The 72,089-nt window shown below is 45.1% G+C and overlaps 1 protein-coding gene across 1 annotated transcript; it reads right to left on the reverse strand.

The window, feature by feature from the left end:
* Positions 1-4,194: 4,194 nt before the first annotated feature.
* On the reverse strand, positions 4,195-29,118 carry LOC140346180 (DNA excision repair protein ERCC-1-like). The gene is made up of 9 exons (XM_072432343.1): positions 28,987-29,118; positions 22,225-22,566; positions 14,801-14,904; positions 13,509-13,608; positions 10,408-10,484; positions 8,802-8,901; positions 5,479-5,550; positions 4,367-4,435; positions 4,195-4,293 (listed from the first exon to the last, which is right to left on the reverse strand). Exons 1-9 carry the CDS (start codon positions 29,044-29,046, stop codon positions 4,231-4,233), a joined length of 987 nt encoding a protein of 328 aa, XP_072288444.1. The 5' UTR covers positions 29,047-29,118; the 3' UTR covers positions 4,195-4,230.
* Between the last annotated feature and the right edge of the window lie 42,971 nt (positions 29,119-72,089).

The raw sequence follows: 72,089 nt of genomic DNA on the forward strand, positions 1-72,089 counted from the left end.
AACACATTAGTGAGTGAAATATGAGCTCCACAGATCTTTGAGGGCGTGTTACGACCGTAAAGAATATTCTTTTGAATATTTATTACATTTCAATGTCTTTAGATGCAAAAGATGTTGTTTTGAGCTCGATCGGACAAAAAACCTAAAGGGCAAGTACGATTTTGAAAAAAAAAAGTCAAGCGTGGCGGTGGCACTTTGATTCGACATGGCTGACTTCCTGTTTATCATAGAGCGATGCTCCAGGTGTGTTTTACTCCTCAAAGGTCAGAGGTCAAAGGTAGCTCTATCACTGTCCCAAGTCTCATGTGCCTAGGCCAAACAACAAGTCGACACTGTTGAGACGGGCGTTCTACAACCTCCATTTTATTGGACCTATGACCCCATGTGTGACCTATGACCCCATGTGTGACCTATGTCCCCATGTGTGACCTATGTCCCCATGTGTGACCTATGACCCCATGTGTGACCTATGACCCCATGTGTGACCTATGTCCCCATGTGTGACCTATGTCCCCATGTGTGACCTATGTCCCCATGTGTGACCTATGTCCCCATGTGTGACCTATGACCCCATGTGTGACCTATGTCCCCATGTGTGACCTGTCCCCATGTGTGACCTATGTCCCCATGTGTGACCTATGTCCCCATGTGTGACCTATGTCCCCATGTGTGACCCCATGTGTGACCTGTCCCCATGTTTGACCTGTCCCCATGTGTGACCTATGACCCCATGTGTGACCTATGTCCCCATGTTTGACCTGTCCCCATGTGTGACCTATGTCCCCATGTGTGACCTATGACCCCATGTGTGACCTATGTCCCCATGTGTGACCTATGACCCCATGTGTGACCTATGTCCCCATGTGTGACCTGTCCCCATGTGTGACCTATGTCCCCATGTGTGACCTATGACCCCATGTGTGACCTATGTCCCCATGTGTGACCTATGACCCCATGTGTGACCTATGTCCCCATGTGTGACCTGTCCCCATGTGTGACCTATGTCCCCATGTGTGACCTATGTCCCCATGTGTGACCTATGTCCCCATGTGTGACCCCATGTGTGACCTGTCCCCATGTTTGACCTGTCCCCATGTGTGACCCATGACCCCATGTGTGACCTATGTCCCCATGTTTGACCTGTCCCCATGTGTGACCTATGTCCCCATGTGTGACCTATGACCCCATGTGTGACCTATGTCCCCATGTGTGACCTATGACCCCATGTGTGACCTATGTCCCCATGTGTGACCTGTCCCCATGTGTGACCTATGTCCCCATGTGTGACCTATGTCCCCATGTGTGACCTATGACCCCATGTGTGACCTATGTCCCCATGTGTGACCTGTCCCCATGTGTGACCTATGTCCCCATGTGTGACCTATGTCCCCATGTGTGACCTATGTCCCCATGTGTGACCCCATGTGTGACCTGTCCCCATGTGTGACCTATGTCCCCACGTATGACCTATGTCCCCACGTGTGACCTATGTCCCCATGTGTGACCTGTCCCCATGTGTGACTTATGTCCCCATGTGTGACCTATGACCCCATGTGTGACCTATGTCCCCATGTTTGACCTGTCCCCATGTGTGACCTATGTCCCCATGTGTGACCTGTCCCCATGTGTGACCTATGTCCCCATGTGTGACCTATGTCCCCATGTGTGACCTATGACCCCATGTGTGACCTATGACCCCATGTGTGACATATGACCGCACGTGTGACCTATGTCCCCATGTGTGACCTATGTCCCCATGTGTGACCTGTCCCCATGTGTGACCTATGACCCCATGTGTGACCTATGTCCCCATGTGTGACCTGTCCCCATGTGTGACCTATGTCCCCATGTGTGACCTATGTCCCCATGTGTGACCTATGTCCCCATGTGTGACCTGTCCCCATGTGTGACCTATGTCCCCATGTGTGACCTATGACCCCATGTGTGACCTATGTCCCCACATGTGACCTATGTCCCCATGTGTGACCTGTCCCCATGTGTGACCTATGACCCCATGTGTGACCTATGTCCCCATGTGTGACCTATGTCCCCATGTGTGACCTATGTCCCCATGTGTGACCTATGACCCTATGTGTGACCTATGTCCCCATGTGTGACCTATGACCCCATGTGTGACCTATGACCCCATGTGTGACCTATGTCCCCATGTGTGACCTATGTCCCCATGTGTGATCTATGTCCCCATGTGTGACCTATGACCCCATGTGTGACCTATGTCCCCATGTGTGACCTGTCCCCATGTGTGACCTATGTCCCCATGTGTGACCTATGTCCCCATGTGTGACCCCATGTGTGACCTGTCCCCATGTTTGACCTATGTCCCCATGTGTGACCTATGTCCCCACGTATGACCTATGTCCCCACGTGTGACCTATGTCCCCATGTGTGACCTGTCCCCATGTGTGACCTATGTCCCCACGTGTGACCTATGTCCCCATGTGTGACCTGTCCCCATGTGTGACCTATGTCCCCATGTGTGACCTATGTCCCCATGTGTGACCTATGTCCCCATGTGTGACCTATGACCCCATGTGTGACCTATGTCCCTACGTGTGACCTATGTCCCCACGTGTGACCTATGTCCCCACGTGTGACCTATGTCCCCATGTGTGACCTATGACCCCATGTGTGACCTATGTCCCCACATGTGACCTATGACCCCATGTGTGACCTATGTCCCCATGTGTGACCTATGACCCCATGTCTGACCTATGTCCCCATGTGTGACCTATGACCCCATGTGTGACCTGACCCCATGCGTGACCTATGTCCCCATGTGTGACCTATGTCCCCATGTGTGACCTATGTCCCCATGTGTGACCTGTCCCCATGTGTGACCTGTCCCCACGTGTGACCTATGTCCCCACGTTTGACCTATGTCCCCACGTGTGACCTATGTCCCCACGTGTGACCTATGACCCCATGTGTGACCTATGACCCCACGTGTGACCTATGTCCCCACGTATGACCTATGTCCCCACTTGTGACCTATGTCCCCATGTGTGACCTATGTCCCCATGTGTGACCTATGTCCCCATGTGTGACCTATGACCCCATGTCTGACCTATGACCCCATGTCTGACCTATGACCCCATGTGTGACATTCATCGATGTTCAGGGGGTCACAAATGTCCGAGTTGTGGCAAAATGTTGCCGTGCAAAACAACAATAATAATAAACCTGGCAAGAACAATGTCTCGGTCCATTCTGGACGGCTCGAGCCAATTATAGCCGCAAGCAGCAATGATGGGCCCGCGCTCGCAACACCAGGTTTTATTTTATTACACCTGCTGCCGAACACGTGGCACAATAGTGCCACGTGTTTAGACCTGGTCAGGACTTTGACTTCATCTGGACCTGTGGTGGACTTGGTCTGAATCTCGTCTTGACCATTTGGACATTTTGGACCGTCTGTCTCTCATGTCTGTGGACACTCTGGACACTCACACGCCTCGGGCAGAGAAGGACGTGTGACGACAAAGAACATGCTTCTGAAATCTACCAACAAGTACTACAGCATAGTACAAAACATACTGAGCACTCTGCAAGTACTGGGATTGCTAGAGTTCTAAAAGTACTACAACGTAGTAGTAGTAGTACAACAACGTTGTGTGTTATGAGGTTAAACTCTTCTCACATCAAAGATTCTGCAGTTTGTCTTTTTACAGGTTTTGATGATAAAAAACAATAAGTCCACATTTAATCACAATGTGGACTAAATGCAGTGGCGTCCATTTAGGGCGATGGGCGCCGCCCTCCTGGCAATCAGCCAATTATCTATTAACTAACGGTATTCAACAATTGTTGTCTAAAAACAATACAATTTGTTCAGAATGATATATTATTAAATATGTAAAAGAATAATGTATAGATAGATCCATGAATGCTGCAGGGACATCACACATGGAGAAACATGTGAGCAGCGCATGGCTGCTCAGTTTACTGCAGATCCTCCGTGTCACACTTTCCTCTGCCTAATAAAGCACAACAACAACATCAGCCGTGGTGGACGACACGGACTCATTTGTAATTCTATTGGTGTGGAATACATAAATGTGTGAATAATATACGTAGTTGGCCAAACATCGTTTTGACAAACTCAAAATTATACAAAAATATTTATTTGCATGATGTTCAAATCTCAGTATTTAAAACAAGTTCATTACACTGGAAAAACATTCAAAAAACAAATCAAGGAATATAGTTCTGTCAGCCGTCTTTAGTCTTGGCTCTGATGAAGGGCTTGTGTAGGATGTGGTGCAGTCGCCGCGCCTGTGAAGACAAATACAAATATTAAGTTATTTTAAACATGTTTGTGTCGTGTTTTTCACAGTGTTTTTCTCACTTTCTGAGGCCCGAGGCCTGGACACAGGAGCAGCTCTTCTGTCGAGGCCTTGATGATTCCTTCTACAGACTCAAAACATCAAGATAAAAAGACATTACTTTACAACATTAAAGGAGAATTTGTACTCGAGTAAAGTACTGTTACGTGGCTAAAAAGTACTGCTACAAAATGTGCACATATATTACACGCATATATTCAGCCTTTTATACAGTGGAATTATTAAACATTTTAAAACACATTTTTGAAACCACAATCTGCATATTGTTTGAGCTCTGGCCAATCAGAGCAGGCCATGTATTGTGTGTTATGAAGGTTATTTTGAGTTTTCATTACCAAAGCTTTTATTTCATTTTTTATTTGAATTATGTGAACATGAAGTCAAAATGTGCATTAAATATGTATGTAAAAGATACAATGTTAAAAATAATATAACGCTTTAATGTTTAATGTTGGGTTTGTTAAAATACTGTTTTATATTTCAATGTATAAAAATACAATGTTTTAAAGTGTATTTGAACATTTGCTCGTTACTTCAGAGCTTCTGCCTCTTTCATTTCCTTTGAAATCAAAACATGACAGAAAATAAAAAGGGATTTTGGCTCTAATATTTAAAAAAGGTAAAGAAAAGCTCTCAGTCATTTGTTTTGTTTAATCTGAATGTATTTATCTTTTACATTTGATAAATGTCAATTAGAGTTCAGTTCTTCATTGTTATTGAAGTCTAAAATAAACAAAGCCAATTAAAATGATCCATCTTCTTCTTCCTCTTTATCCGGGGCTCGGTCGCGGGGGCAGCAGTCCGAGCAGGGACTCCCAGACTTCCCTTTCCCCAGACACTTCCTCCACCTCCTCCGGGGGGATCCTGAGGCGTTCCCAGGCCAGTCGAGAGACATAGTCCCTCCAGCGTGTCCTGGGTCTTCCCGGTGGGACACGCCCGGAACACGCACAGTGGTAAAGCATTTTCAGCTCTTGTCAAGGAGACAACCTCAGCCAAATGTGTGCGGATAAGACATGTTTTTGATGAGGAAATACAAATATAAACTGCTAAAAAGCTCTAAATAAATAAATAAAATACAAATAAATGGGAAGGAGGTGTATTTGTTGGCACTTACTGAGAAGGTGGACAGCAGCGTGATGACATCAGTCTTACTGATGGACTTCACCGTCGTCATACAGTCAGTTATCTTCAAACAAACAACAACAACACTGTGAGCAACATACTGTAATCTAGTACATGTACTGTAATCTAGTACATGTAATGTAATCTAGCGCACCATGCAGGTCAGAAAGTTAACAATAAGTTAAGAGACGCATGTCCCTCAGCCGGGCCACAACTGGACCACATCTGATCAACATGATTTTTGTATTTTTTCATTTGAAGTGGGTCAAATTGCTTATAATAAAAGTAATCAAATGAAAATTGCTGCTGTAAGTTCATTATTTGAATAAGTCATGTAACTTGCTATGATCCAAGGTTTTGAACAGGCGTGATACTGGTGTGTGGCCACAGGGGGCACATCTGATGTTGCTCACAGTCAGTGGTCCCTAAACTATGGCCCGCGGGCCACATCCGGCCCGTTGGGCCTTTCAATCCGGCCCACCAAGCCTATCCAAGTTATATTAAAAAATGTTTTATTTTTTTGCCGTAGGCTTTATTAGACAGTAGATGGAATGAGAAAGAAAGGAAGGGGAATGATGAGAGAGAAAGGAGGACATGCAGCAAATGTCGGAGTCGGGATTCAAACTCATGATACTGTGGCTGTTCATTTTACCTTTCACCTGTAATGTTCACATTTCCCCAAGAGATGGCCATTGTTCCCCCTAAGCTGCAGAAAATAAAATTCACCACAAACGGCCATCGGGGCCAATCAAGCAGGAAGCGCAAGTGTTTTACACAGTAGAAGACTCATGTGGACAGTAGAAGACTCTTGTGGACAGTAGAAGACTCTTGTGGACAGTAGAAGACTCTTGTGGACAGTAGAAGACTCTTGTGGACAGTAGAAGACTCTTGTGGACAGTAGAAGACTCTTGTGGACAGTAGAAGACTCTTGTGGACAGTAGAAGACTCTTGTGGACAGTAGAAGACTCTTGTGGACAGTAGAAGACTCTTGTGGACAGTAGAAGACTCATGTGGACAGTAGAAGACTCATGTGGACAGTAGAAGACTCTTGTGGACAGTAGAAGACTCTTGTGGACAGTAGAAGACTCTTGTGGACAGTAGAAGACTCTTGTGGACAGTAGAAGACTCTTGTGGACAGTAGAAGACTCTTGTGGACAGTAGAAGACTCTAGTGGACAGTAGAAGACTCTTGTGGACAGTAGAAGACTCTTGTGGACAGTAGAAGACTCTTGTGGACAGTAGAAGACTCTTGTGGACAGTAGAAGACTCTAGTGGACAGTAGAAGACTCTTGTGGACAGTAGAAGACTCTTGTGGACAGTAGAAGACTCTTGTGGACAGTAGAAGACTCTTGTGGACAGTAGAAGACTCATGTGGACAGTAGAAGACTCTTGTGGACAGTAGAAGACTCTTGTGGACAGTAGAAGACTCTTGTGGACAGTAGAAGACTCTTGTGGACAGTAGAAGACTCTTGTGGACAGTAGAAGACTCATGTGGACAGTAGAAGACTCATGTGGACAGTAGAAGACTCATGTGGACAGTAGAAGACTCTTGTGGACAGTAGAAGACTCTTGTGGACAGTAGAAGACTCTTGTGGACAGTAGAAGACTCTTGTGGACAGTAGAAGACTCTAGTGGACAGTAGAAGACTCTTGTGGACAGTAGAAGACTCTTGTGGACAGTAGAAGACTCTTGTGGACAGTAGACGACTCTTGTGGACAGTAGAAGACTCTTGTGGACAGTAGAAGACTCTAGTGGACAGTAGAAGACTCTTGTGGACAGTAGAAGACTCTTGTGGACAGTAGAAGACTCTTGTGGACAGTAGAAGACTCTTGTGGACAGTAGAAGACACTTGTGGACAGTAGAAGACTCTAGTGGACAGTAGAAGACTCTTGTGGACAGTAGAAGACTCTTGTGGACAGTAGAAGACTCTTGTGGACAGTAGAAGACTCTTGTGGACAGTAGAAGACTCTTGCGGACAGTAGAAGACTCTTGCGGACAGTAGAAGACTCTTGTGGACAGTAGAAGACTCTTGTGGACAGTAGAAGACTCATGTGGACAGTAGAAGACTCATGTGGACAGTAGAAGACTCTTGTGGACAGTAGAAGACTCTTGTGGACAGTAGAAGACTCTTGTGGACAGTAGAAGACTCTTGTGGACAGTAGAAGACTCTTGTGGACAGTAGAAGACTCTTGTGGACAGTAGAAGACTCTTGTGGACAGTAGAAGACTCTTGTGGACAGTAGAAGACTCATGTGGACAGTAGAAGACTCTTGTGGACAGTAGAAGACTCATGTGGACAGTAGAAGACTCTTGTGGACAGTAGAAGACTCTTGTGGACAGTAGAAGACTCTAGTGGACAGTAGAAGACTCTTGTGGACAGTAGAAGACTCTTGTGGACAGTAGAAGACTCTTGTGGACAGTAGAAGACTCATGTGGACAGTAGAAGACTCTTGTGGACAGTAGAAGACTCTTGTGGACAGTAGAAGACTCTTGTGGACAGTAGAAGACAGTAGATAATGAATCATTATTTAATGCATTTGTTGCTTTGTTACAAGTTACAGGTCAAATCTTGCGTGTAACACACCATATTTTCCTGGCCCCGCCCCTCTCCTGGCCCCGCCCCTCCCCTGGCCCCGCCCCTCCCCTGGCCCCGCCCCTCGGCCAAATTTTAGAACCCAATGTGGCCCTCGAGTCAGAACGTTTGGGGACCACTGCTCACAGTGGTCTTTCTTCAGTGGGTCCAGCTTGTGTGTTTGCCCCGACACTCCTGATGAATGAGGGACACAATACATACACAATACTGATAATACTGAATATTCTAAATAACCTACTTAGAATACTTTAAGTTGCATTGTATTATAGTGTAGAAACAGAGCAAAGGAATAAACAGCTTTATATCTGTTTCACCACTTATTTATCCCAAAAGAGAGAATGGAAAGGTTGCACACACACAAGAGCTGTATTACTTTTGTAATTTAAAAAAGGAGAGGCGGGGCTTGGTCCCCCATTAGACAATTGGAAACAAATGATGGAGTCTCAATTGATGGGACAGAATGAAAATGCAGATGATGTCCTATTATATTTGACCAAAGCACAAATGTCCATGTGCATCTGCGATTACATCATTACTTTTGGTAATATTGCAACGTCGGAAATGCAGCTATTTGTTCCGGCCCAATTACAGGAGTAATATTATCCAGCAGAACTTCTGTGTGTACAAATACACTGATGAGTAGTAGGATTTGTTCTTCCAGAAGAACATTTTTACCTTTGCTCTAGGTCTAGGACAAAGCCACTAGAAAAAGCTTCTAACAAACCTTGGACAGGTAGTTCTTCTCCACTTGTTCCTTCAGCAGGTCAGCAGGCTTCTTCTCGTAGGACTTGTATGTTTCCAAGTATCTTCCTGCTTCTTCTGAACTGAGCACAGAAAAGAGAGGTAAAAAGACGCCTGTTCAGATCAACACCCCAGCTCAGCTCCTGCAGGTGCCGCTCCAGCTCCTGCAGGTGCCGCTCCAGCTCCTGCAGGTGCCGCTCCAGCTCCTGCAGGTGCCGCTCCAGCTCCTGCAGGTGCCGCTCCAGCTCCTGCAGGTGCCGCTCCAGCTCCTGCAGGTGCCGCTCCAGCTCCTGCAGGTGCCGCTCCAGCTCCTGCAGGTGCCGCTCCAGCTCCTGCAGGTGCCGCTCCAGCTCCTGCAGGTGCCGCTCCAGCTCCAGCTCCTGCAGGTGCCGCTCCAGCTCCTGCAGGTGCCGCTCCAGCTCCTGCAGGTGCCGCTCCAGCACCTGCAGGTGCCGCTCCAGCACCTGCAGGTGCCGCTCCAGCACCTGCAGGAGCTGTATAATTGGTCAGGAGGAGATGTATAAACCTAATGCAGCTGCTTGGGATACTGTTGAGTTTTAGTTCAGCTTATTTTGGAGTTTAAGCCGAAGTTGACTCTTCTCATCTGGGCGTAACATGGAGGTACACGGATGGTGTGAAACGCTGAGAAGTGTGGTAAAGTTAGGCATCTCAGCAAGACATTTGGGCTGAAAACCAAAGTGTGACCTTGCTGTGGGTGAAGTGAGAGCGTTTGTGTGCCTGAGGAAAGAGTTTTATTTGAGGATTCCACTCGCAGTCAGCTGACTATGGGAGGCAAACATCTTCTGCCCTCTCAGAAGTTTATCATCTCGTCACACCCATAACAATCACAAGGAGTTTTAAAGAGGTGCTTTAAAGGGAAAAGCACCACTCACTTTGGCCCTTGCGTGTGTGTTAATTGAAGTGTTAGGTGATAGGAAAAGGTGCCTTGTGTAGGCTCTGCAGTGGTAATGTCTCATTTATCTGAAGCACTATTTTCACCAGTGCAGAGGGCAAACTATTGTAGACGGGAAGCTCACAGTGCATTACTACTTTACAGCATCGACCCCTCCGAACTGTCACAAATAGTCCCTGTTTTGTACCTGGTCTATTCCCGGCTGCACGGGAGGCTCTGAGGGTCTAGTCTTACCCTTGCTAACATTGCTAATGCCAACACTGCAACCTGTGGCACGGTCCAGTAAACCTGATGCTACAACCTGGCTAGAGCTGGACTCCAGCTCCTCCAAACAGCAGATCCGCACCTCTAACTGAAGCATGAGTAGTTATCACTATACTTCACGCACTTGTCGTCAGAGATGGAGCCTGGGTTCTGACTCAACATATGAAAACTTGAGCAGGTAGAGGCAGGGGAAAGTGTAGCTCTAAAGCTAGCGGCTAGGCAAGGCTCAGGCAAGGCTCGCTCAGACTGAGGCCAGAGAACAAGGGGGTTTAATCCACAATATACTGAACGAAAGTGAGCTGGATGAGACTCCAGGTCGTTTATGGAGCAATCAAACTTTAAGTTGGATAACATGAAATGCCAAAGATAAGTATCCAAATCTAGTTGTAAAACTAAACTAAAAAAAGCTCACCTCCAGGCCAGGACCAGAGTGCAGTTGGCCATGATGCAGATTCGAGCCAACTCCTTCAAGACGTAGTGAGGATCGTTCTGTGGACGACAACAAATATGAACTCAAATTCCCAATCAAAGACATAAAACATTGACATTTCGGCGAGTATCTGTCATCCTTCTTCACAGCAAATGTGTTCAAAAAGTATAGTCAAAAGTGTAGAAAATCAAAACCAAAAAGTTGATGCTTGTGCATCTTAAAGGCAAACACTGGCATCCACTGCATGTGCGGCTGAGGAGCTGTGTTTCCTGTTGTGTGTTGTGTTTCCTGTTGCGTTTCCTGTTGTGTGTTGTGTTTCCTGTTGCGTTTCCTGTTGTGTGTTGTGTTTCCTGTTGCGTTTCCTGTTGTGTGTTGCGTTTCCTGTTGCGTTTCCTGTTGTGTGTTGCGTTTCCTGTTGCGTTTCCTGTTGTGTGTTGCGTTTCCTGTCGTGTGTTGCGTTTCCTGTCGTGTGTTGCGTTTCCTGTCGTGTGTTGTGTTTCCTGTTGCGTTTCCTTTTGTGTGTTGTGTTTCCTGTTGTGTGTTGTGTTTCCTGTTGCGTTTCCTGTTGTGTGTTGTGTTTCCTGTTGCGTGTTGTGTTTCCTGTTGCGTTTCCTGTTGTGTGTTGTGTTTCCTGTTGCGTTTCCTGCCGTGTGTTGCGTTTCCTGTCGTGTGTTGCGTTTCCTGTCGTGTGTTGCGTTTCCTGTCGTGTGTTGCGTTTCCTGTCGTGTGTTGCGTTTCCTGTTGTGTGTTGTGTTTCCTGTTGTGTGTTGTGTTTCCTGTTGCGTTTCCTTTTGTGTGTTGTGTTTCCTGTTGTGTGTTGTGTTTCCTGTTGCGTTTCCTGTTGTGTGTTGTGTTTCCTGTTGCGTTTCCTGTTGTGTGTTGTGTTTCCTGTTGCGTTTCCTGTTGTGTGTTGTGTTTCCTGTTGCGTTTCCTGCCGTGTGTTGCGTTTCCTGTCGTGTGTTGCGTTTCCTGTCGTGTGTTGCGTTTCCTGTCGTGTGTTGCGTTTCCTGTCGTGTGTTGCGTTTCCTGTTGTGTGTTGTGTTTCCTGTTGTGTGTTGTGTTTCCTGTTGCGTTTCCTGTTGTGTTGTGTTTCCTGTTGCGTTTCCTGTTGTGTGTTGTGTTTCCTGTTGCGTTTCCTGTCGTGTGTTGCGTTTCCTGTCGTGTGTTGCGTTTCCTGTCGTGTGTTGTGTTTCCTGTTGCATTTCCTGTTGTGTGTTGTGTTTCCTGTTGCATTTCCTGTTGTGTGTTGTGTTTCCTGTTGTGTGTTGTGTTTCCTGTTGCGTTTCCTGTTGTGTGTTGTGTTTCCTGTTGCGTTTCCTGTTGTGTTTCCTGTTGCGTTTCCTGTTGTTTCCTGTTGCGTTTCCTGTTGTGTGTTGTGTTTCCTGTTGCGTTTCCTGTTGTGTGTTGCGTTTCCTGTTGTGTGTTGCGTTTCCTGTCGTGTGTTGCGTTTCCTGTCGCGTGTTGCGTTTCCTGTCGCGTGTTGCGTTTCCTGTCGCGTGTTGCGTTTCCTGTCGCGTGTTGCGTTTCCTGTCGCGTGTTGCGTTTCCTGTCGCGTGTTGCGTTTCCTGTCGTGTGTTGCGTTTCCTGTCGTGTGTTGTGTTTCCTGTTGCGTTTCCTGTTGTGTGTTGCGTTTCCTGTTGTGTGTTGCGTTTCCTGTCGTGTGTTGCGTTTCCTGTCGCGTGTTGCGTTTCCTGTCGCGTGTTGCGTTTCCTGTCGTGTGTTGCGTTTCCTGTCGCGTGTTGCGTTTCCTGTCGCGTGTTGCGTTTCCTGTCGTGTGTTGCGTTTCCTGTCGCGTGTTGCGTTTCCTGTCGTGTGTTGCGTTTCCTGTCGCGTGTTGCGTTTCCTGTCGTGTGTTGCGTTTCCTGTCGTGTGTTGCGTTTCCTGTCGTGTGTTCACACGTGGCTTCACTAAATACTTCAGAGTTGAGCAGAGTTTGGGGAATATCATCATTTGCTCCAAGAGTTGCGTCTGGATGATTTTTACCGGTGCAGGTTTGGTGTTTGTCCTCCTTCCGGATAAAGAAATATTTAGGTATCACTCTAGCATAATTTCTAATTGTTTCCTATTCTACATCAGCCGCCTAAAGTTCAGCTTTGTTTCACTTTTGCATCGTGCGTCCAACCCGTGATTCACACACTTCATGTGGTCATTTTCACTGTGGACCTGGTGCAAGTCTGGACATCCTGCTCCGGCTGTGCTTTTGTGAGCTTACGCACCTAAATGTTGTAGTGTGTGGTATGTTTAGGCCCCAGAACTAGTAGAAGACCATATGGGAACATGTATAATTGTGTGTTGAAGATGACTGTCTTGAATAAAGGCATTTTTATTATCATTGTGGTTTCGAAATTGGTATTTTATTATCGGTTTTCAAATTTAAACAACGGAACATGACAGAGAGAAACTTCACAGGTAAAATGGCACAAGACATCTAAAAAAGTAAAACTCACGGCATAAATTGTCCAACATTTAGGTAAATAACTACATTTTCAAATTGAGTCTTAATGTCATTTACAATGTAAGTACTTCCATTTGATTCACACATTTCTTCTGTACTGCCACCAAAAGGGTTCATCTCGCTCTAGATGTCAATCGGTCGTATATTTATTTTATTTATTGTGCCTCCAGTTCCTCTTGAATTCAATGAATCTAATGTAAAATATTGGCAACAGGGCATAGTAGTGTGACTAGTCATACCTGAAAGTCCAGGAATCTGAGATTGAACACTTTATACCACTCCTAAGTGAAGCCATCGCTCTTCAGATTCAATTGTTCAATCTCGATTGTGCTCTGTATTTTCAAAACTGTTATTTCAGCACCTATTTTTTCATTTTGATGAGTAAATTGAGGGTATCCAGAAAATAATCCTGGAATTTTAGAGAAAATATTTTTGTAGGAAGATTCAATTGCATTTGATTGCATTTGGTTAAGATTACATTATTCTGCTAGTCTCATATTTGAATTAAAGATTGCTATTTCAGCGTTTTGTTTTCTAAGTTTCCAAACTAGTAATTGAGAAAATGTTGATACCAACGTGGCATGTGCTCTAATTTGAGCCAGTCAAACACTTCCAGTGTTAAACTCACCACATCCACCTGCAGCAGCAGAACTCGCAGGGCAAAACTAGACCCCAGATGTTTAAGACGCTCGTGGATGTAGTTCGGGTTCAGGTTGTGATATCGCACACTGCAAATTCATCACAAAATACAGGTTAGTAATATTATTGTTTATTTGGTTCGGGACAGTGTTTGTTAATGAACATACATGATATGCATGCTGTAAACACGCCATGGGCTATAGGCCATAGGCTAGCTCTCAGAAAGGGCCTAGAATCCTGGGAAATACTTTTTATTATGGTTTCTATCAAGTAAAATAGTTAAACTTCTTCCACCAAAAGTTCCTCCAGCCGGAACTTTTCAGTTAGTGGGTAATGGTCTTTTGAAGTTTGGAAATGTATGAAAATATGCAAATATTAGCCTCTCATAGCATCTTTCACTCAAATTATCTCAGAAAGTTAAAGGGTCACACTCTTCATTTTTGGCACAAAGACAGACAATACTATGAACTATGAAAAGTTATAATTTCAAAATGATCTCATATTGAAAGAAGCTCACCATGGGGCCTCATTTTTCACATGCTGCATTTCAGATTCGACTTCATGGGCCCCTTAACTGATACTAATAACACAATATTAAAATAAGTTCCAAATTCTTTATAATAAGTTCCAAATTCTTTAATATAGACTTAAGGGGGGTGCATCAAATAAAAAATATATACACAAATTCAATAATCAAACAGTTACGGTAATATAACGAGCTCCACAATAGGCTCCTTTCATAACTATCAAATGAAAACTGTATCTGGACAAAAGATCTGGACAAATTGTGATGAAATAGGGCATTGTCTCTAAAGTGTCTCATCATCATCAGTCATCACCATCATCAAGAATGTCCTCTTGACCAGCTGTTCTGGAAGATTTTGGTGTTTGTTTATAGCCATCAGAAGCAAGAGAGACGATGTCTCTGCAGATGGACACAAGCTGGACTTCAATCTGGCCTGACACTTCTTCAAAGTAGGATCTTCTGATGCACCCATTATCCAGGCAAGGAGGTTCAAAAGTTCTTGAGGCACAACATTACGGATATTGGGGACATTTCACTCCTCAGAAGTAGGAGGCCACGCCCACTGAACACCTGGGAGCAGAGTACAGTGTGTGGAGTAGGTCTGACTGTGGACCATATGGAACAATTACACCAGACTACACATTTAAAACTACTTATACAGTTTACAGGTTATCTCTATGTGTCTTGTTCAATGTTCTCTGTGTTTTTTTTGTATATAAAAAAACAGGGGGAAAAAGAAAAAAGACAAAAGGCACCTGAGGAAGAGAGCGCAGGTGGTCTGGCCAAGGACATAGTCTGGGACCACTTCTCCAAACTCCCACGGGACGCGATGGACATACTTCAGAATGGGATTTCCTCTCTAAAAGAATACAAGATCATATTTAAAGTAATGTAGTCACTCTTTGATTCAGATAAACAAACTATCTCTCTCGCCCGTTCTGTTACATGTGAAGTGTTCAGATTCAAGACAGATAGAGACTGTGTGTGTCCCTCGTGTCCCTCGTACAAATAATGCCAAAAAGTCATATCTCAGAAAAAATATTTCAGGCGTCAGACCAAATAACTTAAGGAAAATAACAATCACAAATGACACAAATGACACAAATGACACAAATGAATAAACACGTAAAATGTGGACTGCTAAACATTAGAGCAATTTCCTCCAAATCGCTCTTAGTTAATGAATTAATTAGTGACTATAACATAGATCTTCTAGCTCTAACTGAAACGTGGCTTCAACAAGACGACTACGTCAGACTAAATGAGTCCACCCCACCCACCCATGTTAACTTTCAGACTGCCAGGAGCACAGGCCGAGGTGGTGGTGTGGCAGTGATCTCACACTCAAGCCTACTCATGAGCCCTAAAACTAACAATGCATTTCACTCATTTGAAAGCCTCATGCTGTCGATCACATGTCCAAATATGAAAAACCAAAAAGGAGTTTTGTTCATAGTTATCTACCGACCTCCTGGTCCCTATTCAGAGTTTTTAACAGAGTTTTCTGACTTTATATAAAACTTAGTGTTAGCCTGGGATAAAATAGTTATAGTTGGAGACTTTAATATCCACGTGAACATGAGTGATGACTCTCTCAGTAATGCCTTCAGCGCCTTGTTAGACAGCATTGGTTTCACTCAGAATGTAAATAAACCGACTCACACTCACAAGAACACTCTGGATCTTGTCCTAACGTATGGAACAGAGATTAGTGACCTCATTGTCCTCCCTCAAACCCCTATATTGTCAGATCATTTCCTAATTACCTTTCAGTTTATTCTTAAAGATCATCCAGTCCCACAAAATAAAGTTATAATGAAAAGGACAATATCTGAAAAATCTATCTCAAAATTCAAAGAAATAATAGAGCCAATATTCAGTGACATGTCATGTGATCATGTCATGTGATCATGTCATGTGATCATGTCATGTGATCCTGCTGAGAACAGCTTTAGTCCCAGTTTAAGTGATCAATGTGTCGACTTGACCATGAATTCTCTGAAGTCTGCTCTTGACGTTGTCGCGCTGTTAAAACAGAAGGTCATTAGGCCAAAGCGCGCCTCCCCATGGTACAACCAAGAACTGCGTTCACATAAACAAAGAGTTAGAAAGTTAGAGGGATTATTTCGTCGCTCTCACACCGAAGAATCCCTAAAAGCAGGAAAAGTTGCCTGCTGTCCTATAAGCAGGCTCTGCGTAAGGCTCAAACCAGATATTATTCAAATCTAATAGAAGTCAACAAAAGTAACACTAAATTCCTTTTCAGCACTGTAGCTAGGCTAACAAACTGTCACAGTGCAGTAGAGCCCTCAATCCCAGCTACACTTAGCTCTGATGATTTCCTCCTATTTTTTAACAATAAAATAAAAACAATCAGAGATAAATTAGATGAAATTACCCCCGCTATTAGCCCTGAACTAGCCCAAGCTGTAAATCTAACGTCCCAGATAAATCCACCTGTAAACCTAGAAAGGTTCACAGCTGTTGATCAAGCAGAGATAACTTCAGCCATTATGTCCTCTAAAAGCTCAACTTGTGTCCTAGACCCCATTCCAAGCTCCTCAAAGACATTCTTCCCCTAATTATAGACCCTATTCTTAATATAATAAATACTTCACTCCAAAGTGTTTATGTTCCACATCCTTCAAACATGCAGTCATTAAACCTCTTCTGAAAAAGCCTAATCTAGATCCCGACCTATTGGTAAACTACAGACCTATTTCAAATCTTCCCTTCGTCTCTAAAATCCTTGAAAAAGTTGTAGTAAAACAGCTTTGTCGCCACCTGCAGGACAATAACTTATTTGAAGTTTTCCAGTCAGGGTTCAGAGCCCACCACAGCACTGAAACTGCACTAGTTAAAGTCACAAATGATTTGTTATTAGCCGCTGACGATGGACTGGTCTCAATCCTGGTTCTGTTGGACCTCAGCGCAGCGTTTGACACCATCGACCACAACATTCTACTGCAGAGGTTAGAATGTGATGTAGGTGTTGGAGGAACAGCCCTCAGCTGGTTTAAATCCTATCTATCTGATAGGTTCCAATTTGTTAATGTAAACCAGAGCTCCTCACCAAGCTCTAAAGTAATTTACGGTGTGCCACAGGGTTCGGTACTCGGACCAATTCTGTTTACTCTTTATATGCTACCATTAGGCAACATTATCAGAAAGCATGACATTAACTTCCACTGCTATGCAGACGACACTCAGCTGTATTTATCAATGAAACCTGATCAGAGCGATCAAGTAGACAGACGTAGTACTTGTGTGAAGGAGATAAAAACCTGGATGACACTAAACTACCTGCTTCTTAACCCTGAAAAAACCGAGGTCATTGTGCTTGGCCCTAAGCATCGACGAGACTCTCTATCTGAGCAGATAGTCACACTGGACAATGTCAGTGTAGCCTCCAGTTCTACTGTAAGAAACCTTGGAGTCTTATTTGACCAGGAGCTCTCATTTAAAGCTCATATAAATCAAGCTTGTAAAACAGCCTATTTCCATTTGCGCAACAAGAGCCAAAATCAGAAGAATCCTGCCTAAAAGTGATGCCGAAAAACTTATCCATGCATTTGTAACGACTAGATTAGACTACTGTAACTCCCTGCTTGCAGCGTGTCCTAAAAGCTCCATAAAAAGCTTTCAACTGGTTCAAAATGCAGCAGCAAGATTACTAACAGGAACAAAAAGAAGAGAGCACATTACGCCAGTGCTGAAGTCTCTTCACTGGCTCCCCGTCGAGTCCAGAATCAAATTCAAAATTCTACTCTTGACCTACAAAGCCATAAATGACATGGCCCCATCCTACCTCAAAGATGCTATAGAACCATATCATCCAAACAGAGCTCTTCGCTCTCAGAATGCCGGCCTTCTGGTGGTGCCAAGAGTCTCTAAAAGTACTGTAGGAGGTAGAGCGTTTAGCTACCAAGCTCCTGTGTTATGGAATCAGCTCCCGACCCATGTTAAATATGCTGACACAGTCTCTTCATTTAAGTCCAGGCTTAAAACGTTCCTCTTCGAAATCGCTTATGGTCAGACCAGTTAGGAACAGAAACATAAACCCACAGCTTTAGCTACGCTGCCCTAGGAGTAACTATGCTGGGGGAAGTATGACAGCTTGAGCACTATCCTCTTCTTCTTCTGACTACTTATGCTATCAAACAATATTTTTTGATTCCACTTGCAAACTGTTCACCGCCTTCTTTTCTTTCTCTCACTCCTGAGGACCTGTGGACCCAGATGCCCCTCCCCTGGTGAAGTGGTCCCTGCCCTGTGTGGACGGTCCCTCATCTGCCTGAAGAATGGGCCCAGCTTGCCTCCGACGGTCCCTCATCTGCCTGAAGAGTGGGTCCAGCTCGCCTCCGACGGTCCCTCATCTGCCTGAAGAGTGGGTCCAGCTCGCCTCAGTCGGTCCCTCTTCTGCCTGAAGAGTGGGTCCAGCTCGCCTCAGTCGGTCCCTCATCTGCCTGAAGAGTGGGTCCAGCTCGCCTCAGTCGGTCCCTCATCTGCCTGAAGAGTGGGTCCAGCTCGCCTCCGACGGTCCCTCTTCTGCCTGAAGAGTGGGTCCAGCTCGACTCAGACGGTCCCTCTTCTGCCTGAAGAGTGGGTCCAGCTCGACTCAGACGGTCCCTCTTCTGCCTGAAGAGTGGGTCCAGCTCGACTCAGACGGTCCCTCTTCTGCCTGAAGAGTGGGTCCAGCTCGCCTCAGACGGTCCCTCATCTGCCTGAAGAGTGGGTCCAGCTCGCCTCCGACGGTCCCTCTTCTGCCTGAAGAGTGGGTCCAGCTCGACTCAGACGGTCCCTCTTCTGCCTGAAGAGTGGGTCCAGCTCGACTCAGACGGTCCCTCTTCTGCCTGAAGAGTGGGTCCAGCTCGACTCAGACGGTCCCTCTTCTGCCTGAAGAGTGGGTCCAGCTCGCCTCCGACGGTCCCTCTTCTGCCTGAAGAGTGGGTCCAGCTCGACTCAGACGGTCCCTCTTCTGCCTGAAGAGTGGGTCCAGCTCGACTCAGTCGGTCCCTCATCTGCCTGAAGAGTGGGTCCAGCTCCAGTCTCCTTGTGTCCGTCTGTCCGTCTGTGAGAGTCGGATCTCTCCTTCACTGGAACTCCTCCAGGTTTCTACGCTTTTTTCCCAAAGAGGTTTTTTTTGTAGTTTTTCCTGGCCGAGAAGGAGAGTCTAAGGACAGAGGACCCTGGGACATCGTCCCTCGCCACCACAGACATTGTTGATTCATTTCTCCCTGTGGCCCTCAGAGGCAACTGTTGTTGTGATTTTGGGCCTTACAAAAATAAATTGATTTGATTTGATTTGATACACAGGGGAACCCCTATACATTTAGTTCAATATATGTTTTGGTTGAAACACAATGATAAATGAACTTGTGTCTTATTAGTTGCAACATAACAGACTGACACATTTTTAGTGCTTCAATCATTAATAATCATGAATCACTTTGACAAACACTTGGCTCCACTCCACTCATCCACTGCTGCTTTCAACACATCTGCAATGTGTGCCCTGGTGTGGGTTTGGTGTATTGTTCAGGTTTGCAGGACATACGACTTCATTTCCCAGTCCTCGTTTATGAAATGTCCCGTGAACGTCATGAAGGACTCGGTGAGCCTTGATGCCCCACTCTTTCTGCAAATTCAAGTACAGACTCAACTTGGGTCTGACCAGGAATCATTTCACACTGGAGAGACTCAGACAAACACGGAAAGGCGGTGGTGGGTCGCAGGACGGTCTGAAGCAGCCGAGTCAGCTGCCTGAAGGTTTATGGGATCGCCTGTGCGCTGCAGAGGAGGGACTTGGGTGCGTTGATTGAGGATGGGGAGCAGGTGCGAGGGGCGATGTCCCGGTGGCCCCCTGTCCTTAGAACCTCCTTCTGTCCTTAGAACCTCCTTCTGTCCTTAGACCCTCCTTCTGTCCTTAGACCCTCCTTCTGTCCTTAGACCCTCCTTCTGTCCTTAGACCCTCCTTCTGTCCTTAGACCCTCCTTCTGTCCTTAGACCCTCCTTCTGTCCTTAGACCCTCCTTCTGTCCTTAGACCCTCCTTCTGTCCTTAGAACCTCCTTCTGTCCTTAGAACCTCCTTCTGTCCTTAGAACCTCCTTCTGTCCTTAGAACCTCCTTCTGTCCTTAGAACCTCCTTCTGTCCTTAGAACCTCCTTCTGTCCTTAGACTCTCCTTCTGTCCTTAGACCCTCCTTCTGTCCTTAGAACCTCCTTCTGTCCTTAGACCCTCCTTCTGTCCTTAGAACCTCCTTCTGTCCTTAGAACCTCCTTCTGTCCTTAGAACCTCCTTCTGTCATTAGACCCTCCTTCTGTCATTAGACCCTCCTTCTGTCCTTAGACCCTCCTTCTGTCCTTAGAACCTCCTTCTGTCCTTAGAACCTCCTTCTGTCCTTAGAACCTCCTTCTGTCCTTAGAACCTCCTTCTGTCCTTAGAACCTCCTTCTGTCCTTAGAACCTCCTTCTGTCCTTAGACTCTCCTTCTGTCCTTAGACTCTCCTTCTGTCCTTAGACCCTCCTTCTGTCCTTAGACCCTCCTTCTCGACCAGGAAAAACTACAAAAACCTCCTTGGGAAAAAGTAGAAACCTGGAGGAGTTCCATGTGAAGGAGAGATCTGACTCTCACAGACGGACAGAGTTCTGTATCTTTAACCCTTGGGGCACGCCAGTATATACATTTTCTAATCCACATTCACTCTATTCAAGAATAGACTGCTTTTTTTTTTATTCTCGATAAAGACAGATCTAAATTCACTGAAGCAGATATAGGCACAATAGACCTAAGTGATCATGCTCCTAGCTACATTTCTGTAGAGTTAGAGGAAAGATGAAAAAACACTCTGGAGGTTCAATGCAGCTGCTTAACAAACCTTTGTTTAAGGAAAGGACAAATCACAGCCATGGTCTCCGAAAATAAGTAACAAAAGGGGGAGCGAAATGATAAGCAAGAAAAAATGTAATTGTTGGAGGAACCAACCATTCCAAAAAGGGGTGTTCTAAAATTCTACAATAAATTAAAAGATAAGAGGAGAAATGAATGATCTGACTTCACAGGAAATAGTTGAGAAAATGCTCTTTACCAAACAAAGTGAGATATTATGAGAGTGGATCAAAACTGTCTAAAATACTAACTTGGAAACTTGGAAAAAACAACAAGCTGAAAGAACAATTTTTGAAATACGGGACAGGCAAAATGATGTCATCTTAAAGGCGCAATGGACGATTTTTCGGCGATTTGAGAACTCAGGTGAAGTGCTCATGCCACTCCCCCGTGCGCATGCCACTCCCCCGTGCTCATGCCACTCCCCCGTGCTCATGCCACTCCCCCGTGCGCATGCCACTCCCCCGTGCTCATGCCACTCCCCCGTGCGCATGCCACTCCCCCGTGCGCATGCCACTCCCCCGTGCGCATGCCACTCCCCCGTGCGCATGCCACTCCCCCGTGCGCATGCCACTCCCCCGTGCACATGCCACTCCCCCGTGTGGACAGATACAACACACACATGCGTTTGTTTATTAGCAAAACGGAGCGCATCGCATCTCTCGTCTCCCATAGATTTCTGTCCACTTCTGCGTCAGCTCCAACTGTCTTTCTCCATCTTCATTTTGTCCCGTACACTGAGGGAACTATATTATGATAGATCAATGCGCTTAGGCACGCGGAAACGTGGGGAGGAGCCGCACACGGCTGCAGGTGAGCGGTAGGTGCGTTTTATGATTGATACGTGGCAGGACTAATGATTTATCCACGCCACGAGGAAATAAGACTCAGATTTGTGCCAAAAAAAATCGTCCATTCAATCTTTCAGCCTCACCAAGTCTAGCACGCTCTTGAGTTTTTTAATTTATAATTATTATTTATTTTATTTCCTGTATCATTTGTTTTGCTTTTTGTTGTTGTTGTTGTTTACCCCCTCTTCTGGTGTAATAATTGTTGTTGAGTTTGTGTACGTTTTATGTTCTGATGAAAGATAAAAGAGTTTTTAAAAATAATTATTAAATAAATAAATAATAATAATAAGGCCCGAAGTCACTGGGATAGGCTCCAGTCACCCGCGACCCCGAAAGGGAACAAGCGGTAGAAAATGGATGGATGGATGGATGGATAATAATAGTAATAAAAGAACCTGGCAATCATTCAAACACTGCATGCATGTTGTGTGTGAAATTACCTGCCGTGGACTGACAATAATGCTGCTCCCAGATCCCACAGGTTTGGGTCCAGAAACATGGATGGAACTGGTCTTCTGGACGCCCTCGTCATTTGCCTCTTCTGTAGTTCTGGTGCAGTCCTGAAGCATCTCACCATCTTTTTCCTCTTCAGATGGCGCTGAGTTCAGACCTTTAGCACAGTCTCCAGGCCCGGGCAGCTTGGAGGAGGGTCCGTCTGTGGAGCTGATCTTACTGTGGATGACGTACTCTGCGTAGGACAGGGGCTGTTGTGCAGGTGCTGGAGTTGAAGACTCGCCGCTGGTTTCGTCTCGATTTGAAGACGACTTGAACTGTGGCTTTGGCTGCGATAAACATATATAAAAGGGACATGTCTCGATCAGCCGACTTGATTATTGGTGATAGTTGTGATTAACTATTACTTTAGTTCAGATTTAGGGTAAGGTGAAAATGAAGAAATGAACCAGGACTTAACTAACGGGCCTGTTACAAATAAAACAATTAAGTTGGATTTATTACTACAAAACTTATCACAATAAATGCTAATATTGTTAACCACTGACACAATAATGCTAAAACACACTACTCCACTTAAAATAGATAATATAGTAAAAAAAATGTTCTCCGCCAAATAAAACACTAAGTACTCAGTATCAATAACTAGTCCAAGAAATGTGTGGGGGGAACAAAAATATGTTATTAAAAGGATTCTGTTCAAAAGTTGTAAACTAAATGATAGAACGCCTGAACTAACAAATATTGTGTTTGTACAGCTCTTAACTACAGGATTAGGGATGTGCAATATGGTAATAAACATATTGTCGTGATCTCATTCTTCTCTTGAACGCAGCTCTCGCTCAAACAAAGAAACGTTGTGGTTGCAATTCTCCAATCGGTCTGAATTTTCTACTTCTTTGCAACTATAATGTCAAAATACCAGTAAAAATATCAAAGACAGACACTTCTAGCTTGGGCACTTATATACAAACATAACTTATATACGAGCATAACTTATATACGAGCATAACTTATATACGAGCATAACTTATATACGAGCATAACTTATATACGAGCATAACTTATATACGAGCATAACTTATATACGAGCATAACTTATATACGAGCATAACTTATATACGAGCATAACTTATATACGAGCATAACTTATATACGAGCATAACTTATATACGAGCATAACTTATATACGAGCATAACTTATATACAAGCATAACTTATATACAAGCATAACTTATATACAAGCATAACTTATATACAAGCATAACTTATATACAAGCATAACTTATATACAAGCATAACTTATATACAAGCATAACTTATATACAAACATAACTTATATACAAACATAACTTATATACAAACATAACTTATATACAAACATAACTTATATACGAGCATAACTTATATACAAACATAACTTATATACAAACATAACTTATATACAAACATAACTTATATACAAACATAACTTATTTACAAATATAACTTATATACAAATATAACTTAAATACAAACATAACTTATATACGAGCATAACTTATATACAAGCATAACTTATATACGAGCATAACTTATATACAAACATAACTTATATACGAGCATAACTTATATACAAACATAACTTATATACGAGCATAACTTATATACAAGCATAACTTATATACGAGCATAACTTATATACGAGCATAACTTATATACAAACATAACTTATATACAAACATAACTTATATACAAACATAACTTGTATACGAGCAGTATCTATCTCTGTATCTACCTGCGTTGCATCAATGGAATTTCCCCATGTGGGACAATAAAGGAATATCTTATCTTGTATACGAGCATAACTTGTATACGAGCATAACTTGTATACGAGCATAACTTGTATACAAGCATAACTTGTATACAAGCATAACTTGTATACAAGCATAACTTGTATACAAGCATAACTTATATACAAGCATAACTTATATACAAACATAACTTATATACAAACATAACTTATATACGAGCATAACTTATATACAAACATAACTTATATACAAACATAACTTATATACGAGCATAACTTATATACAAACAAAACTTATATACAAACATAACTTATATACAAGCATAACTTATATACAAGCATAACTTATATACAAGCATAACTTCTCTCATAATGTCTTTATCTGGAATAACAAATACATCTCATACGCAGAAAGTCCTTCTTTTATCCTCATTGGTGGATCAGCTTCTGGACAGTGACGGACATTTGCTGAGGTTCAATGAGACAACCTGTGACTCCTAAAGGATGTGACGTTGTATTTGATGCTGTCTGGGACTGACACACACTGTCTGTGACCAACACACACTGTCTGTGACCGACACACACCGTCTGTGACCGACACACACTGTCTGTGACCAACACACACTGTCTGTGACTGACACACACTGTCTGTGACTGACACACACCGACTGTGACTGACACACACTGTCTGTGACTGACACACACCGACTATGACTGACACACACCGTCTGTGACTGACACACACTGTCTGTGACCGACACACACCGTCTGTGACCGACACATACCGTCTGTGACCAACACACACTGTCTGTGACTGACACACACCGACTATGACTGACACACACTGTCTGTGACTGACACACACTGTTTGTGACTGACACACACTGTCTGTGACTGACACACACTGTCTGTGACTGACACACACTGTTTGTGACTGACACGCACTGTCTGTGACTGACACACACTGTCTGTGACTGACACACCGTCTGTGACTGACACACACCGTCTGTGACTGACACACACTGTCTGTGACTGACACACTGTCTGTGACTGACACACTGTCTGTGACTGACACACACTGTCTGTGACTGACACACACTGTCTGTGACTGACACACACTGTCTGTGACTGACACACACTGTCTGTGACTGACACACACTGTCTGTGACTGACACACACTGTCTGTGACTGACACACACTGTCTGTGACTGACACACACTGTCTGTGACTGACACACACTGTCTGTGACTGACACACACTGTCTGTGACTGACACACTGTCTGTGACTGACACACACTGTCTGTGACTGACACACACTGTCTGTGACTGACACACACTGTCTGTGACTGACACACACTGTCTGTGACTGACACACACTGTCTGTGACTGACACACACTGTCTGTGACTGACACACACCGTCGGGAGATAAAGAACAACAGAAGAATATGTGCTCTATATCAACAATATGTCGTCCTGTGCCCTGGACTTTGAATCAACGTTTTTTTAAATAAACAATAAGATGAAAGATGTCTCTTCTAAATTACTTTGTAGAATTTATCCCATTAATCAATTTATGCTACGATATATTAAAACAATTGACCCCAACTGCACTTTTTGTAAAAAATAGCCTGAAACAATTTGTCATCTTTTTTGAGAGTGCACTATTATAAAACCCTTTTGGAAAGACAATTTATAATACTTCACGTTAAATCCAACTTTAGATTCAAGTTTGAACATATAATTTTTGGTTTTCATGACACAAATGGAGACTATAAAAAGAAAATGGCAATTAATTTATTTCTTATATTTGGCTAATTCTACATTCATCAGAATTACTTTTTTCCCTGTTCTTATTGAACAGACTGATTTGCTCACCATATCCAAACCAAAAAGCCATATTTATTTGTAAATTGTATGTCTCTAAATATTTTTGATGTATGAAATGTAATTGGTTAAGCTTAATAAAGAACCAGAATAATAAAATAAGAGAAAATCCGATCATCAAAACACCCGGTGAAACGTCAGTGAGAATAAATGTTGTATTTCGAAGACATACGTTTCTCTCCGTCAGACATTTTTTTCAGAGCATAATTTCTCTTTTAAAAACCTGCACGGGTGAGAACAATAAGAACTAAATCGGATTCGTCACATCAGATTGAAATAATCTGAGAACTCCAGAAATGAGATCATCGGATTTTGATCGTGCACATGAACACTGCACCATTGTAGGAGGAATCACGCATCATCTTGTCTACATCAGGACCAATCTGCGCAGTCTGTGTCATTGAAATACAAACATAACTTATATACAAACATAACTTGTATACGAGCATAACTTATATACAAACATAACTTATATACGAGCATAACTTATATACGAGCATAACTTATATACAAACATAACTTATATACAAACATAACTTATATACAAACATAACTTGTATACGAGCAGTATCTATCTCTGTATCTACCTGCGTTGCATCAATGGAATTTCCCCATGTGGGACAATAAAGGAATATCTTATCTTGTATACGAGCATAACTTGTATACGAGCATAACTTGTATACGAGCATAACTTGTATACAAGCATAACTTGTATACAAGCATAACTTGTATACAAGCATAACTTATATACAAGCATAACTTATATACAAACATAACTTATATACAAACATAACTTATATACGAGCATAACTTATATACAAACATAACTTATATACAAACATAACTTATATACGAGCATAACTTATATACAAACAAAACTTATATACAAACATAACTTATATACAAGCATAACTTATATACAAGCATAACTTATATACAAGCATAACTTCTCTCATAATGTCTTTATCTGGAATAACAAATACATCTCATACGCAGAAAGTCCTTCTTTTATCCTCATTGGTGGATCAGCTTCTGGACAGTGACGGACATTTGCTGAGGTTCAATGAGACAACCTGTGACTCCTAAAGGATGTGACGTTGTATTTGATGCTGTCTGGGACTGACACACACTGTCTGTGACCGACACACACTGTCTGTGACCGACACACACTGTCTGTGACCGACACACACCGTCTGTGACCGACACACACTGTCTGTGACTGACACACACTGTCTGTGACTGACACACACTGTCTGTGACTGACACACACTGTCTGTGACCAACACACACTGTCTGTGACCGACACACACCGTCTGTGACCGACACACACTGTCTGTGACCAACACACACTGTCTGTGACCGACACACACTGTCTGTGACTGACACACACTGTCTGTGACTGACACACACCGACTGTGACTGACACACACTGTCTGTGACTGACACACACCGACTATGACTGACACACACCGTCTGTGACTGACACACACGGTCTGTGACCGACACACACCGTCTGTGACCGACACATACCGTCTGTGACCAACACACACTGTCTGTGACTGACACACACCGACTATGACTGACACACACTGTCTGTGACTGACACACACTGTTTGTGACTGACACACACTGTCTGTGACTGACACACACTGTCTGTGACTGACACACACTGTTTGTGACTGACACACACTGTCTGTGACTGACACACACTGTCTGTGACTGACACACCGTCTGTGACTGACACACACTGTCTGTGACTGACACACACTGTCTGTGACTGACACACTGTCTGTGACTGACACACACTGTCTGTGACTGACACACACTGTCTGTGACTGACACACACTGTCTGTGACTGACACACACTGTCTGTGACTGACACACACTGTCTGTGACTGACACACACTGTCTGTGACTGACACACACTGTCTGTGACTGACACACACTGTCTGTGACTGACACACACTGTCTGTGACTGACACACACTGTCTGTGACTGACACACTGTCTGTGACTGACACACACTGTCTGTGACTGACACACACTGTCTGTGACTGACACACACTGTCTGTGACTGACACACACCGTCGGGAGATAAAGAACAACAGAAGAATATGTGCTCTATATCAACAATATGTCGTCCTGTGCCCTGGACTTTGAATCAACGTTTTTTTAAATAAACAATAAGATGAAAGATGTCTCTTCTAAATTACTTTGTAGAATTTATCCCATTAATCAATTTATGCTACGATATATTAAAACAATTGACCCCAACTGCACTTTTTGTAAAAAATAGCCTGAAACAATTTGTCATCTTTTTTGAGAGTGCACTATTATAAAACCCTTTTGGAAAGACAATTTATAATACTTCACGTTAAATCCAACTTTAGATTCAAGTTTGAACATATAATTTTTGGTTTTCATGACACAAATGGAGACTATAAAAAGAAAATGGCAATTAATTTATTTCTTATATTTGGCTAATTCTACATTCATCAGAATTACTTTTTTCCCTGTTCTTATTGAACAGACTGATTTGCTCACCATATCCAAACCAAAAAGCCATATTTATTTGTAAATTGTATGTCTCTAAATATTTTTGATGTATGAAATGTAATTGGTTAAGCTTAATAAAGAACCAGAATAATAAAATAAGAGAAAATCCGATCATCAAAACACCCGGTGAAACGTCAGTGAGAATAAATGTTGTATTTCGAAGACATACGTTTCTCTCCGTCAGACATTTTTTTCAGAGCATAATTTCTCTTTTAAAAACCTGCACGGGTGAGAACAATAAGAACTAAATCGGATTCGTCACATCAGATTGAAATAATCTGAGAACTCCAGAAATGAGATCATCGGATTTTGATCGTGCACATGAACACTGCACCATTGTAGGAGGAATCACGCATCATCTTGTCTACATCAGGACCAATCTGCGCAGTCTGTGTCATTGAAATGCACATTCGAGCACAAATATGTAGTTTGAACGAGTTTGTGGAAGGTTGGTACAGTGTCATCACCAAAACAAAAGTATATTAACTGGACTAATCCTAACGCAAAGAGGACGCACCGGGGATCTTTCTGTCGTGAACGCGCTGTCGTCCAGGTTGATGTTGAATCTTTTCTTCATATTTGTGTAATTTAGCTAGAAAAGAAACAACCGCTGTTCCATCTGTCGCAGAGTTCCGCCCGGTCTTCTTCTTCTTCTTCTTCTTCTTCTTCTTCTTCTTCTTCTTCTTCTTAGTCTTCTTCTTCTTCGTGTAGATTTCCGGCAGTCTAGGCGCGGTTGGCGCATTGCTGCCCCCTCGCGTCTGGCGGTAAAACAGCGCCATCGTAGTCCTAGTGTAAGTTTCAATGTTTGACAGGCAAAATGTGCTCCCATCAAAACTTGACATATCCCCAGTGTCCGGTTATTCCTTTGTTTAGCCAAGATTTAAAAAAATACATTTTCTAAGAACAAAAAGCAAAAAAAGATACTCAAACATGAAAAATCAAACAAAACACAACCAGAGAAAGAAAAAGAGACATAAATAAAAAGACATCCCACAAATCAGTTAAAACTACAAACAACTAGAACCCAAACATATGTCCACAATTGTCAATTTTCAAACTGATTTGTTTTCCCCATTTGTCGAATGTTCATTATAACGTCCTTGATTGTTGGTGTGTTTTGTGTCATCCATTTTTTTGTGATTGGCTTTTTTGCTGGAGCCAGGAGGAGGCTCCAGAGAGCTGCTGGTTGTGTCCATGGCAGGAGTCCTGAGGCCCAAATACAGAATTCTGAAATCCAGTGGAATGGTGATGTCAACAATTGTCTGTAAGGCTGTGTTGATCTCAGTCTAATACTTGTGAACAACAGGAGAGTCCCAAAACACATCCTCCCCAACAGTATGACTCCTGCTGCCACATCCTCTCCAACAGTCTGTCTCCTGCTGCCACATCCTCTCCAACAGTCTGTCTCCTGCTGCCACATCCTCTCCAACAGTCTGTCTCCTGCTGCCACATCCTCTCCAACAGTCTGTCTCCTGCTGCCACATCCTCTCCAACAGTCTGTCTCCTGCTGCCACATCCTCTCCAACAGTCTGTCTCCTGCTGCCACATCCTCTCCAACAGTCTGCCTCCTGCTGCCACATCCTCTCCAACAGTCTGTCTCCTGCTGCCACATCCTCTCCAACAGTCTGCCTCCTGCTGCCACATCCTCTCCAACAGTCTGCCTCCTGCTGCCACATCCTCTCCAACAGTCTGTCTCCTGCTGCCACATCCTCTCCAACAGTCTGCCTCCTGCTGCCACGTCCTCTCCAACAGTCTGCCTCCTGCTGCCACATCCTCTCCAACAGTCTGCCTCCTGCTGCCACGTCCTCTCCAACAGTCTGTCTCCTGCTGCCACGTCCTCTCCAACAGTCTGCCTCCTGCTGCCACATCCTCTCCAACAGTCTGCCTCCTGCTGCCACATCCTCTCCAACAGTCTGCCTCCTGCTGCCACATCCTCTCCAACAGTCTGCCTCCTGCTGCCATATCCTCTCCAACAGTCTGTCTCCTGCTGCCACATCCTCTCCAACAGTCTGCCTCCTGCTGCCACATCCTCTCCAACAGTCTGTCTCCTGCTGCCACATCCTCCCCAACAGTCTGTCTCCTGCTGCCACATCCTCCCCAACAGTCTGTCTCCTGCTGCCACATCCTCCCCAACAGTCTGCCTCCTGCTGCCACATCCTCCCCAACAGTCTGTCTCCTGCTGCCACATCCTCCCCAACAGTCTGCCTCCTGCTGCCACATCCTCTCCAACAGTCTGCCTCCTGCTGCCACGTCCTCTCCAACAGTCTGCCTCCTGCTGCCACATCCTCTCCAACAGTCTGTCTCCTGCTGCCACATCCTCTCCAACAGTCTGCCTCCTGCTGCCACATCCTCTCCAACAGTCTGTCTCCTGCTGCCACATCCTCTCCAACAGTCTGTCTCCTGCTGCCACATCCTCCCCAACAGTCTGCCTCCTGCTGCCACATCCTCTCCAACAGTCTGTCTCCTGCTGCCACATCCTCTCCAACAGTCTGCCTCCTGCTGCCACATCCTCTCCAACAGTCTGCCTCCTGCTGCCACATCCTCTCCAACAGTCTGCCTCCTGCTGCCACGTCCTCTCCAACAGTCTGTCTCCTGCTGCCACGTCCTCTCCAACAGTCTGTCTCCTGCTGCCACATCCTCTCCAACAGTCTGCCTCCTGCTGCCACATCCTCTCCAACAGTCTGCCTCCTGCTGCCACATCCTCTCCAACAGTCTGTCTCCTGCTGCCACATCCTCTCCAACAGTCTGCCTCCTGCTGCCACATCCTCTCCAACAGTCTGTCTCCTGCTGCCACATCCTCTCCAACAGTCTGCCTCCTGCTGCCACGTCCTCTCCAACAGTCTGCCTCCTGCTGCCACATCCTCTCCAACAGTCTGCCTCCTGCTGCCACATCCTCTCCAACAGTCTGTCTCCTGCTGCCACATCCTCTCCAACAGTCTGTCTCCTGCTGCCACATCCTCTCCAACAGTCTGCCTCCTGCTGCCACGTCCTCTCCAACAGTCTGTCTCCTGCTGCCACATCCTCTCCAACAGTCTGCCTCCTGCTGCCACGTCCTCTCCAACAGTCTGTCTCCTGCTGCCACATCCTCTCCAACAGTCTGCCTCCTGCTGCCACGTCCTCTCCAACAGTCTGCCTCCTGCTGCCACATCCTCTCCAACAGTCTGCCTCCTGCTGCCACGTCCTCTCCAACAGTCTGTCTCCTGCTGCCACATCCTCTCCAACAGTCTGCCTCCTGCTGCCACGTCCTCTCCAACAGTCTGCCTCCTGCTGCCACATCCTCTCCAACAGTCTGTCTCCTGCTGCCACATCCTCTCCAACAGTCTGTCTCCTGCTGCCACATCCTCTCCAACAGTCTGCCTCCTGCTGCCACGTCCTCTCCAACAGTCTGTCTCTTGCTGCCACATCCTCTCCAACAGTCTGCCTCCTGCTGCCACGTCCTCTCCAACAGTCTGCCTCCTGCTGCCACATCCTCTCCAACAGTCTGCCTCCTGCTGCCACGTCCTCTCCAACAGTCTGCCTCCTGCTGCCACATCCTCTCCAACAGTCTGTCTCCTGCTGCCACGTCCTCTCCAACAGTCTGTCTCCTGCTGCCACATCCTCCCCAACAGTCTGCCTCCTGCTGCCACATCCTCTCCAACAGTCTGTCTCCTGCTGCCACATCCTCTCCAACAGTCTGTCTCCTGCTGCCACATCCTCCCCAACAGTCTGCCTCCTGCTGCCACATCCTCTCCAACAGTCTGCCTCCTGCTGCCACATCCTCCCCAACAGTCTGCCTCCTGCTGCCACATCCTCTCCAACAGTCTGCCTCCTGCTGCCACATCCTCTCCAACAGTCTGCCTCCTGCTGCCACATCCTCTCCAACAGTCTGCCTCCTGCTGCCACATCCTCTCCAACAGTCTGTCTCCTGCTGCCACATCCTCTCCAACAGTCTGCCTCCTGCTGCCACGTCCTCTCCAACAGTCTGTCTCCTGCTGCCACATCCTCTCCAACAGTCTGTCTCCTGCTGCCACGTCCTCTCCAACAGTCTGCCTCCTGCTGCCACATCCTCTCCAACAGTCTGTCTCCTGCTGCCACATCCTCTCCAACAGTCTGCCTCCTGCTGCCACGTCCTCTCCAACAGTCTGTCTCCTGCTGCCACATCCTCTCCAACAGTCTGTCTCCTGCTGCCACATCCTCTCCAACAGTCTGCCTCCTGCTGCCACATCCTCTCCAACAGTCTGCCTCCTGCTGCCACGTCCTCTCCAACAGTCTGCCTCCTGCTGCCACATCCTCTCCAACAGTCTGCCTCCTGCTGCCACATCCTCTCCAACAGTCTGCCTCCTGCTGCCACATCCTCTCCAACAGTCTGTCTCCTGCTGCCACATCCTCTCCAACAGTCTGCCTCCTGCTGCCACGTCCTCTCCAACAGTCTGTCTCCTGCTGCCACATCCTCTCCAACAGTCTGTCTCCTGCTGCCACATCCTCTCCAACAGTCTGCCTCCTGCTGCCACATCCTCTCCAACAGTCTGTCTCCTGCTGCCACATCCTCTCCAACAGTCTGCCTCCTGCTGCCACATCCTCTCCAACAGTCTGTCTCCTGCTGCCACATCCTCCCCAACAGTCTGCCTCCTGCTGCCACATCCTCTCCAACAGTCTGTCTCCTGCTGCCACATCCTCCCCAACAGTCTGCCTCCTGCTGCCACATCCTCTCCAACAGTCTGTCTCCTGCTGCCACATCCTCTCCAACAGTCTGTCTCCTGCTGCCACATCCTCCCCAACAGTCTGCCTCCTGCTGCCACATCCTCTCCAACAGTCTGTCTCCTGCTGCCACATCCTCTCCAACAGTCTGTCTCCTGCTGCCACATCCTCCCCAACAGTCTGCCTCCTGCTGCCACATCCTCTCCAACAGTCTGCCTCCTGCTGCCACATCCTCCCCAACAGTCTGCCTCCTGCTGCCACATCCTCCCCAACAGTCTGCCTCCTGCTGCCACATCCTCTCCAACAGTCTGTCTCCTGCTGCCACATCCTCTCCAACAGTCTGTCTCCTGCTGCCACATCCTCCCCAACAGTCTGCCTCCTGCTGCCACATCCTCTCCAACAGTCTGTCTCCTGCTGCCACATCCTCTCCAACAGTCTGTCTCCTGCTGCCACATCCTCCCCAACAGTCTGCCTCCTGCTGCCACATCCTCTCCAACAGTCTGCCTCCTGCTGCCACATCCTCCCCAACAGTCTGCCTCCTGCTGCCACATCCTCTCCAACAGTCTGTCTCCTGCTGCCACATCCTCTCCAACAGTCTGTCTCCTGCTGCCACGTCCTCTCCAACAGTCTGCCTCCTGCTGCCACGTCCTCTCCAACAGTCTGTCTCCTGCTGCCACATCCTCCCCAACAGTCTGCCTCCTGCTGCCACATCCTCTCCAACAGTCTGCCTCCTGCTGCCACATCCTCTCCAACAGTCTGCCTCCTGCTGCCACATCCTCTCCAACAGTCTGCCTCCTGCTGCCACATCCTCTCCAACAGTCTGTCTCCTGCTGCCACATCCTCTCCAACAGTCTGTCTCCTGCTGCCACATCCTCCCCAACAGTCTGCCTCCTGCTGCCACATCCTCTCCAACAGTCTGTCTCCTGCTGCCACGTCCTCTCCAACAGTCTGTCTCCTGCCGCCACATCCTCTCCAACAGTCTGTCTCCTGCTGCCACGTCCTCTCCAACAGTCTGCATTTCCCTGTGAGTAATGGGCACTTAGACATGGGCTTAGAAAGAAACAAGACACATTCTTCCAACAGAACATGTGATCCTGTGGTTCTCCAGTGAGATGTACTTATACTTTCCCTTTCTTCATCAGCCAGAAACAAAGTGACCTCCTCTTTCCCATTTACCCTCAATGTAATCAGTAGAGTGCCCGCCCAGATTCTTAATATATTTATACAATTTAATAAGCTTAAATTAATGTTTCAGTCAAAAGGCTATGATGGTCATTCATTCTTAATTTCTTGGTTATAATAATAATAACTCCTTATTTGTAAATCCCTAGTAAAGTCCTGTTTGTTCAAGCCAAAGGATTCATTCAACTCATGTAATCATTCATTTGGATGCTGGAAAAACTTTTGATTCTGTTTAGCTGACCTTATTTATTAAAGTGCAAAACAAACTTCAAATAGACGACTTGATTGTAAAAAATATTGGCGCTCTTTACGATGGTACAATATTTGAAGTCAGTGGATCTGTCAGGAGACCATTGGTTTTAATTCTTAATATTGTACCATCGTAAAGAGCGCCAATATCTGTCCTTATTTATTTAGGTTTCAAAAGGCCAATTTAATTCAAAAGGACAGAATCGAAAGACTGCTCAGGGTCCAAAATAATTATTAGGGCTTTGTTTTGTTGTTTTTGTATACAGTTCATTATGTGTAAAGGGGGTCACAGACCGCCGCGTCCAAAGCGTCCAGTTTACATTCAAAGTCTATGTAAACGCGCATCGAACGCGTACTGTGTTTTACGCGGTGCGATTTCTGCGTTTTCGCACGCTCTCGACGCTTTGGGCGCCCGTACAAAGCGCCTGAGGCGTCCGAGGGGTCCGAGGGGCCCGAGGGGTCCAAAGTGGCCGGCGCCAACATGTTCAGTTTTGTCCAACTTTCTGCTGCAGATGCGCCGCAGCAGCCAATCAGAGATGACGGTCCAGTGACGTTCTACGCACGACCCGGAAAAAAGACCCAAAACAAACCTGCAAGATAAAAAAATCCTTAAGACGCAGCTCTTGGAGCAAATAATGATATTGACTAAACTCTGCTCAGCTCTAAAGTATATGCGCAGTGGTCCCCAAACTTTTTGACTCGAGGGCCACATTGGGTTCTAAAATCTGGCCGAGGGGCGGGGCCAGGAAAATATGGTGTGTTTGGGTTAATATAAATTACACGCAAGATTTGACCTGTAACTTGTAACAAAACAAACAAATGCAAGGCTGAATGTACAAATTGTTTTTCAAATGCATTAAATAATGATTATTTTAATTACATTTCAGTTGAATAAACACAGTAGGAAAATTGACCTTGAATTTCAGTGGGAACAGTGTTGTTGATCTCCCTGTTTTGCATCAAAGTCTGGTGTAAGTGTTGGTCAGTGAAGCTGGATCTGTGATGGGCTTTGTTCATGTTCATGACACTGAATGTCTCACATATGAAGGTCGAGCCAAACAAGACCAGCATCTTCTGTTCGTCCTCCGGAGGTTTTGTTTCCTTCAGTGAAGCATTAAAGTCGTTAAGTTTAAGAGTGTTGGACAGTTTTTTTATTAGCATTTATTCTACCCATAAATGATCTAGTAGTAACAGCATGTAATGATTAATATCCGTGAATAAAACATCTTAATAAATATCACCAGAATATGCAAACATTTTGACTTTAATGTTACTTTTTGCACTTCTGTCCTTCTCACGTCTCCAGTGGCTGGACACTTTGTCCAGGTTGATGCTTCGTTTGCTTCTTGCTGTGACTTTATGCTCATCAACTGCTCCAAAATTTGCCACTTCAAGACCATTTCTGGATGATATTATTCATAAACTAACAGGGCCGCACTGTCATAAACGCAGGTGCCCACGTTGTAACGAGATATTTACACAGAAATAAACGCAGTAATGATGCGTCTTTTAAACCGGGGGCCTCGTGGCGCACGCGGCGCACCCGCGGTCCACTTTAGTCCTGCTTTAGACCCGCTTTAGAACAAATCACAGCTGTCTCTAGTGTCCCCTCTGTCCTTGATGACTCTGTGTGGCTGATTTACCTGTGTCTTCACATCAGGATCATCTGCTCCTGAGCTCGTACACATCGAGTGAGTGTTACTGTGACATGAGATATTTACACAGAAATATGGTCCAGATAATGATGCACATGTGTCTTTGACTCGTAAGTCAGGTCTGGCCAAGAAAGTCTCATTTACACAATAGTGACACACCAGTGTCTATTGAACGTGCCCGCGGTCCGCGCTGCGCCCCGGGCCGCGCTGCGTGACTAATAAGGCTAATTTCTCAGTGAACATGATTCTGATTGTAATAAAAAACACAGCGTTTTGAAACTAAAAATGTAGAGAACACGACGTGTCCCCTGGACAGTGCTTCTACTGTCCACAGATACCACAAGATCTACAGTGTGTCAAACACTTGCACTTCCTGCTTGATTGGCCCCAGTGGCCGTTTGTGGTGAATGTTATTTTCTGCGCGCCATAGATCTCATGTGTGAGCAGTGCACAGCTTAGAGGGAACAGTGCCATCTCTTGGGGAAATGTGGGCATTACAGGCAAAAGGTAAAGTGAACGGCCAGCCACAGTATCATGAGTTTGACTCCGACATTTGCACAAAAAAAAAAAAAAAAATTAAATTATTTTCTAATATAACTTGGACAAGCTTGGCGGGCCGGATTGAAAGGCCCAGCGGGCCGCATCGTTTGGGGACCACTGTATATGCGGGTCCCAGACGGGCCCCGGGGCCCATCGCCTCCGCTTTTGAACTTTGTAAAGTTGATAAACCAAAGCCATGGTCCGCCATTAAACTCCATTTACACCACGAGAAAAGCAACACAGCACAACTGCTCCACTGAGCATGTGTAGGACGACTCGGACGCACGTCTGCTGCGGAGTGTATTTTACGGACGTGAGTCCGGGCGTCGAGAGCGCGCGTCCAGGGCGTCAGTCTTCAAATGTACAGGCGTCCAACTTCTGCGTCGGGCGTGACTTTGACGCCGCGGTGTAAACAGCGCTTAAGGATTGTCTTATGTTATCCTGTGTTTGATGTTTGTTAACGAATTCTGTCCTATTATAACGGATTAAGTTTGGGAGTGGGTGCAAAGGCGGTTAGCGCTCTTGCCTCCCAAGAAGGAGATCATGGGTTCAATTCTCGGACCAGACCTACATCACATGATCTCTCTGGGTGGAGTCTGCATGTTCTCCCCGTGTTACCGTGGGTTCTCTCCGGCTTCCTCCCACCGTCCAAAGACATGTATGTGTTAGGCAAAAATTGGTGACTCTAAATTGGCCCTAGTGAATGAATGTGAGAGTGAACTGTCTGTAATGTCTATGTCTCTGTGTTGACCCTGCGACAAGTTGGCCACTGTCCAGGATGTACCCCGCCTAAGGCCCGAAGTCTCTGGGATAGGCTCCAGTCACCCGCGACCCCAAAAAGGGAACAAGCGGTAGAAAATGGATGGATGGATGGAAGTTTGGGAGTTATTTGTTCCATTCTTTTGGACACAATTGAGGTGTATATACGATAATTCCATATTCAGAATGGAAATGAGTCTAAATGGGAACACTCGAGTCGGTCCTTCCCCTCTTTAGGTATTAGGGATATGATGACTCTGAGGTGTTTTTTTTAAGTGCACAGTTAAAAGTGTTTAAGAAAAGGGGAGTAAGTCATGGGTTCAACACTTCGAGGTGAACCCATCACCCTCCAATGATTTATTGTTCTTTATTTTAAGCTTTTTCACAAAATTGAGGGTGTCCAGAAAGGAATTTATATCATTGTCATTATCTCCTGGATTTTTTGAGAAATGTTTTTTATAAAAGAATTCAAATGCTGATTGAATTTGGCTTTGTTCAGTTTTGTGCCAAATTTCACATTTGCTCCCCATATACATTTTATTTCCCTCTGTAAATGTTGTATGAGGAAATGGCAGCAAATTTAATATTTCACAAATTTCACAAATTCTAGCAATGTTTTGCAGCTTTGCCGCACAGAAACCGTAAAAGGTATCAAAATAATTTGCTTAAGTTTACATGTCCCACTCCTTAACAGGAACAGAGTTCGTAAAAGTACGACATTTGGAAAAAACGATGAGTAATGCTTATCAAATTTTGATCCAATATGGCCGGCATATGGTTGAGCGGACGGGGTTGCCATAATAATATTTTTGCTTCCCTTGTCACTGTCTAACTCTGCACCAAATTTCATGATTCTACGATGAGATTTGTTTTTGGTCATTTCCTTTCTAGTTAATGCATTTTTTGTACATTGGGGGATGCTTGAAATCTTAGAAAAAGGGGATAGCCAGAATGTAGAGAGGCACGATTTTTAGAGGTGTGCACATTTTTCTGACTTTTTGTGAATGTGAATAGAAGATAGGGAGTTGGTTCAGAGAAGAGAGAAGAAAGCAGAAAGAAGAAGAAAGAAGAAGAAGAAGGAGAAGAAGGAGAAGAAGAAGAAGGAGAAGAAGGAGAAGAAGAAGAAGGAGAAGAAAATGAAGAAGAAGGAAGAAATATAGCAGCAAGCGGCAATGATCGGCCCTCGCTACACCACCGCCACGCCGCTGCAAGAGAAAAGTAATACAAGCATTTTTGAAAGATATTGGACTTCCATCATGATCAGATAATGATAAAAATTAACCAGAACAGCCAATAACGCTAGATGAGAGTAAAAAAGCCATCACTTTTTTGGTGAAAAAAACTCTAGTCCAGATTTGATCAAATATTTAGGGGTTTTGACTTGAATCCGTTGGATTTATCCGTCTATATTACAAGCTCACCTGGGGAGATTCGATATTTCTACATGGGAGCAGACATATAATAACCTTGGACATTTATTTCGGGAACATGTTGAAGAAACCGAAGAAGAACAACAGCACCAAGAACCAGGCTAGCCATACTACACCTAAGCTAGCAACGACGCTGCCCCCACATCCTCCCAATCCGGCACAGGACCGGGCTTGGTCCAGGAACGAGAGATAGATCCGATTATGGTGACTTTATGGAACATAACTGATATCTGTAGAAGGCATTCGACCGTGTCCCTCGTGGTGTTCTTTGTGGGGTGCTCCGGAAGTATGGGGGGCCCTTTACCTAAGGCTGTCCGGTCCCTGTATGACCAAAGCAGGAGCTGTGTTCTCATTGCCGGCAGTTACCACTGAGCTACTGCACGCCCTCTTTGGAGGAGTTCAAGTATCTCAGGGACTTGTTCACGAGTAAGGGAAGGATGGAGTGGGAAACTGAAAGACGGATCGGTGCAATGTCTGCAGTGATGCGGTCGCTGTTTGGGACTGTTTAAATTAGTTTTTTTCTCAGGGTGGCTAGGCGATGTCTCTGGGCTAGGCGAGATGGGGTGGGAAGCTCAGTCACACGGGAGGAGCTCGGAGTAGAGCCGCTGCCTCTCCACATCGAGAGGAGCCAGCTGAAGTGGCTCGGGCATCTTTGCCAGATGCCTCCTGGACGCCTCCCTGGTGAGGTGTTCTGGGCATGTCCCACTGGGATGAGACCCTGGGGAAGACCAAGGATACGCTGGAGGGACTATGTCTCATAAGGCGCTGGTACAGCTGGCAGCCCGGTGTAAACGCTCTCTCTTCTTTCTCACACTTATTGTGCTTTATCTCCTATATTTTGTAAATATAGTTAGTATATTTTTTCTATTTTACTGTACGATAGGGACACGCGTTGGAATAGTTTTTTAATTCAACTGTTTTTGACTTTTTTTCGGCTGGATTTGAGCGTTTTTCGTTGCGTTCGTTGTGTTGTTGTGACGTGAGCTAGCTCCGAGCGAGCCCACCAGCCCCCCCCCGCGCCCTCCGGCCGCGCTAAAGTACGGCGTGTCGTCGGTACACGTTTATATGAAAGAGGAACCTCACGAACGATCGTGACACGCACTGGAATCGCTTTAAATGAACTTGTTTTGACTTTATTCGGCTGGATTGAGTGTTTTCGTCGTGTCATTGCGATGTGTCTTGGCTCTGAGTCCCCCGGCTCCGGCCCCGCCCCCCGGCTGGCGCCGTACCGCGTTTACACAAAGGAGGAACTAATGAAACTGCGGAGAACAGTCGTCTTACCCGGAGATCGTCACGTTATCCCGGCGGACATCCTAAGGAAAACGCAACGAAGCAGACGGGCTGGACGTAAACTCAGAGAGAAGAGAGGGACAAACAGGAAGTCGGTTCCCGCCGTAGTCATGGGTAACGTGAGGTCCCTTCAAAATAAAATGACGGAAATAGCGAGCCTCATGCGGTCCCAGAGGATTTATAGGGACAGCAGCGTCTTGATTTTCACAGAGACCTGGTTAACAGCAGAAATGCCAGACTCTATTGTAGGTTTGGACAATTTTCATCTGCTGCGGGCGGACAGAACGAGAGAATGCGGGAAGAAAAGAGGTGGGGGTCTGGCGGTGTATGTGAACACGAGCTGGTCCAAACCCGAACACTGCACAGTGAGGGAGCAGCTATGTAACAAGGATATTGAACTATTGGCTATTGGCATGAGACCATATTATTTGCCCCGGGAGTTCTCACATGTGATTTTGATCGCAGTCTATGTGGCCCCGTCTGCCAATGCTGAAAATGCTTGTGAAGCACTGCTCTCCTGCACTTGTAGGCTGCAAACACAGCATCCACAGGCTCTCTTCCTCATCTCTGGTGACTTTAACCACGCTTCTCCCTCTTCTGTTCTACCAACATACACCCAGTATGTTACCTGCCCCACCAGAGAGAATAGAACATTGGACTTGTTTTTTGCCAACACCAAGGAGGCTTATTCTTCTTCCCCCCTCCCTCCCCTGGGCAGCTCAGACCACAACCTTGTACATCTGAGGCCTGTGTATGAACCCATCGTGCGCAGGCAGCCTGTGGTGTCCCGTGAGGTGAGGAGGTGATCTGCTGAGAGCGAGGAGGCTCTGAGGGACTGCTTCAGCACCACTGTCTGGACTGAGCTTTATGACCCACATGGGGAGGACATCAACACCATCACAGAGTGCATCACGGACTACATCAACTTCTGTTTTGAGAACATTGTTCCCTCCCGGACGGTGCGGTGTTTTCCAAACAACAAGCCATGGATTAACCGTGAACTGAAGGCTCTGCTGAAGGAGAAGAAGAGAGCCTTCAGGTCAGGGAACAAGGAGGAGCTGAGGACTGTGCAGAAGGAGCTGAGGAGGAAGATCAGGCAGGCTGAGGCCGGCTACAAGAGGAGGATGGAGGAGCAGCTGCAGCAAAAGAACATTCAGGGAGTGTGGAGGAGCCTGAAAACCATCTCGGGCTTCAAAACCCCCCCTGCTCAGACAGAGGGGGATCTACAGTGGGTGAATGATTTAAATGCTCACTTCTTGAGGTTTGATCAGTCACCCGCCCCTCCCCCTGCACAGCTGCATGCTCCCTCTTCCACAGCTGGACAATGCCCTGCATCCATTCCTCTTCATTTCTCCGCCCCGGACCATCAGCTCCCCACTTCGCCTGGACTCACCCATCCCCCCAGCACACGGTCCCCCTGCCAACCACTGACTGTCACAGCAGCACAGGTGAGGAGTGAGCTGAAGAGGATTAAAGTGAGGAAGGCAGCAGGACCTGATGGCATCAGCCCCAGGCTCCTTAAGTCCTGTGCAGATGAACTGTGTGGAGTTATGGAGCATGTCTTCAACATGAGCCTGAAGCTGAGGGTGGTACCACAGGTCTGGAAGACCTCCTGTCTGGTACCTGTGCCTAAGACACCGTGCCCCAAAGACCTCAACAGCTTCAGGCCAGTGGCTCTCACGTCCCACCTGATGAAGACACTGGAGCGGCTAGTCCTGGACCACCTCCGCTCCACCGTGAGCTCAGCCATGGACCCGCTGCAGTTTGCATATCGGTCTGGCATCGGAGTGGAGGACGCCGTCATCTCCCTGCTGCACCGCTCTCTCTCTCACCTGGAAAAGCCTGGCAGCTCTGTGAGGATTCTGTTCTTCGATCTTTCCAGCGCCTTCAACACCATCCAGCCGCTGCTCCTGAGGGACAAGCTGGAGACGGCTGGTGTGGAGTATGACCTGGCAGAGTGGATCCTGGACTACCTCACAGACCGACCCCAGTTTGTGAGAGCCCGGAACTGTGTGTCTGACACTCGGACCTGCAGTGTGGGGGCGCCCCAGGGCACTGTCCTCGCGCCCTTTCTCTTCACCCTCTACACTGCAGACTTCAGACACGACACGGACAGCTGTGTCCTGCAGAAGTTCTCTGATGACTCTGCCATCATCGGACTCATCACGGACGACGATGACGCGGAGTACAAAGGACTGGCGCAGGACTTTGTGGACTGGTGTCAGCGGAACCACCTCCTCATCAACGCGGGGAAGACCAAGGAGATGGTGGTGGATTTCCGCAGACGCCACCCCACTGCCCCCTCACCAGTGAACATCCAGGGACGGGACATTGAGAGAGTGGACTCATACAAGTACCTGGGTGTTCATCTGAACCACAAACTGGACTGGACTCATAACACAGACGCACTGTACAGGAAGAGCCAGAGTCGGCTCTACCTCCTGAGGAGACTCAGGTCTTTTGGAGTGACAGGGCCACTCCTGAAGACCTTCTACGACTCTGTGGTGGCATCGGCCCTCCTGTATGGTGTGGCCTGCTGGAGCAGCAGCATCACAGAGAGGGAGAGGAAGAGGCTGGACAGAGTCATCAAGAAGTCCAGCTCCGTCCTGGGCTGTGCTCTGGACTCGGTGCAGGAGGTGGGGGACAGAAGGGTCCTGGCTAGATTCACATCTATGCTGGACCATGAGTGTCACCCCCTGCAGGACACTCTCTCCGCTCTGGAGAGCAGCTTCAGTGAGAGACTGATCCACCCTCGCTGTGTGAAGGAGAGGTTCCGTAGGTCTTTCCTTCCTGCTGCTGTCAGACTTTATAACAAAAACTGTTAGTACTGAACACTCGCAATACTGACCTAACCTAATACTGATGTGCAATTGCTGTTGGAATTCATGTGCAATTACTGTGAAATTCATGTGCAATCTATGTGCTGTCGTGACACATATTCATGTGCAATTACTGTCGGGATCACATGCAATGGTATTTATTTATTTATTTATTTGTCTATGGGAGTTTTTATTTATTTATAGGAGATCTTCTACTGAAAGTGTTTTTCATACTTCCTATAAGTGATCTGTTCTTCTGTATCTACCTTTGTATCTACCTGCGTTGCACCAATGAAATTTCCCCATGTGGGACAATAAAGGAATATCTTATCTTATCTCTTAGCTGGCCTGGGAGCACCGGGGAATCCCACCAGAGGAGCTGGAGAAAGTGTCTAGAGTGGGGGAAGTCTGACAGTCCCTGCTTAGACTGCTGCCCCCGCAACTCGGCCCCAGATAAGCGGAAGAAGATGGATGTCTCTACCCTGCAAACCAAAGAGGCAGATTTGACTAACCAGGTACATGTCTTGAATGAGGAAGTGGATGACCTGGAAAATCGTAATCGTAGAGATAATCTGTAGATTTTCTGTCTTCCAGAGGACATTTACGGGAGCTTGGATTCCTGATTACCTATAGAGCTCATTCACCAACGCCACAAAACCACATGATTGCATACGTTGCCGCCCCCTTGTCATACGTTGCCGCCCTTTGCCCGTCACTTGTTGCGTTCCTTTGCACTGATAGAGAGCGGAAAGTGATCTCAAACGTAAATTATGGAGCCCCCAGAGCTTTCAAATTCCACAAACTCCTTGGATGAGCTACACAGAGGTCGATATTTAGAAAAGCTGCGATCAATCAACTCAGATCCATATTTTATGCCTAAATCTAAGACTCTTCCAGATATCTCCAAGCCCACTGGTCCCATGGTTCACAAGTCCAAATTTCGAACAAAGGGTCTATCCCTAAATAAAACTGATGTTAATTCTACAGCGTTTATTCTCTGGAGCTCCAGTGCAGGCAGGCGGTGCGTGAGTCTGCATGGCCGAGGTTCAGTCACCTGCACCGGGCTGAACAGCTGTCAGCTCCGCCGTGCGCCGCTCCATCTTCAGATGTTCAGGGTATGTTTTGCGCTGGTCAATGCACACTGGACAGTACAAAAATAATGCAAGCAACATCAGTGCAACACACGCAGTTGTCCGTGAGTTGGTTTCTCCCTTTACGGGCAAAGGACACGAGATTTACATGGACAGTTACTATACCTCGCCTGTAATTGCAAATGAATTAGCAGATTTGGAAACTGGACTGTGTGGGACGGTAAGGATTACCAGGTTGGGGATGCCAAAATGCCTTGGTAAAAGTGTCTTACAGCTGAAAAAAGGAGATGACCCAGTTTTTTGCAGAAAGGGAAAACTCCTGGCTTGTGGTTGGCACGATACTAAACGTCTCACCATGTTGTCCACAGTCCATGGAAATGATTGTGTTCAGAGGAGGATCCGGTCCAAGACAGATGACACTGGCTTCCGTGACATCAAAAGACCTGTATGTGTCGACCAGTACAACGCCTACATGGGTGGAGTGGACACTGCTGACCAGAGGATGAAGACATACCTCTTTCCACACAGGTCCCGGAAATGGTATCATCGCATATTCAATGCCATTATAAGCATAAGTATTGTCAACTCACACATCATATACACCAAATCCACTCCAGGCCCACACAAACCTTTAAAGGTTTACATTCAGAACATTATTGATGCATTACTGGCTGATCACTCCAAAAAACAAGAGAGGCGCTCAAGACCGGAGGGTGAAATGCCACAGAGACTCACAGAGCGTCATTGGCTTTGTCAAGCAGAGGGACGTCCAGACTGCGCCGTGTGCTCTGACCGCTCTCGTACCAAAGGCAGGCGGCAAACAAAGTACAGGTGCCGTCAGTGTGGCGTTGGCCTCTGTGCGGTTCCATGCAACGAGAGATACCATACGCTAAAAAACTTTAAATGCTGTCATTTGGATATGTAAAAGTGCAGGGTACCTTGACCCTGGATGGACATCTTTTCTGTGATGGCTCTCTCCTTTCTTCACTGCTTTCTCCACAACCTGCCTGGCACCAATGATGGATGTATAAGTTGGAAAAATAAAAAAATGAAAAAAATACATAATAAATACCGTGTTTGTCATCATTTGGTCAGAACTTGTAATCAGGGCCCGAGTTTGAAGATGTGAGCAAAAGGGGTGAAAATGGGTTAAAATGTGAAAAAACACCAAAATGAGCAAAATGAAATAATTCCCCATCATCAGTGCACAGTTTGCCCCCAGAAAAGCACTCCCCTGGGGCCTGGAGGTGATCTGACCACCAGAATATAGTACCATATACCCCTGCTGGACTTAGAGAAAAAAAACCGAGCTACCAGCCAATAGTACACTATACCCGAGGGACTCTGTCGATTTTCCGGGCCCGAGTTTGAAGTTGTGAGCAAAAGGGGTGAAAATGGGTTAAAATGTGAAAAAACACCAAAATGAGCAAAATGAAATAATCCCCCATCATCAGTGCACTGTTTGCCCCCAGAAAAGCACTCCCCTGGGGCCTGGAGGTAAAAAGACTCCCTGGGTATAGTACCATATACCTGGGCTGGAAAAAAAAAAGAGTTTCAAACCAATAGTACCATATACCTGAGGGACTTAGTCGTTTTTTTGGCTCGTGCGAATAAGCGTTCAGGGTCAGAGTCCCGGGCTGAATCACGCTGCTCCCGCGAAATTTTTCACGCTGCTCACAGGCGGAATGTTCAAAACGGTAACGCTCCAAGGGAGGGGCGGGCGGTTTCTGAGAATGACGTTTTTCGGAATCGAAACTACCGGACAAGGAGCTCATTTGACAGGCACACGAGAACCGCGATCGTACGGCCCCGTTCTGGTTTTATCCAGCTTCCAGGGCTCCTTCACAGCCGTAATGTCCAGTTATTTAGGCGCATAGTTCGGTTCAGCTCCGGATCCACTGGTGGAGCCAGGCTCCGTGGTTTTAGGGCGGCCCAGACCCGGCGCAGAGTCATGCAGTTTCCCCTGGCTTCATATGCGCCTCCCACAGCCATCAGAGTAGCGGAGTGCGGGCTGACACTTAGCTCCAGCCTGGGTCCTGGGTCTGGATCCTCTGGTGGAGCCCGGTTCTGTGGTTTTAGAGCGGCCCAGACCCGGCGCAGAGTCACGCAGTTTCCCCCGGCTTCAGATGCTCTCGCTGGGCCTCAGAGCTACAGAGTGCGGGTGGCTCCGCTCTCTAGCCCAGTGGCTCCGAGCGTCCGGTCTCCATGAGAACGCGCGTTCGAGTCCTGGTCGAGTTTAAAAGCGTAAAAAAGCAAGTTTGAGGGTACCATGTAACCGGGCTGGACTTAGGTAGGGAGGTAGGGAGAGCAGAGGCTCCAGGGGGTGCTCAGCGGAGGCCATGCCAGAGTGGCCCTTCCCCGGGCGGAGTTTGGGGGAGTGCGGGGTGGCTCTGGAAGTGCTCCAGGGGTTCCAGGGGATGCTCAGTGGAGGCCATGCCGGGCCAGAGTGGCTCTTCCCCGGGCTGAGTTTGGGGGAATGCGGGGTGGTTCTGGAGGTGCTCCAGGGGTTCCAGGGGATGCTCAGTGGAGGCCATGCCAGAGTGGCCCTTCCCCGGGCGGAGTTTGGGGGAGTGCGGGGTGGCTCTGGAAGTGCTCCAGGGGTTCCAGGGGATGCTCAGTGGAGGCCATGCCCGGCCAGAGTGGCTCTTCCCCGGGCTGAGTTTGGGGGAATGCGGGGTGGTTCTGGAGGTGCTCCAGGGGTTCCAGGGGATGCTCAGTGGAGGCCATGCCCGGCCAGAGTGGCTCTTCCCCGGGCTGAGTTTGGGGGAATGCGGGGTGGTTCTGGAGGTGCTCCAGGGGTTCCAGGGGGTGCTCAGCGGAGGCCATGCCCGGCCAGAGTGGCCCTTCCCCGGGCTGAGCTTGGGGGAGTGCGGGGTGGCTATGGAGGGGCTCCAGGGGCTCAGCGGAGGCTATGCCCGGCCGGAGTGGCCCGGGCTGAATTGGGGGAGCAATAACAGGTCTGTGATGCCCTTAGATGTCCGGGGCTGCACAAGCTTCACACTGAGTGGGATCAGCATGTGTCTACCCTTGGCCGAGGGGCCTGGGTGACCGCTGGATCCAACTCGTGGCAGAGATTGGGGCTTGCTATTCTTTCCCATGAACGAGGAATTCCCAGTAAGTGCGGGTCATAAGCTTGCGTTGATTAAGTCCCTGCCCTTTGTACACACCGCCCGTCGCTACTACCTGGCCGTCCAGGCGCGGGGCGTCAGTCTGACTGGCTCTCCCCGCGCCTGGCCCCTTGCCTCCGGAGATGGGACCGTCACTCACCCCCGCGCAGTAGGACGCGCGGCTTGGAGGATGATGGCTGCGCTTAGCCCCTGGCACAGGGGCTCTGCGCCAGTCCCCTTCAGCCTCAACGCGTCCGACGGAACCACAGTCCGGGCCCACTGTCACTCACCCCCGCACAGAAGGACGCGCGGCTTGGAGGATGATGGCTGCGCTTAGCCCCTGTGACAGGGGCTCTGCGCCAGTCCCCTTCAGCCTCAACGCGTCCGACGGAACCACAGTCCGGGCCCACTGTCACTCACCCCCGCGCAGCAGGAGGCGCGGCTTGAAGGATGATGGCTGCGCTTAGCCCCTGGGCCCAAGGGCTCTGCGCCAGTCCCCTTCAGCCTCAACGTGTCCGATGGCTCTGCGGGGGTCGGACTCCGCTCCCTTCCTTGTCTCTGAGTTTATCAAATGCAGCGCCTGTCCAGGGCTCACTTTGCTATCAATTGGGGTCACCTTTCCTGTGGCTGGTCACCGCCATCGTAGGGCCCCGTTCTGGTTTCATCCAGCTTCGAAGGCTCCTGCGCACTGCGGGGTTGTAGGCATTTGTGGTCCTGATTTGCGCCGGCTCACCCTCACGCTGGACACAGCGCCAGCGGATATTTTTGGTCGGACTCCGGTCCCTTCCTCGTCTCTGAGTTTGTCAAATGCGGCGCCTGTCCAGGGCTCACTTTGCTATCAATTGGGGTCACCTTTCCCGTGGCTGGTCACCGCCATCGTAGGGCCCCGTTCTGGTTTCATCCAGCTTCGAAGGCTCCTGCGCACTGCGGGGTTGTTGGCATTTGTGGTCCAGAGCCCCGGCTCTAAATTAAACCTGTTACCCTAGTAGGCCGGCCTCCGGGTCCCCCTCTCTTCTTCGGTTATGGAGTACATTGGGCGCGGGGGCAGCCAGTGGAGGGCAAGGGCCCTGCCTCCAAGTGTGGTGTAGGGGACAGGGGAGCCAGGGCCTTGGGGTCCTGGTGCTTTTTATCTTTTAAAGTGGCTCAGAGTACCAAGGGCACGGACTTCCAGAGGGCTGCACCAAGGGTGTGTAGCTCGTGTGGGGGTGCTTAAGTGTGGGTACCCGGGGACGAAAGGTGGGCCGGGGCCGGTGCGAGCCTCTGTGGTGAGTGCTGGGCCGTTCCCTTGGTACTCCAGTCAGAGTACCAAGGGCACGGACTTCCATGGTATAGTACCAAGGGCACGGACCTCCAGGGGGCTGAACCAAGGGTGTGTAGCCCGTGTGGAGGTGCTTAAGTGTGGGTACCCGGGGACGAAGGGAGAGCCTGGTCCCCGGTGGTCATCCCCGGAGTCCCAGAGCCTGCAACCCGGGGAAGAGTGGCCCGTCCCCAGACTGAGTTTGGGGGAATGCTGGGGGAATTCCAGGGGGTGCTCAGCGGAGGCCATGCCCAGCCAGAGTGGCCCTTCCCCGGGGTGAGTCTGGAGGAGTGGGGGGTGGCTCTGGAGGGGCTCCAGGGGTTCCAGGGGGTGCTCGGCGGAGGCCATGCCCAGCCAGAGTGGCCCTTCCCCGGGCAGAATCTGGGGAGAGTGGGGGGTGGCTCTGGAGGTGCTCCGGGGGCTCCAGGGGGTGCTCAGTGGGGGCCATGCCCAGCCAGAGTGGCCCTTCCCCGGGGTGAGTCAGGAGGAGTGGGGGGTGGCTCTGGAGGGGCTCCAGGGGTTCCAGGGGGTGCTCGGCGGAGGCCATGCCCAGCCAGAGTGGCCCTTCCCCGGGCAGAATCTGGGGAGAGTGGGGGGTGGCTCTGGAGGTGCTCCGGGGGCTCCAGGGGTTCCAGGGGGTGCTCAGTGGGGGCCATGCCCAGCCAGAGTGGCCCTTCCCCGGGCAAAGTCTGGCCGTGTGCGGGGTGGATGATCCCTGCTCCGCCTCACGCGAGTTCGAGACCGGCTGGGTGCCCTTTTATCCATGAGGCACTGCACTGCCTCCGGCAGCCGAGTTCGGGGCCCGGTGAGGGCTCCAGGCTCCAGGGGCTCCGACCCGGAGCCTCCGACCCGCAGAAGGTGCTCCCTGGCCGGGCAAAGTCTGGCCGTGTGCGGGGTGGATGATCCCTGCTCCGCCTCACGCGAGTTCGAGACCGGCTGGGTGCCCTTTTATCCATGAGGCACTGCACTGCCTCCGGCAGCCGAGTTCGGGGCCCGGTGAGGGCTCCAGGCTCCAGGGGCTCCGACCCGGAGCCTCCGACCCGCAGAAGGTGCATTACCAATGGAGGCTTTTGTCATATGGAACTGCCCCAACAAAAAGCACTTACTGAATTTCATTGACAAGTCAATGCTCATGTTAGGGAAATAAGAATGACTCTCTGAAACTGGTGTTTAAACAAACTTTTCCAAAACTTAATTTCAAGGTGCATGCAGACAAAGACATCAACACTACCCCAACAAGTAGCACTTACTGCATTCAAAAGTCAAGTCAGTGCTTGTGCCAGGGTAATGTGAATGACCAGGTAGAGTGAAAACTTCATGGTATTTTTCAAAACTTGAGATACTTGCAGTTATTGAGGCCAAAGTCACAACCAAGACAACCCCAAAGAGAAGCACTTATGATTGCAGAAGCCAACAGTGGCTCAATTTGAGGTCGTCTTAATGTGTTTGCTTCACAATGTCTTAAATGGTGGTCACAACAAGTAGAACTTACTGAAAAAACAAGTCAATGCTCCTGTTGAACTCCACTGAATCCAGATATTCCTATCAAAGTGGCTGCTGTACTCCAGATCTTCTTCCGATGTCTTCTTGGCCGTCTCTGGTGAGTTGTGCTGGCTAAGGTATGTGACCAGTATAAGTACCGTATGCCATAGCCCCACCTTCTTTTCAGGGTTTCAACGACTGTGGTAATGGCCATTCTGCAAATGGGCCTTCAATGTGTAGTCAATTTACATACAAGCCGTCAACAACAGTGTTTATGCAGCCAAGAGCCATACAATATCATGGACATTGATCAGGGTAAAAGTTCAGTCAAGTTAATTACTTAAAAAGAAACAATTCTTGTATTTCAATTTTAAAGCCACTATCACTGCCCAAGAGTCAGTGTCTAGAGACAGAGTGATATTACTGAGAAAACAAGCTGATATATTCTATTGTGCAATGCTAAATAGTGAAGCCAGAACAACACCCCAACTATGAAGCACTTTCTATAAAATGCAGACAGATCAAGGCTGTGGTTGAGCTCTACTTTTGACTTACATTTGGCACAGGAGTCCTGATATTGGCCGTACAGTTCCTATTCGTGAACAAGTTGCTGACAAGAAAACCCCAAAGAGGAGCACTTATGAGCATGAAGAAGCACAAGTGGTTCCATTTGAAGTAATCTTGGAGCAAATACTTTTTCTTTTGCATTACCAGTGGAGGCTTTTGTCATATGGAACTGCCCCAACAAAAAGCACTTACTGAATTTCATTGACAAGTCAATGCTCATGTTAGGGAAATAAGAATGACTCTCTGAAACTGGTGTTTAAACAAACTTTTCCAGAACGTAATTTCAAAGTGCATGCAGACAAAGACATCAACACTACCCCAACAAGTAGCACTTACTGCATTCAAAAGTCAAGTCAGTGCTTGTGCCAGGGTAATGTGAATGACCAGGTAGAGTGAAAACTTCATGGTATTTTTCAAAACTTGAGATACTTGCAGTTATTGAGGCCAAAGTCACAACCAAGACAACCCCAAAGAGAAGCACTTATGATTGCAGAAGCCAACAGTGGCTCAAGTTGAGGTCGTCTTAATGTGTTTGCTTCACAATGTCTTAAATGGTGGTCACAACAAGTAGAACTTACTGAAAAAACAAGTCAATGCTCCTGTTGAACTCCACTGAATCCAGATATTCCTATCAAAGTGGCTGCTGTACTCCAGATCTTCTTCCGATGTCTTCTTGGCCGTCTCTGGTGAGTTGTGCTGGCTAAGGTATGTGACCAGTATAAGTACCGTATGCCATAGCCCCACCTTCTTTTCAGGGTTTCAACGACTGTGGTAATGGCCATTCTGCAAATGGGCCTTCAATGTGTAGTCAATTTACATACAAGCCGTCAACAACAGTGTTTATGCAGCCAAGAGCCATACAATATCATGGACATTGATCAGGGTAAAAGTTCAGTCAAGTTAATTACTTAAAAAGAAACAATTCTTGTATTTCAATTTTAAAGCCACTATCACTGCCCAAGAGTCAGTGTCTAGAGACAGAGTGATATTACTGAGAAAACAAGCTGATATATTCTATTGTGCAATGCTAAATAGTGAAGCCAGAACAACACCCCAACTATGAAGCACTTTCTATAAAATGCAGACAGATCAAGGCTGTGGTTGAGCTCTACTTTTGACTTACATTTGGCACAGGAGTCCTGATATTGGCCGTACAGTTCCTATTCGTGAACAAGTTGCTGACAAGAAAACCCCAAAGAGGAGCACTTATGAGCATGAAGAAGCACAAGTGGTTCCATTTGAAGTAATCTCGGAGCAAAGACTTTTTCTTTTGCATTACCAATGGAGGCTTTTGTCATATGGAACTGCCCCAACAAAAAGCACTTACTGAATTTCATTGACAAGTCAATGCTCATGTTAGGGAAATAAGAATGACTCTCTGAAACTGGTGTTTCAACAAACTTTTCCAAAACGTAATTTCAAAGTGCATGCAGACAAAGACATCAACACTACCCCAACAAGTAGCACTTACTGCATTTAAAAGTCAAGTCAGTGCTTGTGCCAGGGTAATGTGAATGACCAGGTAGAGTGAAAACTTCATGGTATTTTTCAAAACTTGAGATACTTGCAGTTATTGAGGCCAAAGTCACAACCAAGACAACCCCAAAGAGAAGCACTTATGATTGCAGAAGCCAACAGTGGCTCAATTTGAGGTTGTCTTAATGTGTTTGCTTCACAATGTCTTAAATGGTGGTCACAACAAGTAGAACTTACTGAAAAAAACAAGTCAATGCTCCTGTTGAACTCCACTGAATCCAGATATTCCTATCAAAGTGGCTGCTGTACTCCAGATCTTCTTCCGATGTCTTCTTGGCCGTCTCTGGTGAGTTGTGCTGGCTAAGGTATGTGACCAGTATAAGTACCGTATGCCATAGCCCCACCTTCTTTTCAGGGTTTCAACGACTGTGGTAATGGCCATTCTGCAAATGGGCCTTCAATGTGTAGTCAATTTACATACAAGCCGTCAACAACAGTGTTTATGCAGCCAAGAGCCATACAATATCATGGACATTGATCAGGGTAAAAGTTCAGTCAAGTTAATTACTTAAAAAGAAACAATTCTTGTATTTCAATTTTAAAGCCACTATCACTGCCCAAGAGTCAGTGTCTAGAGACAGAGTGATATTACTGAGAAAACAAGCTGATATATTCTATTGTGCAATGCTAAATAGTGAAGCCAGAACAACACCCCAACTATGAAGCACTTTCTATAAAATGCAGACAGATCAAGGCTGTGGTTGAGCTCTACTTTTGACTTACATTTGGCACAGGAGTCCTGATATTGGCCGTACAGTTCCTATTCGTGAACAAGTTGCTGACAAGAAAACCCCAAAGAGGAGCACTTATGAGCATGAAGAAGCACAAGTGGTTCCATTTGAAGTAATCTTGGAGCAAAGACTTTTTCTTTTGCATTACCAGTGGAGGCTTTTGTCATATGGAACTGCCCCAACAAAAAGCACTTACTGAATTTCATTGACAAGTCAATGCTCATGTTAGGGAAATAAGAATGACTCTCTGAAACTGGTGTTTAAACAAACTTTTCCAAAACGTAATTTCAAAGTGCATGCAGACAAAGACATCAACACTACCCCAACAAGTAGCACTTACTGCATTCAAAAATCAAGTCAGTGCTTGTGCCAGGGTAATGTGAATGACCAGGTAGAGTGAAAACTTCATGGTATTTTTCAAAACTTGAGATACTGGCAGTTATTGAGGCCAAAGTCACAACCAAGACAACCCCAAAGAGAAGCACTTATGATTGCAGAAGCCAACAGTGGCTCAATTTGAGGTTGTCTTAATGTGTTTGCTTCACAATGTCTTAAATGGTGGTCACAACAAGTAGAACTTACTGAAAAAAACAAGTCAATGCTCCTGTTGAACTCCACTGAATCCAGATATTCCTATCAAAGTGGCTGCTGTACTCCAGATCTTCTTCCGATGTCTTCTTGGCCGTCTCTGGTGAGTTGTGCTGGCTAAGGTATGTGACCAGTATAAGTACCGTATGCCATAGCCCCACCTTCTTTTCAGGGTTTCAACGACTGTGGTAATGGCCATTCTGCAAATGGGCCTTCAATGTGTAGTCAATTTACATACAAGCCGTCAACAACAGTGTTTATGCAGCCAAGAGCCATACAATATCATGGACATTGATCAGGGTAAAAGTTCAGTCAAGTTAATTACTTAAAAAGAAACAATTCTTGTATTTCAATTTTAAAGCCACTATCACTGCCCAAGAGTCAGTGTCTAGAGACAGAGTGATATTACTGAGAAAACAAGCTGATATATTCTATTGTGCAATGCTAAATAGTGAAGCCAGAACAACACCCCAACTATGAAGCACTTTCTATAAAATGCAGACAGATCAAGGCTGTGGTTGAGCTCTACTTTTGACTTACATTTGGCACAGGAGTCCTGATATTGGCCGTACAGTTCCTATTCGTGAACAAGTTGCTGACAAGAAAACCCCAAAGAGGAGCACTTATGAGCACGAAGAAGCACAAGTGGTTCCATTTGAAGTAATCTCGGAGCAAAGACTTTTTCTTTTGCATTACCAATGGAGGCTTTTGTCATATGGAACTGCCCCAACAAAAAGCACTTACTGAATTTCATTGACAAGTCAATGCTCATGTTAGGGAAATAAGAATGACTCTCTGAAACTGGTGTTTAAACAAACTTTTCCAAAACATAATTTCAAGGTGCATGCAGACAAAGACATCAACACTACCCCAACAAGTAGCACTTACTGCATTCAAAAGTCAAGTCAGTGCTTGTGCCAGGGTAATGTGAATGACCAGGTAGAGTGAAAACTTCATGGTATTTTTCAAAACTTGAGATACTGGCAGTTATTGAGGCCAAAGTCACAACCAAGACAACCCCAAAGAGAAGCACTTATGATTGCAGAAGCCAACGGTGGTTCAATTTGAGGTCGTCTTAATGTGTTTGCTTCACAATGTCTTAAATGGTGGTCACAACAAGTAGAACTTACTGAAAAAAACAAGTCAATGCTCCTGTTGAACTCCACTGAATCCAGATATTCCTATCAAAGTGGCTGCTGTACTCCAGATCTTCTTCCGATGTCTTCTTGGCCGTCTCTGGTGAGTTGTGCTGGCTAAGGTATGTGACCAGTATAAGTACTGTATGCCATAGCCCCACCTTCTTTTCAGGGTTTCAACGACTGTGGTAATGGCCATTCTGCAAATGGGCCTTCAATGTGTAGTCAATTTACATACAAGCCGTCAACAACAGTGTTTATGCAGCCAAGAGCCATACAATATCATGGACATTGATCAGGGTAAAAGTTCAGTCAAGTTAATTACTTAAAAAGAAACAATTCTTGTATTTCAATTTTAAAGCCACTATCACTGCCCAAGAGTCAGTGTCTAGAGACAGAGTGATATTACTGAGAAAACAAGCTGATATATTCTATTGTGCAATGCTAAATAGTGAAGCCAGAACAACACCCCAACTATGAAGCACTTTCTATAAAATGCAGACAGATCAAGGCTGTGGTTGAGCTCTACTTTTGACTTACATTTGGCACAGGAGTCCTGATATTGGCCGTACAGTTCCTATTCGTGAACAAGTTGCTGACAAGAAAACCCCAAAGAGGAGCACTTATGAGCATGAAGAAGCACAAGTGGTTCCATTTGAAGTAATCTTGGAGCAAAGACTTTTTCTTTTGCATTACCAGTGGAGGCTTTTGTCATATGGAACTGCCCCAACAAAAAGCACTTACTGAATTTCATTGACAAGTCAATGCTCATGTTAGGGAAATAAGAATGACTCTCTGAAACTGGTGTTTAAACAAACTTTTCCAAAACGTAATTTCAAAGTGCATGCAGACAAAGACATCAACACTACCCCAACAAGTAGCACTTACTGCATTTAAAAGTCAAGTCAGTGCTTGTGCCAGGGTAATGTGAATGACCAGGTAGAGTGAAAACTTCATGGTATTTTTCAAAACTTGAGATACTGGCAGTTATTGAGGCCAAAGTCACAACCAAGACAACCCCAAAGAGAAGCACTTATGATTGCAGAAGCCAACAGTGGCTCAATTTGAGGTCGTCTTAATGTGTTTGCTTCACAATGTCTTAAATGGTGGTCACAACAAGTAGAACTTACTGAAAAAAACAAGTCAATGCTCCTGTTGAACTCCACTGAATCCAGATATTCCTATCAAAGTGGCTGCTGTACTCCAGATCTTCTTCCGATGTCTTCTTGGCCGTCTCTGGTGAGTTGTGCTGGCTAAGGTATGTGACCAGTATAAGTACTGTATGCCATAGCCCCACCTTCTTTTCAGGGTTTCAACGACTGTGGTAATGGCCATTCTGCAAATGGGCCTTCAATGTGTAGTCAATTTACATACAAGCCGTCAACAACAGTGTTTATGCAGCCAAGAGCCATACAATATCATGGACATTGATCAGGGTAAAAGTTCAGTCAAGTTAATTACTTAAAAAGAAACAATTCTTGTATTTCAATTTTAAAGCCACTATCACTGCCCAAGAGTCAGTGTCTAGAGACAGAGTGATATTACTGAGAAAACAAGCTGATATATTCTATTGTGCAATGCTAAATAGTGAAGCCAGAACAACACCCCAACTATGAAGCACTTTCTATAAAATGCAGACAGATCAAGGCTGTGGTTGAGCTCTACTTTTGACTTACATTTGGCACAGGAGTCCTGATATTGGCCGTACAGTTCCTATTCGTGAACAAGTTGCTGACAAGAAAACCCCAAAGAGGAGCACTTATGAGCACGAAGAAGCACAAGTGGTTCCATTTGAAGTAATCTCGGAGCAAAGACTTTTTCTTTTGCATTACCAATGGAGGCTTTTGTCATATGGAACTGCCCCCCAACAAAAAGCACTTACTGAATTTCATTGACAAGTCAATGCTCATGTTAGGGAAATAAGAATGACTCTCTGAAACTGGTGTTTAAACAAACTTTTCCAAAACATAATTTCAAGGTGCATGCAGACAAAGACATCAACACTACCCCAACAAGTAGCACTTACTGCATTCAAAAGTCAAGTCAGTGCTTGTGCCAGGGTAATGTGAATGACCAGGTAGAGTGAAAACTTCATGGTATTTTTCAAAACTTGAGATACTGGCAGTTATTGAGGCCAAAGTCACAACCAAGACAACCCCAAAGAGAAGCACTTATGATTGCAGAAGCCAACGGTGGTTCAATTTGAGGTCGTCTTAATGTGTTTGCTTCACAATGTCTTAAATGGTGGTCACAACAAGTAGAACTTACTGAAAAAAACAAGTCAATGCTCCTGTTGAACTCCACTGAATCCAGATATTCCTATCAAAGTGGCTGCTGTACTCCAGATCTTCTTCCGATGTCTTCTTGGCCGTCTCTGGTGAGTTGTGCTGGCTAAGGTATGTGACCAGTATAAGTACTGTATGCCATAGCCCCACCTTCTTTTCAGGGTTTCAACGACTGTGGTAATGGCCATTCTGCAAATGGGCCTTCAATGTGTAGTCAATTTACATACAAGCCGTCAACAACAGTGTTTATGCAGCCAAGAGCCATACAATATCATGGACATTGATCAGGGTAAAAGTTCAGTCAAGTTAATTACTTAAAAAGAAACAATTCTTGTATTTCAATTTTAAAGCCACTATCACTGCCCAAGAGTCAGTGTCTAGAGACAGAGTGATATTACTGAGAAAACAAGCTGATATATTCTATTGTGCAATGCTAAATAGTGAAGCCAGAACAACACCCCAACTATGAAGCACTTTCTATAAAATGCAGACAGATCAAGGCTGTGGTTGAGCTCTACTTTTGACTTACATTTGGCACAGGAGTCCTGATATTGGCCGTACAGTTCCTATTCGTGAACAAGTTGCTGACAAGAAAACCCCAAAGAGGAGCACTTATGAGCACGAAGAAGCACAAGTGGTTCCATTTGAAGTAATCTTGGAGCAAGGACTTTTTCTTTTGCATTACCAATGGAGGCTTTTGTCATATGGAACTGCCCCCCAACAAAAAGCACTTACTGAATTTCATTGACAAGTCAATGCTCATGTTAGGGAAATAAGAATGACTCTCTGAAACTGGTGTTTAAACAAACTTTTCCAAAACGTAATTTCAAAGTGCATGCAGACAAAGACATCAACACTACCCCAACAAGTAGCACTTACTGCATTTAAAAGTCAAGTCAGTGCTTGTGCCAGGGTAATGTGAATGACCAGGTAGAGTGAAAACTTCATGGTATTTTTCAAAACTTGAGATACTTGCAGTTATTGAGGCCAAAGTCACAACCAAGACAACCCCAAAGAGAAGCACTTATGATTGCAGAAGCCAACAGTGGCTCAAGTTGAGGTCGTCTTAATGTGTTTGCTTCACAATGTCTTAAATGGTGGTCACAACAAGTAGAACTTACTGAAAAAAACAAGTCAATGCTCCTGTTGAACTCCACTGAATCCAGATATTCCTATCAAAGTGGCTGCTGTACTCCAGATCTTCTTCCGATGTCTTCTTGGCCGTCTCTGGTGAGTTGTGCTGGCTACGGTATGTGACCAGTATAAGTACTGTATGCCATAGCCCCACCTTCTTTTCAGGGTTTCAACGACTGTGGTAATGGCCATTCTGCAAATGGGCCTTCAATGTGTAGTCAATTTACATACAAGCCGTCAACAACAGTGTTTATGCAGCCAAGAGCCATACAATATCATGGACATTGATCAGGGTAAAAGTTCAGTCAAGTTAATTACTTAAAAAGAAACAATTCTTGTATTTCAATTTTAAAGCCACTATCACTGCCCAAGAGTCAGTGTCTAGAGACAGAGTGATATTACTGAGAAAACAAGCTGATATATTCTATTGTGCAATGCTAAATAGTGAAGCCAGAACAACACCCCAACTATGAAGCACTTTCTATAAAATGCAGACAGATCAAGGCTGTGGTTGAGCTCTACTTTTGACTTACATTTGGCACAGGAGTCCTGATATTGGCCGTACAGTTCCTATTCGTGAACAAGTTGCTGACAAGAAAACCCCAAAGAGGAGCACTTATGAGCACGAAGAAGCACAAGTGGTTCCATTTGAAGTAATCTCGGAGCAAAGACTTTTTCTTTTGCATTACCAATGGAGGCTTTTGTCATATGGAACTGCCCCCCAACAAAAAGCACTTACTGAATTTCATTGACAAGTCAATGCTCATGTTAGGGAAATAAGAATGACTCTCTGAAACTGGTGTTTAAACAAACTTTTCCAAAACATAATTTCAAGGTGCATGCAGACAAAGACATCAACACTACCCCAACAAGTAGCACTTACTGCATTCAAAAGTCAAGTCAGTGCTTGTGCCAGGGTAATGTGAATGACCAGGTAGAGTGAAAACTTCATGGTATTTTTCAAAACTTGAGATACTGGCAGTTATTGAGGCCAAAGTCACAACCAAGACAACCCCAAAGAGAAGCACTTATGATTGCAGAAGCCAACGGTGGTTCAATTTGAGGTCGTCTTAATGTGTTTGCTTCACAATGTCTTAAATGGTGGTCACAACAAGTAGAACTTACTGAAAAAAACAAGTCAATGCTCCTGTTGAACTCCACTGAATCCAGATATTCCTATCAAAGTGGCTGCTGTACTCCAGATCTTCTTCCGATGTCTTCTTGGCCGTCTCTGGTGAGTTGTGCTGGCTAAGGTATGTGACCAGTATAAGTACCGTATGCCATAGCCCCACCTTCTTTTCAGGGTTTCAACGACTGTGGTAATGGCCATTCTGCAAATGGGCCTTCAATGTGTAGTCAATTTACATACAAGCCGTCAACAACAGTGTTTATGCAGCCAAGAGCCATACAATATCATGGACATTGATCAGGGTAAAAGTTCAGTCAAGTTAATTACTTAAAAAGAAACAATTCTTGTATTTCAATTTTAAAGCCACTATCACTGCCCAAGAGTCAGTGTCTAGAGACAGAGTGATATTACTGAGAAAACAAGCTGATATATTCTATTGTGCAATGCTAAATAGTGAAGCCAGAACAACACCCCAACTATGAAGCACTTTCTATAAAATGCAGACAGATCAAGGCTGTGGTTGAGCTCTACTTTTGACTTACATTTGGCACAGGAGTCCTGATATTGGCCGTACAGTTCCTATTCGTGAACAAGTTGCTGACAAGAAAACCCCAAAGAGGAGCACTTATGAGCACGAAGAACCACAAGTGGTTCCATTTGAAGTAATCTCGGAGCAAAGACTTTTTCTTTTGCATTACCAGTGGAGGCTTTTGTCATATGGAACTGCCCCAACAAAAAGCACTTACTGAATTTCATTGACAAGTCAATGCTCATGTTAGGGAAATAAGAATGACTCTCTGAAACTGGTGTTTCAACAAACTTTTCCAAAACGTAATTTCAAAGTGCATGCAGACAAAGACATCAACACTACCCCAACAAGTAGCACTTACTGCATTCAAAAGTCAAGTCAGTGCTTGTGCCAGGGTAATGTGAATGACCAGGTAGAGTGAAAACTTCATGGTATTTTTTAAACTTGAGATACTTGCAGTTATTGAGGCCAAAGTCACAACCAAGACAACCCCAAAGAGAAGCACTTATGATTGCAGAAGCCAACAGTGGCTCAATTTGAGGTCGTCTTAATGTGTTTGCTTCACAATGTCTTAAATGGTGGTCACAACAAGTAGAACTTACTGAAAAAACAAGTCAATGCTCCTGTTGAACTCCACTGAATCCAGATATTCCTATCAAAGTGGCTGCTGTACTCCAGATCTTCTTCCGATGTCTTCTTGGCCGTCTCTGGTGAGTTGTGCTGGCTAAGGTATGTGACCAGTATAAGTACTGTATGCCATAGCCCCACCTTCTTTTCAGGGTTTCAACGACTGTGGTAATGGCCATTCTGCAAATGGGCCTTCAATGTGTAGTCAATTTACATGCAAGCCGTCAACAACAGTGTTTATGCAGCCAAGAGCCATACAATATCATGGACATTGATCAGGGTAAAAGTTCAGTCAAGTTAATTACTTAAAAAGAAACAATTCTTGTATTTCAATTTTAAAGCCACTATCACTGCCCAAGAGTCAGTGTCTAGAGACAGAGTGATATTACTGAGAAAACAAGCTGATATATTCTATTGTGCAATGCTAAATAGTGAAGCCAGAACAACACCCCAACTATGAAGCACTTTCTATAAAATGCAGACAGATCAAGGCTGTGGTTGAGCTCTACTTTTGACTTACATTTGGCACAGGAGTCCTGATATTGGCCGTACAGTTCCTATTCGTGAACAAGTTGCTGACAAGAAAACCCCAAAGAGGAGCACTTATGAGCATGAAGAAGCACAAGTGGTTCCATTTGAAGTAATCTTGGAGCAAGGACTTTTTCTTTTGCATTACCAATGGAGGCTTTTGTCATATGGAACTGCCCCAACAAAAAGCACTTACTGAATTTCATTGACAAGTCAATGCTCATGTTAGGGAAATAAGAATGACTCTCTGAAACTGGTGTTTAAACAAACTTTTCCAAAACGTAATTTCAAAGTGCATGCAGACAAAGACATCAACACTACCCCAACAAGTAGCACTTACTGCATTTAAAAGTCAAGTCAGTGCTTGTGCCAGGGTAATGTGAATGACCAGGTAGAGTGAAAACTTCATGGTATTTTTCAAAACTTGAGATACTTGCAGTTATTGAGGCCAAAGTCACAACCAAGACAACCCCAAAGAGAAGCACTTATGATTGCAGAAGCCAACAGTGGTTCAATTTGAGGTCGTCTTAATGTGTTTGCTTCACAATGTCTTAAATGGTGGTCACAACAAGTAGAACTTACTGAAAAAACAAGTCAATGCTCCTGTTGAACTCCACTGAATCCAGATATTCCTATCAAAGTGGCTGCTGTGCTCCAGATCTTCTTCCGATGTCTTCTTGGCCGTCTCTGGTGAGTTGTGCTGGCTAAGGTATGTGACCAGTATAAGTACTGTATGCCATAGCCCCACCTTCTTTTCAGGGTTTCAACGACTGTGGTAATGGCCATTCTGCAAATGGGCCTTCAATGTGTAGTCAATTTACATACAACCCGTCAACAACAGTGTTTATGCAGCCAAGAGCCATACAATATCATGGACATTGATCAAAGTAAAAGTTCAGTTTAGTTTATTACTGAAAAAGAAACAATTCTTGTATTTCGATTTTAAAGCCAGCATCACTGCCCAAGAGTCAGTGTCTAGAGACAGAGTGATATTACTGAGAAAACAAGCTGATATATTCTATTGTGCAATGCTAAATAGTGAAGCCAGAACAACACCCCAACTATGAAGCACTTTCTATAAAATGCAGACAGATCATGGCTGTGGTTGAGCTCTACTTTTGACTTACATTTGGCACAGGAGTCCTGATATTGGCCGTACAGTTCCTATTCGTGAACAAGTTGCTGACAAGAAAACCCCAAAGAGGAGCACTTATGAGCATGAAGAAGCACAAGTGGTTCCATTTGAAGTAATCTCGGAGCAAAGACTTTTTCTTTTGCATTACCAATGGAGGCTTTTGTCATATGGAACTGCCCCAACAAAAAGCACTTACTGAATTTCATTGACAAGTCAATGCTCATGTTAGGGAAATAAGAATGACTCTCTGAAACTGGTGTTTCAACAAACTTTTCCAAAACGTAATTTCAAAGTGCATGCAGACAAAGACATCAACACTACCCCAACAAGTAGCACTTACTGCATTCAAAAGTCAAGTCAGTGCTTGTGCCAGGGTAATGTGAATGACCAGGTAGAGTGAAAACTTCATGGTATTTTTCAAAACTTGAGATACTTGCAGTTATTGAGGCCAAAGTCACAACCAAGACAACCCCAAAGAGAAGCACTTATGATTGCAGAAGCCAACAGTGGCTCAATTTGAGGTCGTCTTAATGTGTTTGCTTCACAATGTCTTAAATGGTGGTCACAACAAGTAGAACTTACTGAAAAAACAAGTCAATGCTCCTGTTGAACTCCACTGAATCCAGATATTCCTATCAAAGTGGCTGCTGTACTCCAGATCTTCTTCCGATGTCTTCTTGGCCGTCTCTGGTGAGTTGTGCTGGCTAAGGTATGTGACCAGTATAAGTACCGTATGCCATAGCCCCACCTTCTTTTCAGGGTTTCAACGACTGTGGTAATGGCCATTCTGCAAATGGGCCTTCAATGTGTAGTCAATTTACATACAAGCCGTCAACAACAGTGTTTATGCAGCCAAGAGCCATACAATATCATGGACATTGATCAGGGTAAAAGTTCAGTCAAGTTAATTACTTAAAAAGAAACAATTCTTGTATTTCAATTTTAAAGCCACTATCACTGCCCAAGAGTCAGTGTCTAGAGACAGAGTGATATTACTGAGAAAACAAGCTGATATATTCTATTGTGCAATGCTAAATAGTGAAGCCAGAACAACACCCCAACTATGAAGCACTTTCTATAAAATGCAGACAGATCAAGGCTGTGGTTGAGCTCTACTTTTGACTTACATTTGGCACAGGAGTCCTGATATTGGCCGTACAGTTCCTATTCGTGAACAAGTTGCTGACAAGAAAACCCCAAAGAGGAGCACTTATGAGCACGAAGAACCACAAGTGGTTCCATTTGAAGTAATCTCGGAGCAAAGACTTTTTCTTTTGCATTACCAGTGGAGGCTTTTGTCATATGGAACTGCCCCAACAAAAAGCACTTACTGAATTTCATTGACAAGTCAATGCTCATGTTAGGGAAATAAGAATGACTCTCTGAAACTGGTGTTTCAACAAACTTTTCCAAAACGTAATTTCAAAGTGCATGCAGACAAAGACATCAACACTACCCCAACAAGTAGCACTTACTGCATTCAAAAGTCAAGTCAGTGCTTGTGCCAGGGTAATGTGAATGACCAGGTAGAGTGAAAACTTCATGGTATTTTTTAAACTTGAGATACTTGCAGTTATTGAGGCCAAAGTCACAACCAAGACAACCCCAAAGAGAAGCACTTATGATTGCAGAAGCCAACAGTGGCTCAATTTGAGGTCGTCTTAATGTGTTTGCTTCACAATGTCTTAAATGGTGGTCACAACAAGTAGAACTTACTGAAAAAACAAGTCAATGCTCCTGTTGAACTCCACTGAATCCAGATATTCCTATCAAAGTGGCTGCTGTACTCCAGATCTTCTTCCGATGTCTTCTTGGCCGTCTCTGGTGAGTTGTGCTGGCTAAGGTATGTGACCAGTATAAGTACTGTATGCCATAGCCCCACCTTCTTTTCAGGGTTTCAACGACTGTGGTAATGGCCATTCTGCAAATGGGCCTTCAATGTGTAGTCAATTTACATGCAAGCCATCAACAACAGTGTTTATGGAGCCAAGAGCCATACAATATCATGGACATTGATCAAAGTAAAAGTTCAGTTTAGTTTATTACTGAAAAAGAAACAATTCTTGTATTTCGATTTTAAAGCCAGCATCACTGCCCAAGAGTCAGTGTCTAGAGACAGAGTGATATTACTGAGAAAACAAGCTGATATATTCTATTGTGCAATGCTAAATAGTGAAGCCAGAACAACACCCCAACTATGAAGCACTTTCTATAAAATGCAGACAGATCATGGCTGTGGTTGAGCTCTACTTTTGACTTACATTTGGCACAGGAGTCCTGATATTGGCCGTACAGTTCCTATTCGTGAACAAGTTGCTGACAAGAAAACCCCAAAGAGGAGCACTTATGAGCATGAAGAAGCACAAGTGGTTCCATTTGAAGTAATCTCGGAGCAAAGACTTTTTCTTTTGCATTACCAATGGAGGCTTTTGTCATATGGAACTGCCCCAACAAAAAGCACTTACTGAATTTCATTGACAAGTCAATGCTCATGTTAGGGAAATAAGAATGACTCTCTGAAACTGGTGTTTCAACAAACTTTTCCAAAACGTAATTTCAAAGTGCATGCAGACAAAGACATCAACACTACCCCAACAAGTAGCACTTACTGCATTCAAAAGTCAAGTCAGTGCTTGTGCCAGGGTAATGTGAATGACCAGGTAGAGTGAAAACTTCATGGTATTTTTCAAAACTTGAGATACTTGCAGTTATTGAGGCCAAAGTCACAACCAAGACAACCCCAAAGAGAAGCACTTATGATTGCAGAAGCCAACAGTGGCTCAATTTGAGGTCGTCTTAATGTGTTTGCTTCACAATGTCTTAAATGGTGGTCACAACAAGTAGAACTTACTGAAAAAAAACAATTCAATGCTCCTGTTGAACTCCACTGAATCCAGATATTCCTATCAAAGTGGCTGCTGTACTCCAGATCTTCTTCCGATGTCTTCTTGGCCGTCTCTGGTGAGTTGTGCTGGCTACGGTATGTGACCAGTATAAGTACTGTATGCCATAGCCCCACCTTCTTTTCAGGGTTTCAACGACTGTGGTAATGGCCATTCTGCAAATGGGCCTTCAATGTGTAGTCAATTTACATGCAAGCCATCAACAACAGTGTTTATGGAGCCAAGAGCCATACAATATCATGGACATTGATCAAAGTAAAAGTTCAGTTTAGTTTATTACTGAAAAAGAAACAATTCTTGTATTTCGATTTTAAAGCCAGCATCACTGCCCAAGAGTCAGTGTCTAGAGACAGAGTGATATTACTGAGAAAACAAGCTGATATATTCTATTGTGCAATGCTAAATAGTGAAGCCAGAACAACACCCCAACTATGAAGCACTTTCTATAAAATGCAGACAGATCAAGGCTGTGGTTGAGCTCTACTTTTGACTTACATTTGGCACAGGAGTCCTGATATTGGCCGTACAGTTCCTATTCGTGAACAAGTTGCTGACAAGAAAACCCCAAAGAGGAGCACTTATGAGCATGAAGAAGCACAAGTGGTTCCATTTGAAGTAATCTCGGAGCAAAGACTTTTTCTTTTGCATTACCAATGGAGGCTTTTGTCATATGGAACTGCCCCAACAAAAAGCACTTACTGAATTTCATTGACAAGTCAATGCTCATGTTAGGGAAATAAGAATGACTCTCTGAAACTGGTGTTTCAACAAACTTTTCCAAAACGTAATTTCAAAGTGCATGCAGACAAAGACATCAACACTACCCCAACAAGTAGCACTTACTGCATTCAAAAGTCAAGTCAGTGCTTGTGCCAGGGTAATGTGAATGACCAGGTAGAGTGAAAACTTCATGGTATTTTTCAAAACTTGAGATACTTGCAGTTATTGAGGCCAAAGTCACAACCAAGACAACCCCAAAGAGAAGCACTTATGATTGCAGAAGCCAACAGTGGCTCAATTTGAGGTCGTCTTAATGTGTTTGCTTCACAATGTCTTAAATGGTGGTCACAACAAGTAGAACTTACTGAAAAAAAACAATTCAATGCTCCTGTTGAACTCCACTGAATCCAGATATTCCTATCAAAGTGGCTGCTGTACTCCAGATCTTCTTCCGATGTCTTCTTGGCCGTCTCTGGTGAGTTGTGCTGGCTAAGGTATGTGACCAGTATAAGTACCGTATGCCATAGCCCCACCTTCTTTTCAGGGTTTCAACGACTGTGGTAATGGCCATTCTGCAAATGGGCCTTCAATGTGTAGTCAATTTACATACAAGCCGTCAACAACAGTGTTTATGCAGCCAAGAGCCATACAATATCATGGACATTGATCAGGGTAAAAGTTCAGTCAAGTTAATTACTTAAAAAGAAACAATTCTTGTATTTCAATTTTAAAGCCACTATCACTGCCCAAGAGTCAGTGTCTAGAGACAGAGTGATATTACTGAGAAAACAAGCTGATATATTCTATTGTGCAATGCTAAATAGTGAAGCCAGAACAACACCCCAACTATGAAGCACTTTCTATAAAATGCAGACAGATCAAGGCTGTGGTTGAGCTCTACTTTTGACTTACATTTGGCACAGGAGTCCTGATATTGGCCGTACAGTTCCTATTCGTGAACAAGTTGCTGACAAGAAAACCCCAAAGAGGAGCACTTATGAGCATGAAGAAGCACAAGTGGTTCCATTTGAAGTAATCTCGGAGCAAAGACTTTTTCTTTTGCATTACCAATGGAGGCTTTTGTCATATGGAACTGCCCCAACAAAAAGCACTTACTGAATTTCATTGACAAGTCAATGCTCATGTTAGGGAAATAAGAATGACTCTCTGAAACTGGTGTTTCAACAAACTTTTCCAAAACGTAATTTCAAAGTGCATGCAGACAAAGACATCAACACTACCCCAACAAGTAGCACTTACTGCATTTAAAAGTCAAGTCAGTGCTTGTGCCAGGGTAATGTGAATGACCAGGTAGAGTGAAAACTTCATGGTATTTTTCAAAACTTGAGATACTTGCAGTTATTGAGGCCAAAGTCACAACCAAGACAACCCCAAAGAGAAGCACTTATGATTGCAGAAGCCAACAGTGGCTCAATTTGAGGTCGTCTTAATGTGTTTGCTTCACAATGTCTTAAATGGTGGTCACAACAAGTAGAACTTACTGAAAAAAACAAGTCAATGCTCCTGTTGAACTCCACTGAATCCAGATATTCCTATCAAAGTGGCTGCTGTACTCCAGATCTTCTTCCGATGTCTTCTTGGCCGTCTCTGGTGAGTTGTGCTGGCTAAGGTATGTGACCAGTATAAGTACCGTATGCCATAGCCCCACCTTCTTTTCAGGGTTTCAACGACTGTGGTAATGGCCATTCTGCAAATGGGCCTTCAATGTGTAGTCAATTTACATACAAGCCGTCAACAACAGTGTTTATGCAGCCAAGAGCCATACAATATCATGGACATTGATCAGGGTAAAAGTTCAGTCAAGTTAATTACTTAAAAAGAAACAATTCTTGTATTTCAATTTTAAAGCCACTATCACTGCCCAAGAGTCAGTGTCTAGAGACAGAGTGATATTACTGAGAAAACAAGCTGATATATTCTATTGTGCAATGCTAAATAGTGAAGCCAGAACAACACCCCAACTATGAAGCACTTTCTATAAAATGCAGACAGATCAAGGCTGTGGTTGAGCTCTACTTTTGACTTACATTTGGCACAGGAGTCCTGATATTGGCCGTACAGTTCCTATTCGTGAACAAGTTGCTGACAAGAAAACCCCAAAGAGGAGCACTTATGAGCATGAAGAAGCACAAGTGGTTCCATTTGAAGTAATCTCGGAGCAAAGACTTTTTCTTTTGCATTACCAATGGAGGCTTTTGTCATATGGAACTGCCCCAACAAAAAGCACTTACTGAATTTCATTGACAAGTCAATGCTCATGTTAGGGAAATAAGAATGACTCTCTGAAACTGGTGTTTCAACAAACTTTTCCAAAACGTAATTTCAAAGTGCATGCAGACAAAGACATCAACACTACCCCAACAAGTAGCACTTACTGCATTTAAAAGTCAAGTCAGTGCTTGTGCCAGGGTAATGTGAATGACCAGGTAGAGTGAAAACTTCATGGTATTTTTCAAAACTTGAGATACTTGCAGTTATTGAGGCCAAAGTCACAACCAAGACAACCCCAAAGAGAAGCACTTATGATTGCAGAAGCCAACAGTGGCTCAATTTGAGGTCGTCTTAATGTGTTTGCTTCACAATGTCTTAAATGGTGGTCACAACAAGTAGAACTTACTGAAAAAAACAAGTCAATGCTCCTGTTGAACTCCACTGAATCCAGATATTCCTATCAAAGTGGCTGCTGTACTCCAGATCTTCTTCCGATGTCTTCTTGGCCGTCTCTGGTGAGTTGTGCTGGCTAAGGTATGTGACCAGTATAAGTACCGTATGCCATAGCCCCACCTTCTTTTCAGGGTTTCAACGACTGTGGTAATGGCCATTCTGCAAATGGGCCTTCAATGTGTAGTCAATTTACATACAAGCCGTCAACAACAGTGTTTATGCAGCCAAGAGCCATACAATATCATGGACATTGATCAGGGTAAAAGTTCAGTCAAGTTAATTACTTAAAAAGAAACAATTCTTGTATTTCAATTTTAAAGCCACTATCACTGCCCAAGAGTCAGTGTCTAGAGACAGAGTGATATTACTGAGAAAACAAGCTGATATATTCTATTGTGCAATGCTAAATAGTGAAGCCAGAACAACACCCCAACTATGAAGCACTTTCTATAAAATGCAGACGGATCATGGCTGTGGTTGAGCTCTACTTTTGACTTACATTTGGCACAGGAGTCCTGATATTGGCCGTACAGTTCCTATTCGTGAACAAGTTGCTGACAAGAAAACCCCAAAGAGGAGCACTTATGAGCATGAAGAAGCACAAGTGGTTCCATTTGAAGTAATCTCGGAGCAAAGACTTTTTCTTTTGCATTACCAATGGAGGCTTTTGTCATATGGAACTGCCCCAACAAAAAGCACTTACTGAATTTCATTGACAAGTCAATGCTCATGTTAGGGAAATAAGAATGACTCTCTGAAACTGGTGTTTCAACAAACTTTTCCAAAACGTAATTTCAAAGTGCATGCAGACAAAGACATCAACACTACCCCAACAAGTAGCACTTACTGCATTTAAAAGTCAAGTCAGTGCTTGTGCCAGGGTAATGTGAATGACCAGGTAGAGTGAAAACTTCATGGTATTTTTCAAAACTTGAGATACTTGCAGTTATTGAGGCCAAAGTCACAACCAAGACAACCCCAAAGAGAAGCACTTATGATTGCAGAAGCCAACAGTGGCTCAATTTGAGGTCGTCTTAATGTGTTTGCTTCACAATGTCTTAAATGGTGGTCACAACAAGTAGAACTTACTGAAAAAAACAAGTCAATGCTCCTGTTGAACTCCACTGAATCCAGATATTCCTATCAAAGTGGCTGCTGTACTCCAGATCTTCTTCCGATGTCTTCTTGGCCGTCTCTGGTGAGTTGTGCTGGCTAAGGTATGTGACCAGTATAAGTACCGTATGCCATAGCTCCACCTTCTTTTCAGGGTTTCAACGACTGTGGTAATGGCCATTCTGCAAATGGGCCTTCAATGTGTAGTCAATTTACATACAAGCCGTCAACAACAGTGTTTATGCAGCCAAGAGCCATACAATATCATGGACATTGATCAGGGTAAAAGTTCAGTCAAGTTAATTACTTAAAAAGAAACAATTCTTGTATTTCAATTTTAAAGCCACTATCACTGCCCAAGAGTCAGTGTCTAGAGACAGAGTGATATTACTGAGAAAACAAGCTGATATATTCTATTGTGCAATGCTAAATAGTGAAGCCAGAACAACACCCCAACTATGAAGCACTTTCTATAAAATGCAGACAGATCAAGGCTGTGGTTGAGCTCTACTTTTGACTTACATTTGGCACAGGAGTCCTGATATTGGCCGTACAGTTCCTATTCGTGAACAAGTTGCTGACAAGAAAACCCCAAAGAGGAGCACTTATGAGCATGAAGAAGCACAAGTGGTTCCATTTGAAGTAATCTTGGAGCAAGGACTTTTTCTTTTGCATTACCAATGGAGGCTTTTGTCATATGGAACTGCCCCCCAACAAAAAGCACTTACTGAATTTCATTGACAAGTCAATGCTCATGTTAGGGAAATAAGAATGACTCTCTGAAACTGGTGTTTAAACAAACTTTTCCAAAACGCAATTTCAAGGTGCATGCAGACAAAGACATCAACACTACCCCAACAAGTAGCACTTACTGCATTCAAAAGTCAAGTCAGTGCTTGTTCCAGGGTAATGTGAATGACCAGGTAGAGTGAAAACTTCATGGTATTTTTCAAAACTTGAGATACTTGCAGTTATTGAGGCCAAAGTCACAACCAAGACAACCCCAAAGAGAAGCACTTATGATTGCAGAAGCCAACAGTGGCTCAATTTGAGGTCGTCTTAATGTGTTTGCTTCACAATGTCTTAAATGGTGGTCACAACAAGTAGAACTTACTGAAAAAAACAAGTCAATGCTCCTGTTGAACTCCACTGAATCCAGATATTCCTATCAAAGTGGCTGCTGTACTCCAGATCTTCTTCCGATGTCTTCTTGGCCGTCTCTGGTGAGTTGTGCTGGCTAAGGTATGTGACCAGTATAAGTACTGTATGCCATAGCCCCACCTTCTTTTCAGGGTTTCAACGACTGTGGTAATGGCCATTCTGCAAATGGGCCTTCAATGTGTAGTCAATTTACATACAAGCCGTCAACAACAGTGTTTATGCAGCCAAGAGCCATACAATATCATGGACATTGATCAGGGTAAAAGTTCAGTCAAGTTAATTACTTAAAAAGAAACAATTCTTGTATTTCAATTTTAAAGCCACTATCACTGCCCAAGAGTCAGTGTCTAGAGACAGAGTGATATTACTGAGAAAACAAGCTGATATATTCTATTGTGCAATGCTAAATAGTGAAGCCAGAACAACACCCCAACTATGAAGCACTTTCTATAAAATGCAGACAGATCAAGGCTGTGGTTGAGCTCTACTTTTGACTTACATTTGGCACAGGAGTCCTGATATTGGCCGTACAGTTCCTATTCGTGAACAAGTTGCTGACAAGAAAACCCCAAAGAGGAGCACTTATGAGCATGAAGAAGCACAAGTGGTTCCATTTGAAGTAATCTTGGAGCAAAGACTTTTTCTTTTGCATTACCAATGGAGGCTTTTGTCATATGGAACTGCCCCAACAAAAAGCACTTACTGAATTTCATTGACAAGTCAATGCTCATGTTAGGGAAATAAGAATGACTCTCTGAAACTGGTGTTTAAACAAACTTTTCCAAAACGTAATTTCAAAGTGCATGCAGACAAAGACATCAACACTACCCCAACAAGTAGCACTTACTGCATTTAAAAGTCAAGTCAGTGCTTGTGCCAGGGTAATGTGAATGACCAGGTAGAGTGAAAACTTCATGGTATTTTTCAAAACTTGAGATACTTGCAGTTATTGAGGCCAAAGTCACAACCAAGACAACCCCAAAGAGAAGCACTTATGATTGCAGAAGCCAACAGTGGCTCAAGTTGAGGTCGTCTTAATGTGTTTGCTTCACAATGTATTAAATGGTGGTCACAACAAGTAGAACTTACTGAAAAAACAAGTCAATGCTCCTGTTGAACTCCACTGAATCCAGATATTCCTATCAAAGTGGCTGCTGTACTCCAGATCTTCTTCCGATCTCTTCTTGGCCGTCTCTGGTGAGTTGTGCTGGCTAAGGTATGTGACCAGTATAAGTACCGTATGCCATAGCCCCACCTTCTTTTCAGGGTTTCAACGACTGTGGTAATGGCCATTCTGCAAATGGGCCTTCAATGTGTAGTCAATTTACATACAAGCCGTCAACAACAGTGTTTATGCAGCCAAGAGCCATACAATATCATGGACATTGATCAGGGTAAAAGTTCAGTCAAGTTAATTACTTAAAAAGAAACAATTCTTGTATTTCAATTTTAAAGCCACTATCACTGCCCAAGAGTCAGTGTCTAGAGACAGAGTGATATTACTGAGAAAACAAGCTGATATATTCTATTGTGCA

Source organism: Eucyclogobius newberryi, unplaced genomic scaffold, assembly GCF_026437365.1.
Source record: "Eucyclogobius newberryi isolate DKJ021-1_F unplaced genomic scaffold, fEucNew1.0.hap1 SCAF_59, whole genome shotgun sequence".
NCBI lineage: Eukaryota > Metazoa > Chordata > Actinopteri > Gobiiformes > Gobiidae > Eucyclogobius > Eucyclogobius newberryi.

What these genes read in the sequence shown, in the direction of transcription:
- LOC140346180 (XM_072432343.1), bottom strand. Translation starts at nt 29,046, where the DNA reads ATGAAGAAAAGATTCAACATCAACCTGGACGACAGCGCGTTCACGACA. An exon ending in TTATTGTCAGTCCACGGCAG is followed by an intron (nt 14,905 to 22,224) that starts GTAATTTCACAC and finishes GTATTCTTTTAG; the next exon opens with AGAGGAAATCCCATTCTGAA. An exon ending in CGCTGCTGTCCACCTTCTCA is followed by an intron (nt 4,436 to 5,478) that starts GTAAGTGCCAAC and finishes TGATGTTTTGAG; the next exon opens with TCTGTAGAAGGAATCATCAA.